Genomic DNA, 60,948 nt, shown 5'->3' with positions numbered 1-60,948 from the left:
TCCTACACCCCGCTACTACCCCTCTTCTACCTCTCTACCACTGTTCTATCCCACTACCCCTCTTCTACCTCTCTACCACTGTTCTATCACACTACCCCTCTTCTACCTCTCTACCACTGTTCTATCCTACTACCCCTCTTCTACCTCTCTACAACTGTTCTATCCCACTACCCCTCCTCTATCCCCCCTACACATCCTACACCCAGCTTCTACCTCTCTTCTACCTATACCACTGTTCTATCCCACTACCCCTCTTCTACCTCTCTACCACTGTTCTATCCCACTACCCCTCCTCTATCCCCTCTACACATCCTACACCCCGCTTCTACCTCTCTTCTACCTATACCACTGTTCTATCCCACTACCCCTCTTTTACCTCTCTACCACTGTTCTATCCCACTACCCCTCCTCTATCCCCTCTACACATCCTACACCCCGCTTCTACCCCTCTTCTATCTCTCTACCACTGTTCTATCCTACTACCCCTCTTCTACCTCTCTACCACTGTTCTATCCCACTACCCCTCTTCTACCTCTCTACCTCTGTTCTATCTCACTACCCCTCCGCTATCCCCTCTACACATCCTACACCCCGCTACTACCCCTCTTCTACCTCTCTACCACTGTTCTATCCTACTACCCCTCTTCTACCTCTCTACCACTGTTCTATCCCACTACCCCTCTTCTACCTCTCTACCTCTGTTCTATCCCACTACCCCTCCTCTATCCCCTCTACACATCCTACACCCCGCTACTACCCCGCTTCTACCCCTCTTCTACCTCTCTACACATCCTACTACCCCTCCTCTATCCCCTCTGCACATCCTACACCCCGCTTCTACCCCTCTTCTACCTCTCTACCACTGTTCTATCCTTCTACCCCTCTTCTACCTCTCTACCACTGTTCTATCTTACTACCCCTCCTCTATCACCTCTACACATCCTACACTCCGCCTCTACTCCTCTTCTACCTCTCTACCACTGTTCTATCCCACTACCCCTCCTCTACCTTCCTCTACACATCCTTCACCCCGCCTCTACTCTCTTCTACCTCTCTACCACTGTTCTATCCCACTACCCCTCCTCTATCCCCTCTACACATCCTACACCCCGCTACTACCCCTCTTCTACCTCTCTACCACTGTTCTATCCTACTGCCCCTCTTCTACCTCTCTACACACCCTTGACCCCGCTTCTACCCCTCTTCTACCTCTCTACATATCCTACTACCCCTCCTCTATCCCCTCTGCACTTCCTACACCCCGCTACTACCCCTCTTCTACCTCTCTACCACTGTTCTATTCCACTACCCCTCTTCTACCTCTCTACCTCTGTTCTATCCCACTACCCCTCTTCTACCTCTCTACCACTGTTCTATCCCACTGCCCCTCCTCTATCCCCTCTACACTTCCTACACCCCGCTACTACCCCTCTTCTACCTCTCTTCCACTGTTCTATCCCACTACCCCTCCTCTATCCCCTCTGCACATCCTACACTCCGCCTCTACTCCTCTTCTACCTCTCTACCACTGTTCTATCCCACTACCCCTCTTCTACCTCTCTACCACTGTTATATCCCACTACCCCTCCTCTACCTTCCTCTACACATCCTTCACCCCGCCTCTACTCTCTTCTACCTCTCTACCACTGTTCCATCCCACTACAAGTCCTCTATCCCCTCTACACATCCCACATTCCGCCTCTACTCTCTTCTACCTCTTTACCACTGATCTACACCCTCTTCCCGTCCTCTACCAGCCCTACCCTTTGTTTACGCATCCTCTACTGTCGTCTACCCGTCTACCCCTCCGCTTCCTCTTTAACCCTAATCTAGAACCTTTTCTACCCCTCTTCCCCTTCTCTACCCTAATCTACCCCTCCGCTACACCTTTAGCGCTCCTCTATCCTCCTCTACCCCTCCTCTATTCGTATTGCCCATTGTGTATTTAGTTTTATCTTACACAATTAAAAACCATCTTACTTCTGCCTGACTTTACATAGAAACCATACGTGTATTTCACACCGTCATGCCAAACAGGTAGTTTGTCAAATAGAATACATACAATTTCATTCATGGAAAAATAGATATTTAGGTGTATCTTAATGTGTGGGCTTTTTCAGAGAACACATCCTTATTATGAAGGACAAGATTATCACCTGTTTGCATTAACTGTGTGAATTTCATTGGAGATGAGGGCGGTCGGGTAGCATGGTGGTTGAAGCGTTCGCTCGTCACACCGAAGACCCGGGTTCGATTCCCGACATGGGCACAATGTGTGAAGCCCATTTCTGGTGTCCCCCGCCGTGATATTGCTGGAATATTGCTAAAAGCAGCGTACTCCCTAACTCACACATAAGAGATGGACATTCAGTGTAATATAGCGAGAGATACTTTCACATATAAACATAACATGATGTTCATCTTTTATACACGTACATTTTTATTACATTATGACGTATATAACTATATGTTCCAAACCCTATGTTTAAACGGAAATTATTACAGCTAAACTGAGATGTGTATATTTATGAAATATGGAATATCACTTAAATGATGATCTGTGTTCAACATACATTTGAGCTGATAATAGTAATTACATTTCAAAGACATTTCCATTACAAAATGCCAGTAGAGAGATTGTCTGATAGTCTTTGCTGAAATTTATTAGGGAATAATGTAATATCGACCATTGGTTGTTATATCCAGACCAGTCCATAACCTAAACTGAACAGACTGTTATTAATTGACGTAGTCCATATCACACTGTCTGCATCATAACGTGATTTTAACATCGCGAAGATTTGATGAGGTTATCTTAGAGAGTCAAGATGAAGAGGTCTGCACCCAAGGGCGGATCCAGCATTTCTAAAAGGGAGAGGTCTGGATCCCCTGGACACCCCTGCCCCGCCTATGGCACCAATATTTCCCGGGGGCACGGGTGGCCCAGTCGTCTAAGGCGTCGCGATTCGCTGTGCAGAGTTGCGTCTTTGGGCACACCAGAAACATATGCTTGTGGGTTCGATACCCGGCTCGCCCCGATTATGTTTCTAGGTTTGTCAGCACCATACCCATGCTCGTGGGTTTCACCGAAGTGGTAAACGTCTGAGACCTGCATCACTTCGGGCTTTCCTCCCACATTAAGCTGACACGCTATAACTGTAAACCTGTTGAAAGCGGCGTTAAACCCAACTAACTAACTCACTCACTCACTCACCAATATATGTCCTGAAGACGGACTACAGAGGGAGTCTCCCACACTCCCCAGGGACCATATCAGTAGGTGAGACGAAGATGCATAAGTTACAGAAGGCTATATGGACATGTGTTGTATTTTCAGCTTCGAGACCCAAGATCGGAACGACAGCACTGTTTAATATTTTAAAGCTGTCTTGGAAAGATAGGCATTCATTATTCTTTTTATAGTAGTTGATAAATCTGATTGATTTGTTTTCTTGAGATGTAAGACTACTGAATGTTTTACTGTTCGACAACATGGGGGTGAAAGCCGTTCCTAAATATTTATAAAAAAAAATATTTTTTTTAATAAATTCTCCCTTGAAATACCACTTTTCGTAGCCTTTCAATATTCCGCTTGTCGAAACAAAATAACTGTATTTACTACCATTCCAGTGGAGTCGGAGATATTTTCATTAACGTGTATTATATTTTGTAGCTGTGAAGCACTGTCTGCGTATGATAATAAAAATCGATGTGGTATCTAATAGGGCTGGGACGTGTAACTCGGGTACTCGGGTCGGGCGGGTCTTCAATATGATCTGGCTACCCACAGGACTACCAGGACCCGTGGTTAGTTAGGTGATATATTGTTTAATGGCAAAAATGATCTTGAACTCTATGGTTACACTACAAGTCACTAATGGTCGCATTTTTCTGACTATTAACACATTCCTTCTGATTTTCATATTTTTGAATAAAGATAAAGCTTCAGTCAACTTCTGCATGGCCAGATCGTTTTTATACGTCTACATCGTCTGAATACATTTTGCAAGGGCTACGATCAAACTATGCCTAAGCGGATATGTTGTACCCATCTCTTGAGACCTACAGCGGTACCGGTTAGGTGACGGGTGGCATACATCAGGACTCGTCCGAGGTGTGGTGAGGTGAAATGGGGTTTAACGTCGCGTCCAAGATTATTGCACTTATATAGCGACGTGCATGTACGTGTGTGTGTTTGGGTGGCTGCTTGTTCTAGTCCGGACTGATGCCGATTTATAGTGCTAGCTCACTGAGATACCATACCGCAGTTTAACATGAATACCCCACTCAGACACAGTATACTGACTCCGAGCCGACCAGTCCTTGTTTTAGCCCCTTAATGCCGAGCGCCAGACAGGGTAACAACAAGTACCATCTTTTAACGTCTTTTGGTATGACGCGGTCGGGGATCGAACCCCGGACCTTCCGCTCTCCGGGAGGACGCTCTACCACTGGACCACGGAGGCGGTCTCTGACTACTAATAAATATACGTGACCACCATTTCGTTCTAACATCACTGTGAGTTCATTTAATAATACGTTTGGTCTGAAAACACCTCCCTCACGTACACCGAAATTACAGTCGAAGTTACCAGAAAGACCATCCTTTTATTCAAACACATGACGATAAGATAAGAATGCATCGATGCAAGTGATCGGACAAAGTTGTTCCCGTTTATTTAACTCGATTTAAACATGTTATAACAACGTCGTTGTTTACGGAGTCGAAAGCGTAAACTTTTGAGCTAGACATTTGAAAAAGATTATTAAAATGGATATTTCTTTTAAATTACATTTGAAAATTGAAAACAATAAAGCAAAGAAAAAGATTAAGGCAAAGATAAAGGCTAAGAACTACGCAGGAACCGACTATGATACTTAATATTTAATTTTTTTTTTTTTATATTTCATTTTTTAAAAATAATAATGAGGGGTAGGAGGTTTCGTTAGTGACAGGATTTATATAATTTCTGTGAACGGTGAAGCCAAACATAATCTATTCAGGGACTTCCAGTTTGATTTGCAAATTAGTTTTGGGATAAAACCTGAGAATTTCCTTTTTCACAAAGCAATCCCAGGATCCGGTATATCCGGTTCCTAATCAATTTCGATTCACGTTAAACATAGTACACTTAAGTCACGTAGTACTTTCTATAAAAAAAACTTTATCGGGTAGGTCAGCGCTGACCACTGATAACTAAAACATATAAAAAGCGTCTTAATATTTTGCTTGGCCTCTCACATCTGATAGGAAACGGTAAGGTCGCTTGTTAACCTTAGCTGGACATTTGTCAGTCTCATGTAACTATCTACTTGATACTTTTTCTACGGTCTTTCATACTGGTCAGAAGTGGTTGTAGTTGTGTTTGCAGTGATATTTTATTTGCTGATGTTCCTATTACGATTGTAGTATTATTAGAAATGTTACACTGGAAGAAAGTATTACATATATTTACTTTCAAACGTTTGTACATAACTACCTTAAAACATGGTCAAGATGATGTTTGCTTTCAGTGTTAGCTTGTATAAATACGGCGTCATAATCATTATCAGTAGTAGTTGTAGTAGAAGTAGTAGTAGTAGTTGTAGTAGTAGTTGTAGAAGTAGTAGTTGTTGTAGTAGTTGTAGTTGCAGTAGTAGTAGTTGTTGTAGTAGTAGTAGTAGTAGTAAAAGTAGTAGTAGTTGTAGAAGTAGTAGTAGTAGTAGTTGTAGTAGTAGTAGTAGTAGAAGTAGTAGTAGTTGTAGAAGTAGTAGTTGTAGTAGTAGTAGTAGTTGTAGTAGTAGAAGTAGTAGTAGTTGTAGTAGTAGTAGTTGTAGTAGTAGTAGTAGTAGTTATACCTTCTGTAATTTGTACAATATCTACACATATTTTATGAAGTTGACACTTGACCTTCCAGACTTTTACAACCATGAAGTTCGCCATCATCATCCTTGTGCTTCTGCCCCTTGCATACTGCAACATCCTCAGCCGTAAGTGTCTTGTTGATTGGTCAATGAGCTAGTTCACCATTACGATCGATACAATCAGCAGCAAATATAAAAGCCACCATGCCTACCTCTGGGTCTAGTGGTAGAGCGTCCGCCCGGAGAGCGGAAGGTACGGGGTTCGATTCCTGGCAGCGTCATATCAAACGACGTGAGTGAGGTAGCATTGTTCTACGCCGTTTTTTAGCAATATTCCAGCAATATCACGGCGGGGGACACCAAAAATGGGCTTGACACAGTGTACCTAAAAATGCGTTAAAAGATGGTACTTTATGTTACAATGCCTGGCGTTCGGCATTAAGGGCCCAAAACAAGGACTGGTTGATTCGGAGTCAGAATACTGTGTCTGAGTGGGATATTCATGTTAAACTGCGGCATGGTATCTCAGTGGTCTAGCTCTTTATAATCGGCATTAGTCTCGACTAGTACAAGCAGCCACACACACACACGTGCATACACGTCGCTATATAAGTGAAATAATCTTGAACGCTACGTTTACCCCATACGTCGTTACAATACGTTACGTTACTCACTCACTCACTCACTCACTCACTCACTCACACACTCACTCACCCACCCACCCACCCACTCACTCACTCACTCACTCACCCACTGAAACACTCACTCACTGAAACACTCACTCACTCACTCACTCACTGAAACACTCACTCACTGAAACACTCACTGAAACACTCACTCACTCACTCACTCACTCACTCACTCACTCACTCACTATGTTTTCCCGTCCAGAGTTCTCCCACCTGTTTGATGGCGCTGAGCTGAAGTCGATTGTACAGAAGATCTTTGACACGGTTGGTTCCGACGCCACCGAGGCTGCCTGTGAATCAGAGTGCGTCGTCCTCGTCCACAATAACGTCCTCTTGTCCAGCGGTTGCGACCTCGTTTGCAGATCGTGAGTGAACGTCCATGTATTATACATGTAGCCTGGTCAACGTGGCTTGAAAATGTGAAAATGACCAAACTTTTCATACTCACAAGACATATCTGCAAACAGCAGAGTCGATTTACGATTCCGACGACCAGTATATCAAGATCATGTGTTTATGAATCACTATCAAATAGTGATGACACCAGGTGTTCTAATACTTACAGAATATGTGTTCTTACTTCCATAATGGACCGCCTCCGTGGTCTAGTGGTAGAGCGTCCGCCCGGAGAGCGGAAGGTCCGGGGTTCGATCCCCGGCCGCGTCATACCAAAAGACGTTCAAAGATGGTAATTGTTGTTACCCTGTCTGGCGCTCGGCATTAAGGACTGGTAGGCTTGGAGTCAGTATACTGAGTCTGAGTGGGGTATCATGTTAAACTGCGGCATGGTATCTCAGTGGGCTAGCACTATAAATCGGCATCAGTCCGGACTAGTACAAGCAGCCACACACACACACACACACACGTGCATGCACGTCGCTATAAAAGTGCAATAATCTTGGACGCGACGTTAAACCCAATTTCACCCAACCTCACCTCACTTACATAATGGCAACCGTCACCTTAACCATATCCTATCATCTCACTTTAAGCTGGCCTACTTCTTTTTAAACCAACATCCATCACTAAACGTGATTCACCGTAATCTATTTAAGGCCAATCAATGCATCTAAGATAGAATAGATATCCTCTGTAGACCTTCAAAAAATGTGTTCTTGCTTCCAGCTTCCAGTCCCTCGTCAGCCACTTCCACATCGCCTAGATCCGGGCACCGGTTCAAAAATTGTTACACTAATAAAACTGTAAAAAACTATGTTTGTCGTTGCGTTTTTAACGTTATTGTGAGTACGCATCAACAACATAAGCGTCATCAACAACATGGACATGGGGGCAACAACACTTCCGCGATCTTCTCCACTAAGGAGCCTACACATAGAGTGTTTTATTCCTACAGTACAGATGCAGTGATGGTTCATAGAGCCTACACATAGAGTGTTTTAGTCCTACAGTTAGATGCAGTGATGGTTCACAGAGCCTTCACATAGAGTGTTTTAGTCCTACAGTACAGATGCAGTGATGGTTCACAGAGCCTACACATAGAGTGTTTTAGTCCTACAGTACAGATGCAATGATGGTTCATAGAGCCTACACATAGTGTGTTTTAAGTCCTACAGTACAGATGCAGTGATCGTTCATAGAGCCTACACATAGAGTGTTTTAGTCCTTCAGTTCAGATGCAGTGATGGTTCATGGAGCCTACACATAGAGTGTTTTAGTCCTACAGTACAGATGCAGTGATGGTTCATGGAGCCTACACATAGAGTGTTTTAGTCCTACAGTACAGATGCAGTGATGGTTCATGGAGCCTACACATAGAGTGTTTTAGTCCTACAGTACAGATGCAGTGATGGTTCATAGAGCCTACACATAGAGTGTTTTAGTCCTACAGTACAGATGCAGTGATGGTTCATGGGGCCTACACATAGAGTGTTTTAGTCCTACAGTACAGATGCAGTGATGGTTCATGGGGCCTACACATAGAGTGTTTTAGTCCTACAGTACAGATGCAGTGATGGTTCATAGAGCCTACACATAGAGTGTTTTAGTCCTACAGTACAGATGCAGTGATGGTTCATAGAGCCTACACATAGAGTGTTTTAGTCCTACAGTTCAGATGCAGTGATGGTTCATAGAGCCTACACATAGAGTGTTTTAGTCCTACAGTACAGATGCAGTGATGGTTCATAGAGCCTACACATAGAGTGTTTTAGTCCTACAGTTCAGATGCGGTGATGGTTCATAGAGCCTACACATAGAGTGTTTTAGTTCTACAGTACAGATGCAGTGATGGTTCACAGAGCCTACACATAGAGTGTTTTAGTCCTACAGTACAGATGCAGTGATCGTTCATAGAGCCTACACATAGAGTGTTTTAGTCCTACAGTACAGATGCAATGATGATTCATAAAGCCTACACATAGAGTGTTTTAGTCCTACAGTACAGATGCAATGATGGTTCATAGAGCCTACACATAGTGTGTTTTAGTCCTACAGTACAGATGCAGTGATGGTTCATAGAGCCTACACATAGAGTGTTTTAGTCCTACAGTACAGATGCAGTGATCGTTCATAGAGCCTACACATAGAGTGTTAAAGTCCTACAGTAAAGATGCAGTGATGGTTCATAGAGCCTACGCATACAGTGTTCTAGTCCTACAGTACAGATGCAGTGATGGTTCATAGAGCCTACACATAGAGTGTTTTAGTCCTACAGTACAGATGCAGTGATGGTTCATAGAGCCTACACATAGAGTGTTTTAGTCCTACAGTACAGATGCAGTGATGGTTCATGGGGCCTACACATAGAGTGTTTTAGTCCTACAGTACAGATGCAGTGATGGTTCATGGGGCCTACACATAGAGTGTTTTAGTCCTACAGTACAGATGCAGTGATGGTTCATAGAGCCTACACATAGAGTGTTTTAGTCCTACAGTACAGATGCAGTGATGGTTCATAGAGCCTACACATAGAGTGTTTTAGTCCTACAGTTCAGATGCAGTGATGGTTCATAGAGCCTACACATAGAGTGTTTTAGTCCTACAGTACAGATGCAGTGATGGTTCATAGAGCCTACACATAGAGTGTTTTAGTCCTACAGTTCAGATGCGGTGATGGTTCATAGAGCCTACACATAGAGTGTTTTAGTTCTACAGTACAGATGCAGTGATGGTTCACAGAGCCTACACATAGTGTGTTTTAGTCCTACAGTACAGATGCAGTGATCGTTCATAGAGCCTACACATAGAGTGTTTTAGTCCTACAGTACAGATGCAATGATGATTCATAAAGCCTACACATAGAGTGTTTTAGTCCTACAGTACAGATGCAATGATGGTTCATAGAGCCTACACATAGTGTGTTTTAGTCCTACAGTACAGATGCAGTGATGGTTCATAGAGCCTACACATAGAGTGTTTTAGTCCTACAGTACAGATGCAGTGATGGTTCATAGAGCCTACACATAGAGTGTTTTAGTCCTACAGTACAGATGCAGTGATGGTTCATAGAGCCTACACATAGAGTGTTTTAGTCCTACAGTACAGATGCAGTGATGGTTCATAGAGCCTACACATAGAGTGTTTTAGTCCTACAGTACAGATGCAGTGATGGTTCATGGGGCCTACACATAGAGTGTTTTAGTCCTACAGTACAGATGCAGTGATGGTTCATGGGGCCTACACATAGAGTGTTTTAGTCCTACAGTACAGATGCAGTGATGGTTCATAGAGCCTACACATAGAGTGTTTTAGTCCTACAGTACAGATGCAGTGATGGTTCATAGAGCCTACACATAGAGTGTTTTAGTCCTACAGTTCAGATGCGGTGATGGTTCATAGAGCCTACACATAGAGTGTTTTAGTCCTACAGTACAGATGCAGTGATGGTTCATAGAGCCTACACATAGAGTGTTTTAGTCCTACAGTTCAGATGCGGTGATGGTTCATAGAGCCTACACATAGAGTGTTTTAGTTCTACAGTACAGATGCAGTGATGGTTCACAGAGCCTACACATAGTGTGTTTTAGTCCTACAGTACAGATGCAGTGATCGTTCATAGAGCCTACACATAGAGTGTTTTAGTCCTACAGTACAGATGCAATGATGATTCATAAAGCCTACACATAGAGTGTTTTAGTCCTACAGTACAGATGCAATGATGGTTCATAGAGCCTACACATAGTGTGTTTTAGTCCTACAGTACAGATGCAGTGATGGTTCATAGAGCCTACACATAGAGTGTTTTAGTCCTACAGTACAGATGCAGTGATCGTTCATAGAGCCTACACATAGAGTGTTAAAGTCCTACAGTAAAGATGCAGTGATGGTTCACAGAGCCTACACATAGAGTGTTTTAGTCCTACAGTACAGATGCAGTGATGGTTCATAGAGCCTACACATAGAGTGTTTTAGTCCTACAGTTCAGATGCAGTGATGGTTCATAGAGCCCAACACATAGAGTGTTTTAGTCCTACAGTACAGATGCAGTGATGGTTCATAGAGCCTACACATAGAGTGTTTTAGTCCTACAGTTCAGATGCGGTGATGGTTCATAGAGCCTACACATAGAGTGTTTTAGTTCTACAGTACAGATGCAGTGATGGTTCACAGAGCCTACACATAGAGTGTTTTAGTCCTACAGTACAGATGCAGTGATCGTTCATAGAGCCTACACATAGAGTGTTTTAGTCCTACAGTACAGATGCAATGATGATTCATAAAGCCTACACATAGAGTGTTTTAGTCCTACAGTACAGATGCAATGATGGTTCATAGAGCCTACACATAGTGTGTTTTAGTCCTACAGTACAGATGCAGTGATGGTTCATAGAGCCTACACATAGAGTGTTTTAGTCCTACAGTACAGATGCAGTGATGGTTCATAGAGCCTACACATAGAGTGTTTTAGTCCTACAGTACAGATGCAGTGATGGTTCATAGAGCCTACACATAGAGTGTTTTAGTCCTACAGTACAGATGCAGTGATGGTTCATAGAGCCTACACATAGAGTGTTTTAGTCCTACAGTACAGATGCAGTGATGGTTCCTAGAGCCTACACATAGAGTGTTTTAGTCCTACAGTTCAGAATAAGGGTGGTGCATGGAGCCTACACATAGAGTTTTTCGTCCTTCAGTTCAAATGCAGGGTGGTTCATGGTGTCCCAAGATACAAGGGTGAATCATGATTTCCCAAGATACAAGGGTGGATCATGATGTCCCAAGATACAAGGGTGGTTCATGGTGTGCCAAGATACAAGGGTGGATCATGATGTCCCAAGATACAAGGGTGGATCATGGTGTCCCAAGATACAAGGGTGGATCATGGTGTCCCAAGATACAAGGGTGGATCATGGGGTCCCAAAATACAATGGTGGTCCCTGAATTTCAGTGATCCATTCATATAACTGTAATCGCTATATATAGAATCTGTTTCGGAAGCTATGCGAGACAACACGTGTTGGGTCGATCTGCGGTTTTCAAATATACTAAGATTATACCATTTCTTTGTGAAAGCCCATGAAATAACAGTATATATTATGAAATGATGTATCCACCGAAACATACTTCATCGATTTCCCATTGTTGTAAAAGTACATGTTATTTCACTCTATCGGCCTCCATTACACTCTGGTTTTCAGACTACAATCACGACATTAATAAAATAGAAATTTAGCATTTTCTTGTCAAATTTCGTGTTTTACTCATCTCGTCACCTGATAAAGTTGACATTTTCACAAAATATCAACTTGGTCAGGTCACCCAATTTGACTTAGGACCAATAATCATTAATAAGGAAGGATGAGTCACTCCGTGCGAGAAACCCCTTATTTCGACAACTTTGCTAAATTGCATACAGGAACACTTCAATAACGACCATCTGAAGGATTAAATACCATTGATGTGCCAAATATTGGGGATTTACAACTGTTTGTGTATGACCATGTGTAACCGTCAAATAATACACACCTTCGAGGGTTCAACCCCAAACAAACTTTCTCGAACACCTGGTATCATCACTATTTGATAGTGATTCATAAACACATGTTCATGAGATAGTCGGAATCGTACAATCGACTTTGCTTTTCTATTGAATATGGAAAGGGTTTTGTCGCTTTTATCATAATTATGATTAACGTATGGAACACTGTAAGGGACATTGTAAAGTGATAAAATTGTTAATTGTGCGAATTCAAAAACGCTTTCGTTCAAAATGATCTCGAATCCTCGCGATTTCAAAACGTCTCCAGTTTATGTGAGACAGCGGAACAATGCCTGTTTCTTTAATCCATACTAACGTATATATCCTAAAGTTTACAAAGTTAGAAGTTATGATTAAAATAATGAAACCGTGAGCTTTTATTATCCAACACTGAGTCAATACAATCAGTAATTGTTCAGCCATGCGGTCTCAGAATACACGTGCCTCTACTTCCTCTACAGTAAATATAAAGGCCAGAGAATAACCAGTTCCCGACAAAACTGATTCTATTGGGCGTAGGGGCGGTCGGGTAGCCTGAAAGCGTTCGCTCGTCACGCCGAAGATCCGAGATTCCCGACATGAGTACATTGTGTGAAGCCCATTTCTGGTGTCCCCCGTCGTGATGATGCTGGAATATTGTTAAAAGCGACGTAAAACCATAATCACCTACTCACTCACTCCCCATTGGGCGTAAAAGTCAAAATAGTGCTGAAAATTATATAAATGGATATCTGAAAATCAGTGTTACACCAGGTGTTCGCGAAAAGGGTAAGCATGCCCTGCCCTACCGGTAGCCCCCGCCAAACATTCTATTTGCATAAAAAAAAGTATGTGTCTGTAGCCTGCTAGTCTGTCTCACAGATGTTTCTTAAAAAATTTATATATTTCCAGAGACCCGGCGTTGGTCTAGCTGTCTACCGCGCACCGCAATACTCCTGCCATGCTGCGGCGGCATGTAAGCAAACCAGACAAGCAAGTGATTGACCAGTCTAGTCACACGATATCGTACCCCCACATGTCTTCAGTGTACGATGTATGTGTTGTCAACGACGGGTTTACCTGTCCAAAATTTAACTATTAGAAGAAGTGATGTATTGCTGGATTAGTACGAAAGCCTAATGGTAGCGTATATATATATATATATATATATATATATATATATATATATATATATATATATATATATATATATATATATATATATATGTATGTATGTATGTATGTATATATATATATATATATATATATATTATTTGATCGACATTTTTCGTAATTTCAATTATTTGTTTATTTTCTCGAAAGTTTGAAAAATTTATCGTTACTTCGAGATTTTTCTCGTTACTTCGATTATGTTCTCGAAATTAGAGAAAATAATCGAAATAACGAGAAAATAATCGAAGCACCGAGAGAAAATTCCAAATTTCGAATTTTTGAGATAAACTAGAAATAACTAGAAATACGTTACGAGGAAAAAAATCATTGTTTCTAGAAAATAATTGAAATAAAGAGAAAATAATTGAAGTAACGAGAAAGAAATCGAAATTTCGATTAAAAATATATAATCAATGCAACCAAAGTGGCACCATTAGGCTTTCGTAGATGAGAGGTAGTTGCGGCGAACACTAGCTTTCACTTGGCCACTGTCAAACATCTAGGGGCAAATAGACCAAGCAGGCCGTACGTCTTTCTTGATTTCCAGTTCTATTTAACGAAATGTCTTTGACCAGTAAAAGTCAAGTAATTTATATTACAGGTAAGAAAAAATCAATTATGTCCCACGTGGGTTTCCCGTGCCCATGGACTTCAACAATGCTGTGTGTTGTCTAGGACATGTGTCGCTCTTGGTGACATAAGATACACATCATGTCTCCACTCAATAGGTTTGGATGAATAAGTGAGTGGGTTTTGTTTAACGCCGCTACGAACAGTTTTTTAGTTATATCATGGCGTGTCAGCTTGATGTGGGGGGAAAGCTCGGAGTGGTGCAGGTCTTGGAAGCGACGGAGGAGAGAGGGAGAGAGCGGTAGATTCGGAGAGAGAGAGGGAGAGAGATGTTTTGTTTGTTTGTTTGTTGTTTAACGCCACACTCAGCAATATTCCAGCTATATGACGGCGGTCTGTAAATAATCGAGTCTGGACCATACAATCCAGTGATTAATATCATGAGCATCGAACCACGCAATTGCGATCAATGACATGCATCAACCAAGTCAGCGACCCTGACCACCCGATCCCGTTAGTCGCCTCTTACGACAAGCATAGTCGCCTTTTACGGCAAGCATGGGTTGCTGAAGACCTATTCTATCCCGGAGCTTCACGGTCCCTTGAAAGGATGGTACACACTTGCTTCCTGACCACCGGTCAGAAATTGTGCGCAGAGACCTGCGCTAGGTAGGTATATTGTAAAAAATGGAAACGAAAGCATTTTTGCTGCTGCTGTCAACCCGACTATACCACGTATGTCGTCCCTACGTTCAGCACAATGCAAGTGTTGGTGTTGCTGTTTACAGAGTTAAGGGAGGTAACTTTGACTCTGGTCCAGTACGTAGTCATCTTCCCGAGGCAAGGGCAAGAGAGAGAGAGGGCGGGAGACGGGTTGAGAAGGGGGTAATAGGTGTAAGAGAGACATACAGAGACACAGAGAGACACAGAGAGACACAGAGAGTGAGAGAGAGAGAGAGAGAGAGAGAGAGAGAGAGAGAGAGACGCAAGTGCAATAATATTGGAAGCAACGCGTCGTTAAGCCCAGCCTCTCATGCCACAGTGTAAAATGTGCCTTTATATAACCAGTGTAACATTGCCGTGTCATCCACAACCTTAAGTTTAGGTTGCTATTTAAAACAAATATGCATAGATAACACTCCACAGTGTCGACATTTGTTAATTTTCACACAATATGTTAGAGCTAAATGATTCTTTACTTTCAGGATAGGTTACGCTATCTCAAAGGAGTAATGTATATATATAGCCACAAGTGTCGTAATCTGTCTCTTCTCTTCAATAGGTAAGTTTGTCTGGACAAATATTTATTTTGTTGCTGTTACCGAATCCTTTCATTCGTTCATAGTGCATAACATAGGTACAATGTGTGAAGCCCATATCTGGTGTCCCCCGCAGTGATTTTGCTGGAATATTGCTAAAAGCGGCGTAAAGCCAAACTCACTCACTCACTCATAGTACATATTACTCAATTGCATGATACATGTCTCTTCTGTGACTAGTGGATAAGCTTTTGTGATCCTTAGGGATCTACAGCGCATTACAAAAAAAATGTTAAGTGATAGAACTGGAATAGTGTTCATAGTGAGGAAAAACCCAACTCACTCAGTCCAATTGCATAATACTATATTTTATCGAAAGTTAACCTTGAATAAAGATTTCATATAGTAAATGCATAACGGCAACGTTTGTTTGTTTGTTGTTTAACGCCGCACTCAGCATTATTCATCCTACATTGTATATATGACGTCGGTCTGTAAATAATCGAGTCTGGACCAGACAATCCAGTGACTGACATCATTAGCATCGATCTACGCAATTTGGATACGGTGACATGCATCAACCAAGTCAGCGAGCCTGATCACCCGATCCCGTTAGTCGCCTCTTACGAGAAGCATAGTCAGTCGCCTTTTACGGCAAGCATGGGTTGCTGAAGACCTATTCAACCTCGGATCTTCATGGGTACAAAACGCCAACGGGTTCGTAGAGGCGACCGTCATTCTTACGTCTTCCGCCACAACGACCGGTCCTCATAACCTCAGTTCAATCAAGCAAGCAAGCAATACTTTATACAGTATGAAGGCCCAAGGCCCATATAAACAAATACCAATCTACAAGTGAGGTGAGGTGAGGTGAAATGGGGTTTAACGACGCGTCCAAGATTATTGCACTTATATAACGACGTGCATGTACGTGTGCGTGTTTGTGTGTGGCTGCTTGTACTAGTCCGGACTGATTTATAGTGCTAGCTCACTGAGATACCATGCGGCAGTTTAACATGAATACCCCACTCAGACACAGTATACTGACTCCGAGCCGACCAGTCCTTGTTTGAGCCCCTAAATGCCGAGCGCCAGACAGGGTAACAACAAGTACCATCTTTTAACGTCTTTTGGTATGACGCGGTCGGGGATCGAACCCCGGACCTTTCGGTCTCCTGGCGGACGCACTACCACTAGACCACGGATGCGGTCCAATCTACAAGTGTGGTAGTAACAAAATACATAATTTAAACATTGTTTAATTAAATTTATATAGACAAAAGTAGATATCCGATTTTGATTCTTCAACACACTAAGTCTTATGAAACATTTTGTGTCTCCAACCTTTTAAGACATACAAACAATACCCAAACTAAGAGAAAGTAGCAGGTATCTAATATTTGAAGCCCAATTTTTATACCCAATATCGTGCAAATAAAGTAACGAGTTGAGGGTGAGGGGTGAGCTGTTGCGGTATTCATGTATTGATACCATTTCACACGAGAACCCAACACTTTGTACATGTGCGTTGATATGTATTGGATATCGGCAACATTTAAAATGGCAGTGTTCGTCTGACAAGGTTCATTTGATAATTTTTGCACCATAATATTTATAACAGTGACTACGTACCATCTTCCCGAGGCAAGGGCGTTAAAGTCCAATTTTCGCCCTCGCCGAACTAGGCTGGAATTTCAAGGCTCGATCGTAGCGCCACCAATGGCTTTTACGAGTTATGCCCCTTCTATGTCCCTCTAACTGACCAATCACTTGTATTTGCTTCAAATAAAATGGTGGCGCCCTGTCAAGACCGTGGAAACGATTTAATCGTTATTAAAGGTCTATTTTGAAATAAAACGGGTCCTACCTTGCGAAGTGCATCAAATCACTTGAGCATACTTGATTAAAAACATGAAAAGATTTGCAACATATCTGTCGACGCCCAGTTGGCGGCCGTATACATGATTCGCAAATCCTACAGTCAACCGAAATCTGCTCGTTTAAATCAATATTGTTTGCGAACAAGTGTCAAGTTTCTCGATTTTAATTGCACTATGCATAGATTCGTTACTCCAGCCAAAAGGTTTACTCCGGAATTCCAGCCTAGTTCAGCAAGAGGGGAAAATGGACTCAGCTAACGCCCTTGCCTCGGGAAGATGACTACGTACTGGACCAGAGTCAAAGTTACCTCCCTTAACTCTGTAAACAGCAACACCAACACTTGCATTGTGCTGAACGTAGGGACGACATACGTGGTATAGTCGGGTTGACAGCAGCAGCAAAAATGCTTTCGTTTCCATTTTTTACAATATACCTACCTGGCGCAGGTCTCTGCGCACAATTTCTGACCGGTGGTCAGGAAGCAAGTGTGTACCATCCCTTTATGGGACCGTGAAGCTCCGGGATAGAATAGGTCTTCAGCAACCCATGCTTGCCGTAAAAGGCGACTATGCTTGTCGTAAGAGGCGACTAACGGGATCGGGTGGTCAGGGTCGCTGACTTGGTTGATGCATGTCATCGAATCCCAATTACGTAGATCGATTCTCACGGTATCAATCACTGGATTGTATGGTCCAGACTCGATTATTTAAAGACCGACGCCATATAGATGGAATAGTGCCGAGTAAGGAGTTAAACAACATTAACAAACAAACTTATGGGGGTAAAAATGCAAAACCTAAAAAATGAATCATAATTCTTTGAAAATGGGTACAAATGTTTAATTGTGGGCAGCTAAAGAAATAAAGCATGTCTCAGACATAGGTATTCTGGCCTAACCTAGGTTCTTTTGCACCGTGTTTGTGACTCAGCAAGAAATAATGCATTTTTACTGTTGTTGTTTTTCTTGATCCATGAAAGTGAAAATAAATGGAGTTCTATCCAATTTTGTTCATATTGAGTGACAGAGCAACTTCAACAGAACCACAGTTATCCAGAACCCCTGGCGTGATACCTTTGTATGAGACATAATGTGTTCGTTAACATATCCACAATTAAAATTTTATGAAGCTTTTTCATAAAATTGTATTTTTTCTTAATGTTTGCATTTTTAACCCCTGAAAAGCAACACACACACGTGCAACCTGACAACCGGTGCAGAGATCCCCTTCCTATCAGAAAAGGTTGTAGATACTAGGGGCGTTCAATAAGTTTTGTAACTTCAATATAAGACCAAGTCGCAGAATATCTTTTGCACTTGTATTTTTCAATATATTCTCCATTCACCTCAATACACTCATCCATTTGTCCTTCAAGCTTTTAATATCACTTTTATAGAAATCCGCAGATTGGCCCTCTAACCACGCCTCTGTGGCAGCCTTTATGTCCTCGTCATCCTGGAAGCGTCTTCCACGTAGGGCAGATTTCATATGCCGGAGTAGGAAATAGTCACTGGGGGCTAAGTCTGGGCTGTAGGGTGGGTGATTTAACTGTTCGAATCCACATTTACATATGGCGGCCACACGCGATCATGGATTTCTTTTGCTTTGCATCCCTCCTTGGTGAGGAACATTTATTACAGCGCGTTGTTCATGTTTGAGAGAATCCATGTTTGTGACCACCCTTAGGTGAATGAAGCCATCACATCTAACTTATTGTTGTGTCTGGTACTTGTTATGCCACGTGTCAACCTGATGTTATGACTAGTGTCACACCTGCCACAAGTTGACATTGTTTGTGTAAACACAAATGCAAAACTTACTGAACGCCCCTCGTATTAAGGAAGAGTAGGTACGAAAACCATGGATGTGCCCCTGTAGTCAGTTACCTTTTGCCACTTGCAGCGTGTTAGGCGGATAAAGCATTTCTGCAGGGTTTCGTGTATTTTGATTCAAAACGTGTGTGTGTGTGTGTGTGTGTGTGTGTGTGTGTGTGTGTGTGTGTGTGTGTGTGTGTGTGTGTGTGTGTGCGTGCGCGCGTTTGTATGTCTGTGCGTGTGTGTGCCTGTGCGTGTAAGTGCGTGTGTGTGCCCGTGTGTGCGTGTTTGTGCGTTTATGTGCCTGTGCGTGTGTGTGTCTGTGCGTGTGCCTGTGCGTGTGTGAATTTGTGCGTGCGTGTGTGTGTCTGTGCGTGTGTGTGTCTGTGCGTATGTGTGTCTGTGCGTGTGTGTGTCTGTGCATGTGTGTCTGTGCGTGTGTGTGCCTGTGTGTGTGTGCCTGTGCGTGTTTGTGCTTGTGTCTGTGCGTGTGTGTGTCTGTGCGTATGTGTGTGTGCATGTGTGTGCATGTGCGTGTGTGTGTCTGTGACTGTGCGTGTGTGTCTGTGTGTTTGTATGCGTGTGTGTGTCTGTGCTTGTGTATGTCTGTGCGTGTGTGTCTGTGCGTGTGTGTGCCTGTGTGTGTCTGTGCTCGTGTGTACCTGTGCGTGTGTGTGTGTGTGTCCGATTACATTACACAGTTGATCGTAATGTAGTAACCGATGGCATCCAAAGACGCCGCAAAATTGCCGTGCAGATTTCAGCCCCTTACGCGAATCGGGATCCGATGATTGAACGATTATGACGTTTCATTGGTCAACACCATTCCCGTGCAAACATCCCTAATCAGTCACTCACCCTTGATCTGACTCTATGAAATTTATTCCAGAAATCTGCAGTCATGAAGATCTTTGTCGTCGCCCTTGTCCTCCTACCCCTTGTGTACTGCAGCTTCATTGACCGTGAGTGTTTTAGTGACTGATGCATTTATCTACCGCCAATTTTGCTTCAGAGGAGGTGTCGGGAAATGGGGTCTAACTTGGCGTCCAAGATTATTTCACTTATACAGCGACGTGCATGCACGTGTGTGTGTGTGACTGCTTATACTAGTCCGGACTGATGCCGATTTTATAGTGTTTAGCCCACTGTGATACCATGCCGTAGTTTTAACATGAATACCCCACTCAGACACAGTATACTGACTCCGAGCTGACAAGTCCTTGCTTTAGCCCCTTAATGCCGAGCGCCAGACAGGGTAACAACAAGTACCATCTCTTACCGTCTCAATTTTGTTTCAATGAAGCCGAGATATTAAGAGTGTCGTCTTTATTTTCTCATACCTACCTGTGATGGCGTAGCCTAATGGGAAACGTGTTGACAAGTCACGCCGCCTAGGGTTCGACTCCAAATATGGATTAAACATGCCCATTTCTGTTGTCATGTTGTCATGCAGTGATGTTGCTGGAATATTACAGAACGGCTTAAAACCACACTCACTCACTCACTCTGATGTATACTTCCTGTGTGTATTTCAAAAGGTGTGTCCAGCAACAACTTGGATACCTATTTCTATTGACATGTGTGTACAAAAATGTAACTCGAACACAAACCTCAACCATTGACAAGAATCGAACTCATGGCAAAGGAAAGTCCTCCTCATGACACAAGCTAAACACATACTGGATATTATATAATTATTATACCCCAATGATTTATCGTATAGATTCGTCATGCATGATAACCTGTATTGAATTTCGTTTCTGTTATTTTCTCAAACCAGAGTTTGCACACATCTTCGATGTCAGTGAGCTGAAGGGTGTTGTCCAGAAGATCGCTGACACCATCGGATCTGACGCCACCGAGGCTGCTTGTGAGAGTGAGTGCGCCACCATCCTGCACAACAACGCTCTCCTATCCAGTGGTTGTGACCTCGTCTGCAGATCGTAAGGATGTTTTTAAAATTAAAAAATTAATAAAAAATATGCCGAATTTTTATTTTTTTTATTTTACACATACCAAAAAAGTGTCACTTGATATGCTCAGTGTCCGGAAAAAGACGTATTGTAAATAAGAAAAAGGTAGAAGAGATTTTTGTATGTTTTGAAGCCGACATTGTTTACACATTTTGTTTATTTTCGTTTCACCCCATAACGCTTTGACGCTTCACCTGTTCGTCAGTCTTTTGAATAATCTTGTCATATAATGAGTGAGTGAATGAGTCATGTAGCAGAAATTTGCACTATAATGACAAGCGTCTCCCACATCATTAACTGTATGCTATCCTTTCACTTTAAGCTGACCTGCTTCTATTTGAAAGACGTTAAACCAGCATCCATTACTAAAGATGATACACCGTAAGGCTAAGCAACGCATCTAAAATAGAATGAATATCATTTGTAGACCTGCAAAAAATGTGTTCTTGCTTCCAGCTTCCAGTCCCTCGTCAGCCACTTCCACATCGCCTAGACCTGGGCACCGGTTCCAACATTGTCACACTAATAAAACTGTAAAAAAACTATGTTTGCGTTTATGGTTTTTTTTGTTCTTAACAAAAAGATATATTGTCGTGAGTAGGTGTAAACGACATCCATGGTAATGCTCTTACTGCATAAGACCGCCTCCGTGGACTAGTGGTAGAGCGTCCGCCCGGAGAGCGGAAGGTCCGGAGTTCGATCCCCGGCCGCGTCATACCAAAAGACGTTAAAAGATGGTACTTGTTATTACCCTGTCTGACGCTCGGCATTAATGGGCTAAAACCAGGACTTGTCGGCTCGGAGTCAGTATACTGTGTCTGAGTGGGGTATTCATGTTAAACTGCGGCATGGTATCTCAGTGAGCTAGCACTATAAATCGGCATTAGTCCGGTCTAGTACAAGCAGCCACATACATACACGTGCATGCACGTCGCTATATAAGTGCAATAATCTTGGACGCGACGTTAAACCCCATTTCACCTCACCTCTTACTGCATAAGCATGGTTCGTAACACCCATTTCACAAATCTCTCCACCGATGTAGTTATTGTACCCAGTGGTGCCGTTCATAGAGCATGCACATGCGACAGGGTATTATAGCACTAAAGTACAGATGCAGTGGTTGGTTCAAGTTCATGGTGCCCCAGATAAAGTGGTAAGTAGTTAAGGGCCGTACCCTGATAACCAAGCAGGCAGGAGTTATCTCCCCTACCGGAAGTGCCGCCAACTGGGATTGGCAAAGAGGGGAATGCTTGGTGATGCGGGCGCATCCAAGATGGCGTCACGTCCGTTTCCGCCAGGGCGTGCGCATGCCTTCAAGATGGCGTCACAAACACCTCCACCACCACCTCCTCCACCACCACCTCCACCACCACTTTTTTTTTTAAAAATGAAAGTGGAGGATTTTACGTGCGCTTCTGTTCCTTTTTTCATTTTTCATTTTACGAGCTCTTCTTATGTCCACCTCCTCCCCGGAACCAGATTTGTCGCCCTCTTGGAGGCGCACGCCTCCCCGGAAACGGACGTGACGCCATCTTGAAGGCATGCGCACGCCCTCCCGGAAACGGACGTGACGCCATCTTGGATGCGCGCGCATCACCCAGCATGCAGATACAGTGTGGTTCATGGTGCCCCAGATACAGTGGTGATTCACAGTGACCCAGATACAGTGGTGGTTCGTAGGGACTCTGCTGATAGTTACCGAAAGACACTTGGTAATATCAGTTGTCCAGATCTATTGAAGATATTTGGTTGTATAATAACACCTATTCCATGTTATGGTTCTGAAATATCGGGCACCTCATATTGTCATACTATTGAATCTGTACATATAACAGTTAAAGTCATATAGCTGGAATATTGCTGAGTGCGGCGTTAAACAAACAAATAAACAAAAATATAACATTTTGTAAATCTCGGTTGGTAGATCAACTTGTCATGGTATGGTTCTGAGGGAATATGGAAGAGTGCCTTTCCAAATTGTATATGTGACAAAGACAATTAGGTATAGGTGCAGATCATTACATTTTGCAAACCATAAGTTACAAAAACAATGTTATGTTAAAATCTTTGGATGATGTTGGCCATAATACAGGGGCAACGTAAATAAAAACATTATATTATTCTGTTGCCTGGATTAGTCAGGAAAAAGCATCCTCACATGTAGATCAGAAGTGTTTTTACTATAATTCAGTTTAAATCCCTTCTAAAAATACTTTAAGGTAGTTGACCTTCCTCAACATTTGAGAACATCCTATTTTAGATTTAGATGTTGTCTGTCTGTCTGTCTGTCTGTCTGTCTGTCTGTCTGTCTGCGCTCCCCTTCTTGTGGATCTGTTTTTCTTTAGGCAAATAAATCAGAATTCTGCTCGGATTGGCATAGTCAAAACAAAGTAATCTGGCCAAGACATTTTTAAGCCCAAGTATATCGATTATTGTTATCATTCAATAACAATGAAATAGCCAATTCCCTTCCACTGATTTACCAACCTGAAATAGAAATAAAAGAGAACAGTGAGATCTATGCATAAAGATTCAGAGTGACAAACAACTCTCTACAAGACTATTTGACAAAGGGATGACTTCATCTTTCCAATAGTCAGCATTTATAAAACAGTTGTTAAGGAAAGCCATTAACATATTTTTTTTATATTCACAGTGGTACAATTCTGGTTCATGAAATGCAGACAACACAAGAATATTCTTTCAGATGAAAATGTGTTATGTTGATATGAATCAAAAGAAAATTATCATGACATTCAGGGATTATATGTGTTCCCTGATTCAGCATATTCCCTGTAAATAAAGGCGACAAAACCATTTCCATGATCACAAACAATCTATCAACTAAATCAGAATACATTGTACGATTCCGAATTTTTCATAAGTATGTGCTTATGAATCACTATCATATAGTTATTGTACAAGGTTTTCGGGAAAAGGTGAGAGTAGCCTGCACAACCGGTGGTGTACGCATGCAAGGGCATGTCCACTTTTTCACTGAAAAATAACAAGGGAACATATGTTCAAAATAATCCGTGTTGTGTAGAGGTAAACGTCAAAGTTATGCAGACATGTCAGTGTTATGTGGATGTAAACGTCAGTGTTATGTAGAGGTAAACGTCAGTGTTATGTAGAGGTAAACGTCAGTGTAATGTAGAGGTAAACGTCAGTGTTATGTAGAGGTAAACGTCAGTGTAATGTAGAGGTAAACGTCAGTGTTATGTAGAGGTAAAAGTCAGTGTTGTGTAGAGGTAAACGTCAGTGTTATGTAGAGGTAAACGTCAGTGTTATGTAGAGGTAAAAGTCAGTGTTGTGTAGAGGTAAACGTCAGTGTTATGTAGAGGTAAACGTCAGTGTTATGTAGAGGTAAAAGTCAGTGTTATGTAGAGGTAAACGTCAAAGTTATGCAGACATGTCAGTGTTATGTGGATGTAAACGTCAGTGTTATGTAGAGGTAAACGTCAGTGTTATGTAGAGGTAAACGTCAGTGTTATGTGGAGGTAAACGTCAAAGTTATGCAGACATGTCAGTGTTATGTGGATGTAAACGTCAGTGTTATGTGGAGGTAAACGTCAGTGTAATGTAGAGGTAAACGTCAGTGTTATGTAGAGGTAAACGTCAGTGTTATGTAGAGGTAAACGTCAGTGTTATGTGGAGGTAAACGTCAGTGTTATGTGGAGGTAAACATCAGTGTTATGTGGAGGTAAACACCAGTGTTATGTAGACAAGTCAGTGTTATGTTGAGGTAAACGCCAGTGTTATGTAGACAAGTCAGTGTTATGTAGAGGTAAACGTCAGTGTTATGTAGAGGTAAACGCCAGTGTTATGTAGAGGTAAACGTCAGTGTTATGTAGACAAGTCAGTGTTATGTTGAGGTAAACGCCAGTGTTATGTAGACAAGTCAGTGTTATGTAGAGGTAAACGTCAGTGTTATGTAGAGGTAAACGTCAGTGTTATGTAGAGGTAAACGTCAGTGTTATGTTGAGGTAAACGCCAGTGTTATGTAGACAAGTCAGTGTTATGCATGTTGAGGTAAACGCCAGTGTTATGAAGACAAGTCAGTGTTATGTAGAGGTAAACGTCAGTGTTATGTAGACAAGTCAGTGTTATGTTGAGGTAAACGCCAGTGTTATGTAGAGGTAAACCATCTTTTGACGTCTTTTTGTATGACGCGGCCGAGGATCGAACCCCGGACCTTCCGCTCTCCGGGCGGACGCTCTGCCACTGGACCACGGAGGCGGTCAGTGTTATGTGGAGGTAAGCGTTAGTGTTGTGTAGAGGTTGACGTCGCTGTTGTGTAGAGGTAGACGTTAGTGTTGTGTAGAGGTAGACGTTAGAGTTATGTTTATTTTCGTACTAAACATCAACCAAACATAAATTTTACATATTTTTTAGCCTTTAGTTTCAATTTTCCTTTAAAAACTGCTCCTCGGTATTGGATATGATCATCTTAACCCCGGACGCTTAATAAGAACAGACTTAAAGATTATGCACCTAAGCCTTCGTAGTATTAAAAGCAAACCAGGTATCCTTGAAACTGTACTTGGACATGGTGATATAATCTGCATATCTGAAACATGGCTACACACGTGTGTACTGGCAGCGAGATTAATATTCCTCGTTTCCAGGCTCCATTTAGAAAAGACAGGTCAACTCGTGGGATTGGCCACATACGTAAGAGATTAAATGTATGTCAAACATATGGATCAGCTTCTTATAGTTGGGCTAGAGGCGATATGGGTACATGTTTAGTGCAAAACTCGTGATTATTTAATCGTTACTGTTTAGCGTGCAGATAAGAGTGAAGCGCACTGGGAAATAATTGATCAATCAATAGAAAAGTAGTTGATATGAATATGTACACTGTAAATACAGGAGATTTTAACATAGATATATTTAATCGAGTAAATCAAACATTTAATATCTGAATACACCGACGAACTAACATCTCGATTTAAACATGCTCGTGTCAAACATATTGCGAATAATATTCTTCCATACGATCAAAGGATACACAGTGGATCGAGAATGAAATACGCTCCGCAATAAGAAAACAAATTCGCCAAAATAAGAAAGCTAAAGACGTAATGTTCCAACTGATTGGGGGGCACGGGTTGCCCAGTCGTCTAAGGCGCCGCGATTCGCTGTGCAGAGTTGCGTCCCTTGGACACGCCAGAAACCTATGATTGTGGGTTCGAATCCCGGTTCGCCCCGATTATGTTTCTAGGTTTGTCAGCACCATACCCGTGCTCGTGGGTTTCACCGAAGTGGTAAACGTCTGAGACCTGCATCACTTCGGGCTTTCCTCCCACATTAAGCTGACACGCATTAACTGAAATAATGTTAAAAGCGGCGTTAAACCCAACTCACTCACTCACTCTGAATCTTCATGCACGAACCAAGACCGAACAAAGGCTAGTCAAAATCTTCAAAACAGAGATAATTTGCGATAGCACCACATACATGAATGATCCGGGGGCCTGCGCTGTTTAAAGGTGTCAACACAATGGCTGTGAACTGTTTCTTCATAAATACCCTTTATTTATGTTACAGTTAGAATTTGTATAGAGAATTGCGTTCACTATGCACGCGACCCGTGAAAATTCGGGTTAGAATAGCTCTTCAGCAACACATGCTTGGCGTAACAGGCGACTATGCTTGTACTTACACAAACGTGATCGAGTGGTTAGGCTCTCTGACTTGGTTGATGGTTGTCATCGTATCCCAGTTGCGTAGATCGATGTTTATGAGGTCAATCACTAGATTGTCTGGTCCAGACTCGATTATTTACAGACCGACGTCATATAGCTGTAATATTGTTGAGTGCGGCGTTGAACAACAAACAAACACTATGCATGCAGCAGTATACACGAGACTCTGAGTGAGTGAGTGAGTGAGTTTTGTTTAACGCCGCTTTTAACAGTATTCCAGTTATATCGCGGCGTGTCAGCTTAATGTGGGAGGAAAGCCCGGAGTGATGCAGATCTCAGAAGTTTACCGATTCGGTGAAACCCACGAGCACGGGTATGGTGCTGACAAACCTAGAAACATAATCGGGGCGAACCGGGATTTGAACCCACAATCATAGGTTTCTGGCGTGGCCAAGGGACGCAACTCTGCACAGCGAATCGCGGCGCCTTAGACGACTGGGCCACCCGTGCCCCCCACGAGACTTTGAAGCTAACTATAGTCACTTACGTAATCCTATTGTTCAAGTCATTATCTCGGTGTGGAGATTTTTATGAGAACAATACCTGCCGGCAAAGTAAAAACTGATAAAATGGGTGAGTGAGTTGACATGATAATTATCAAACAAGTCACCAAGATTGACAATTCGATCCATTAAGTTGCTTACTCGCAGCATATGATACATCGAAGCCATTCTAACCTGGAATCCCAACAAGGCTCAATAATGCATTAGCTTTTGATGTCTAAGAAATAGTTAACCGTCTAAGAACATCCAAATCGGCGGCCATTGTAGACAGAAGCAGACAGATAAGATATGGGGTCTAGTCTATGACCTCAATGCCACTCCTGTGAGCAGGTTGTTATACAAGACACAAGTGTCATTTGATTACAAAGTTTTATGTACTTATCATGGGTCTATCAAGCCCGCACGTATCGCAATTCTGTGTGACGTCAATTCCGAAACATACCGTTTTCTTTTAATACATGACCGCCAAACCATGTGTTCGATTCTCAATGGAACCAGTCGTTCACGAGCACCAAGGTACACATCCACTGAACTGACCGAACAACATGATACAACCAAAAAGAATTGTGTTTGTTTGTTTGTTTGTTTGTTGTTTAACGCCGCACTCAGCATTATTACAGCTCTCTGACAGCGGTCTGTAAATAATCGAGTCTAGGCCAGACAATCCAGTGATTGAGATCATGAGCATCGATCCAAGCAATTGGGATACGATGACATGTATCAAACAAGTCAGCGTGCCTGACCACCCGATCTCGTTAGTCGCCTCTACCGACAAGTATAGTCACCATTTACGGCAAGCATGGGTTGCTGAAGACCTATTCTACCCCGGATCTTCATGGGTCACCAAGAAGAAAATGCCCTATCAGTTATAATCTCACTAGAATTGTATCACGTGGTGATTTCAAAGTTGAAACGCGAAGGTTAACACAGAAGTCGGTTCATACAAAAGTAAATTGTGAAATCAGTAAATAAGATTATCACAACAACACAAGATCACTGACTAATTGACATATTATATTGTAACAGGATTGAGGTAACAATCACAGGAGACAATACAATGTATAAAATATGTGGCAGCAACTACTATTGGTGAGTGATCTGGGTTTTAGCCGCTTTTTATAGTATTCCAGTTATATCGCGGCGTGTCAGCTTAATGTGGGAGGAAAGCCCGAAGTGATGCAGGTCTGAGACGTTTACCACTTCGGTGAAATCATGGAGCAAGAGTATGGTGCTGACAAACCTAGAAACATAATCGGGGCGAACCGGAATTCGAACTCACAATCATAGGTTTCTGGCGTTTCCAAGGGAAGCAAATCTTCACAGAGAATCGCGGCGCCTTAGACGACTGGAACACTCGTGCCCTCGCAACTATTATTAAGAGGCCTTATCATATATATCTGTGCACTCCCGAATTGTCGATTGTCTTGTCGATTGTCTTGTCGATTGGGTTGAGAGCAGCTCATGTTCCGTTCATGGATCCAGAAAACAGTGTTGGAAACAGGTAGAAAAGTCCCACAAAACCAAAACCAAAAAAAACATACGAACAAACATAAGACTTCATTGTACGATTCCAACTTTATCATGAGCCTGTGCTTACGGATAACTATAACAAACAAGAAAACATTGATGCAGAGCATCAAAGTTCCCCGCCATATGTGATGCCTCACAAACGCATAATTATGATGTAACTGAAAGGCGGAGCATAATTATATTAACCACAAATAACACAACGCTGTTGTGGAAACAAATATTATTTATTTTGAGTATTGGGCAATACAGTTGATACATTTGCATAGGGTAGGTCTATTTAAAAATAGTTTCTTGTTTAACGCCGCACTCAGCATTATTCCAGCCATATGACGGAGGTCTGTAAATAATCCAGTCTGGACCAGATCATCCAGTGATTGACACCAAGAGCATCGAACTACGCAATTGGAATATGATGTTATGCATCGACCAAATCGGCGAGCCTGACTACCCAATCCTGTTCGTCGCCTCTTACGGCAAGCATAGGTTGCTGAAGACCTATTCTTACCTGGGTCTTTATTTAAAAAGTAGATCGAAGGAAATGGAAGCAATTTCTGGCACAAATGTAAACATGTGGAAATAGTATCAAAACTGCCAACAACATTGGCAGATGCACATACTCAAAAAATAGATCACATTCTTTTTACACTTAGCATTTGGTTATAATAATGTAAATGAAAATACTAAGGGCTCCATATGGCAAAAAAAGTCATACTAGATAAGGTCTTTTTGTCACAACCACAGATGCACATACTCAAAATATTATCACGTAGTTGGAGAACATTTCAATACCGGGACTAATCAATAACGGAGATTCCTCGTCCCTTGTTTTACGTTTTTTGGTCAGTTTTTTTGTGTATTTCTTTCTTTCAAAGAATAGTAATTGTGATAATGATGAGTTGAGTTACTTGGTTTTTTTCTATATACTGTCTTTTATCCAGTGTCAGTAACTGTTGTGGAATGTGCTTAACTTGTAACAATGACTGGTTTGAGTTCATATGATGATGATTGATTGGTTTGTCGTTTGACGCCGCACTCAGCAATATCCCAGCTATATGACGGCGGTCTGTAAATAATCGAGTCTGGACCAGACAATCCAGTGCCTAATATCATGAGCATCGATCCATGCAATTGGGATCGACGCCTCTTACGACAAGCATAGTAGCCTGATATATATATACTGTTAAGATGTAACATGACAATTCATCCATACTACTAAACAGAAGTAAAACCGCTTGTCCATTCGGATCAATCTGACCAAGACCATTCCGCTGATGACAGTCAAATAATGCATACGAATCGAAATCCGTAAAAATTGCAATGGAGACATCATTAAAAGTTACCAAAAGTGACGGGGATATCAATATTGCTTTTTGAAATGATTCTATGAAATTTGTTTTCCCTGCTTCAATATTTGGAGCACCTGTGACGGAGCCATAAAACTGATCTGTTATGTAGACAATATCGCTTTAGGCAGTGGCTGCTGGGGACTGATAAAGACCTAAATACTCCTCATAGCCTTCGGTGTTAACTTTGTGGCTGCAGAGAGCTGTGCCTTCAACCAACAGATTATCGAGGTCAGTGGAACACGGTACAGACGCAAATAGATTTGAGCCATGGGACACAAAATATATGAATGACTAGAGCTACGGCTGTACATTGAATTCCATTAAACGGTTGAAAATTAAAATACTACAGCCTTGATGCATATTCGCTGACACACAACTCCGATTTTGCTTTGACTTTGCTACCAAACGTTTCACATGTGGTTATGTGCGGTGCACTGATTAAAAAACACACACGTGGGACTGGGCTAATTCAAAATACGGAATATAACTATTCCAAATATTTCCAGTGAACATGAGCATCCAAACAATCAAAAGTGTGGTATGTAGAATATGGAATTCAGCCATATTACATTTAAATTGAGATGTCGTCGTTGTTCATGAATAAGCATATTCAGAACATATTTTTTATTATGCTGTTATTTACGATCTCCGGAGCACAGTTCTTCTTTTGTATACACCGTGGAAATCAGAAAATTAGTCCTTGAGGAAAAAGGACATCGGATTACACATGAATGGTTTAATAATGTCAGCTAATGACCAGAAACGGTCAGATGCATCAATTAACTACTGTAACATAAAGACGATTTTGAAGTATCTCTTATTGCTGGAAAAGAATAGCATCAACATTCGACGCACATGATTTGTTTGTTTTGTTTCCGGAAATGCGTGGCTTGAAATTTCAAATAAACCAACATGTCGACATACATGCCACAAATTTAACGTTTCCCGTATACTTCCCCGCCTTAAGGGCGGGGAAGAATAATGATATCTGGTGTGTGTGAAAAGGTGAGTATATCCTGCCCCACCGGAGGCACTCGTCACAAACACACAAAAAAGTCATACAAAGGCAAGGCAATTGTTGAATTGAAACATATGGCTCCAGTCGAAATACGACATCATTTTTGTCATTTTTCAAAGCTTTACTGAAGCCTTCAATGTTGTAACACTGATCATAACATATTGAGTAAGAGGCGTATGACGCTCTGTGACATCTTCGCGGATAGAGCATGCTGGACTGTGCCTCAAAAGTTATGAAATGTAGACACGAAGGGCTGGAGCTGCTAGACATGTGCTCGACATAAAGGGGAAGTTGACTATTGGAAAGCTGAAGTCATATCTCTTGTCATACAGTCTTGTGGAGTGTTGTTTGTCACACAGCGTCCCTTCCCATAGTTCTAAATATGAAACAGATGAGTTGGTCCCACTGGTCTCCTTTACCTCTACTCCAGGGCCCACTTGCACAAAGCGATCTTAGCGCTAAGACTATTGTAAGCCTATGTTAAAGTATGGGAGTTACGATCATCTTAGCGCTAAGATCGCTTTGTGCAAGTGGGCCCTGGTGGGTAAAGCAGTAGCGAGGAATTGGCTATTTTATTATATTGGATTATCTCAAATCGTCGGAAATATCTATGTGAGGCTAAGATACAAGTATATGGATGAACCACTTCTTTATCACAATTAGGAGTGATGTTTCGGTGTAGGTTCTAACACCGTTATCAAACATGTGAAGTACAGAGTATGGACGAGAAGTATATATACAAGTATGAGGTAGATTTCATTAAGTTGAAAAGGTTTCCGGTTTACATTAGGCTTGAATTTATTGTAATTTGTCTGTACAAGTTCATAAAGGAAATGTTGTTGGCGATTAGTTTCTTCTTCCATGGTGAACTGCAAGCGCGGGGTTTGGGAGTGGAGGTGGTGTAGTATAGTTCTGGGGTCATTGTTAGGATGTAGTATGAGTGAGTGAGAAAGTTGGGTTTAACACCGCTTTTAACAGTATTACAGTCATATCACGGCGTGTCAGCTTAATGTGGGAGGAAAGCCCGAATTGATGCAGGTCTTAGACGTTTACCACTTCGGTGAAATCGACGAGCACAGGTATGGTGCTGACGAACCAGGAAACATAATCGGGGCGAGCCGGGATTCGAACCCACAATCATAGGTTTCTGGCGTGCCCAAGGGACGCTTCTCTGCACAGCGAATCGCGACGCCTTAGACGAATGGGCAACCCGTGCCCCTTGTAGTATGACAATAGTGTCATCTACTTTGCGGAACCAGCAGAGGGATGTTTCAAGGCTTCTCCTTCTTGGTGGGTCATGAAGGTCTTGGTAAATAATTGTAATAAAGAGGATGTTCATGTATATGTCTTATCCTCACTTCGCACTCTAACTTCCAAATGAAGTTATTCATCGTCTTCATGGAGACGCGGCAATCTCAAGCATCAACAGACTCGACAACCTTGAAAAGAGGTTTTTCATCCAAAACTGGCTCGTACAGGAGATATTGCTTGGGTGAGATCAAGCGATATCTACATTGTAGATATCGTTGCAATAAAATGGCATCACAATGCTTTGCTTACCACTGTGACGTCATTGTTACCATGACATCATAATCAAATGACATCACCAATAGCTCTGCTACTGAAGCTGTTAGCAGTATTTTTTACACTTAAGACACTGCTTATTTCTGGCTACAAACAGAAAAAGTTGGAAGAATGATGTTGGATGATAAATAAAATCTCAGCCTCGTGTCTTTTGATATCAAATACATCAACACTCGTTGATATTTGATATCAAAAGACACTCCGGTAAGATTCACTATATACCCACTTATCCAACCACCTTAGGTTCCTGGTGCGATGTAGAGACAACAAACTTATACCTGAAGGTCTACAACTAAGAGGCCCTGTCAACTCACCAGCAGCACGCATCATCTTACACAAAGTATCACTATAATACGTCAGAGAGCGAATGCGCCATCGCAAGACCAAGTCCTTCACCCTAGATGCCATGAGAAAACATCAGAACTACCTTCAATCGGTTCACACAGAAAACACCTTCTCCACCCTCAGAACATCCAGACCAACAGCAACTGCAACGTAGTATCTGCCCTCAAAAATACCCACACAGCCAAGTTCAACAACCTCAAGAACCAAACCCACCGCCATCAGCCATTTCATTATATAAGCAATTAAATTCGAAAACGAAAACATCTATCAGCTACCACAGTTTTATCAAAAACAATTATTTAAATCAAAGCAGACAAAAATTGCGAGGTTGATAAACATTCCATGCGTAGGGATACATTGTGGCGTGACATTGATCAGGTGTTTAATTTATGCATATGACATGACACGCCTACAAAGACAGTAGCCAATCAACGGAGGGTAGCGAAAACAAAGTTCATAGGACCTGTCAATCAAGTCAAGTGGCGAGAAGAGCTGGAACTGTCAGATTGCAACGAACCGGAACAATTATTTCAGGCAGAAGGTGGCTGTTTCAAATGACATGGCCAGTTACCGCCAGATTCAAACATAGGTTCCCTGAGAAAGGGGAGAAACAGTTGGAAAATGCAGGGGGAGAAATGAAACCCGAAGACATAAACTTTATGGACGCAGGCGAGCGAACCTGGACGTTTCGGCCTTGAAGGGTGGTCTGGACGATAAATATGCATGCGTGCATGTCAAAGTAGACACAACTTATGGATAACAACGTCTTTATTTACTGTAAAGGCGACGTTTCGGTATAGATCCTATTACCGTTGCAAAGATCTATACCGAGACGACCCGTGAAGATCCGGGGTGGAATAGGTCTTCAGCAACCCATGCTTGCCATAAAAGGCGACTATGCTTGTCGTAAGAGGCGACTAACGGGATCGGGTGGTCAGGCTTGCTGACTTAGTTGATGCATGTCATCGATCCCAATTGCTTGGATCGATGCTCATGATGTCAATCACTGGATCGTCTGGTCCAGACTCGATTATTTACAGACCGCCGTCATATAGCTGGAATATTGCTGACTGAGGCGTTAAACAACAAACCAACAAGAACCTTCCTTCAGTGAGAAATGAATGCATAAAACGTGACCAATTCTGTTTATCAGTTACTGAAGGAATTACAATGAACACAACGAAAATTTAAGTATATATTGTATCCTCTGTAAACTTCAGATGGCACTTACTTCCATATGTAACAAACAGTCCTGAACTTTTGAAGATAAAGATGCAACTAAAACTAAACTCTTCAAAATAAGTAGTGGATACTCGGAAATAAGTAATATTTTCCCAAATTGTAAGAGATATTAGTTTCTTGTAATAGTTGTATGTTAAATGTCATTGAGCCTGGTTTAAACCCTTCAAAAAAAGAAAGGCACAGGTAGTATGTAGTTCATTGAACCTAACTACACAAAAAATCCGGTATAAAAATTGGATATATGTTATTGGAAAAAGTTGGTGGACTGATATTCGACAAACGGTGCGTCAAAACGCACCCATTGCCCATTTGCAATGTCTTAAACGGCATTGTTTTCACACTTGTTCAAAACTGTCATGGAGGAAAACTGTAAAGAAAAATGCACGTGCAAGTTATGGCATTCGTAACTCGTGGTAGAGGCTATCAAAAGGCAAGCATAAGCCAATAATTTGTCATTCAATTGTGAACATTTTTCAAGTTCGAAAATGCCGAGACTCAGCGCTGCCGATCGGAACATCGCCTTAGGGCATATCCAAAGAGGGGAATCGCAGTCTTCTGTTGCACGCCACTTCAACGTCCACCACAGCACCATTTGCCGCCATTGTGACCGATACACACAATTCACTTCCACTGCAGACCGGCCGAGAACCGGCCGACCAAGAGTTACCACCCCTGCACAGGATCTCTACATTCGACTGTTCCACCTATAGTCTGGAAGTTAATTTAAGGTACCGACGTTTACTACAATATCTGAAAAACTATTGGACTTACTCCAGTCAAAGTTAGTATGAGATTATTAAACAGTCATACATAACTGTATATTACATTTAAAGACAATCGGTGCATGAATAAAAAATCTGTCTATTTAGCTGTCACTATATTTCATCAACAACCAGACCTGTTCGTCACGGGTTGAACGAGCATTCATTTAACAGCAATCTGCATAATGCTACCCATGCGTCAGAGGGGCCATATGACACAGTCGAACCAATCAACTCAACTGGAAAGGTTGCACGGGAATCACGCACGCACGAATACGGTGTTAGCGTTGGGCGTCTCAAGCAGTTATCTAATAATATTTATCCAATTATTTTTGCATTCTTTTTCAGGTCAGTGTTATTGACTTGAGCGTATCATTCCTTGCCACGTTATTGTATTTCATGCATCATGTTATTAGGTGTAATATATCATACGTAATTATTCATTTCGACAAATCATTGCTTTATGGTTTCGAAGAAAATATTTTAATATGTTCGTAGATGATTCGAGACTTTCGGGTCTGTTTCGGGTGAAAAAGAATCAAATTCTGAGCCAAGAATTGCACAAAGTGGACAAGATCCGATTACGACATGTACTTCAAAGCACGAACCTGAAATTCGTAGACGATTCCTACAAATTCTTTGATAAACAATCTTTTTCTCACGAATTCCACGAACTACAAGAATGTTTGGGAATCAAATAAGATATATTTAAGATTCTTAAGAAAAGATTACGAATATGTAAGAACTCATATCCGTGGTTATTAGGGCTATTACATGTCGTAGTGAAACAGGGGTATATGTATTGCACTATTCCTGGTCCCACGAAATGCCCTCGTCGTCAGATTCGGAGTCTGTGCTGTCACCTAAATGAACAACAACAGGCTGGACAGTATCTGGTCGGATACAGTCTTGTTTCCAATACTCTTCCTCAACTTTGATAACATGTTGTACACAGTTTGCCCAACGTACATCTGTAATTTCTCCCATCCCTTTCAAGACAATCTGCTTGACGTCGGCAAGCTTGAAGGTCTTACTTTGCCGTGCGACCATATTTTTCAAATCACCCCACATTAGTTCGATGGGGTTCAAGTCACAATGGTAAGGAGGAAGTCTAAGCACTTCGTTACTGTGTTCTCTCAACATGTTGTCAATCAAATAAGAGGGCGGGGGTTTGTTCTGAAGAACCAGTTGGTAGAAGTAAGTTTTTTTGGCTTTCGCGTGCCAACCACTGACATATCTCACCTTTGGTGGAATTTGAGGTTGGACAACGGTTAATAGGATCTCGGCAACTGTGATAGGGAGCATTGTCCATAACCACCAAGGATTTATCAGGCAGTGCTAAGAGGAGCTGCTCCTCAACATACGCAGTGAAAACCTGACTATTCATCTCGGTATGGTAGTCTCTGCCTTCTGTAGATCTGGATCTGAACACTAGATCACACCCAGGGAGGAAACCTCTGTGGGCGCCTGCATGAAGGACAATCACACATTGATAGTTTCGACCCTTTCGTCTTTTTGTACTGATATCCAAATTTGGAAAGGAGTTTACAAATGGTCCATGTCATGCTCTGTAAGGAGAATTTGTTTTAGTTTTCATGTTAAATAAATTCATTTTCTCGTGTTAACCGCCGAATCACGTCCCTAACAACTTTCTTATCAAAGGAATTCTAACTCTAATTTCCTATCTTGTTTTGAGATGCCCCCTAAGGGATGTGCAGGTGAGCATGTGTTTTTATGAGAGTTCAAAATCTTAACTACGGTTTGTTTGGGAAGCTGTAACGCATGAATTGTTGTTTTTATGTACTTTGAAATGTCAAAGAAGGGCGAACGTCTTTCACTTTCAGCCTTAAAGTATTCAAATATACTATTCAAACGAAACCTTTCTCATCAGCGAAAAGATGCTTGCGCTGAGACATCAAGAAATCTAATGCTAACACCGTATTCGTGCGTGCGTGATTCCCGTGCAACCTTTCGAGTTGAGTTGATTGGTTCAACTGTGTCATATGGCCCTTTGACGCAGGGGTAGCATTATGCAGATGGCTGTTACAATGAATGCTCGTTCAACCCGTGACGAACAGGTCTGGTTGTTGATGAAATATAGTGACAGCTAAATAGACAGATTTTTTATTCATGCACCGATTGTCTTTAAATGTAATATCCAGTTATGTATGTCTGTTTAATAATCTCATACCAACTTTGACTGGAGTAGGTCAAATAGTTTTTCAGATATTGTAGTAAACGTAGGTACCTTAAGTTAACTTCCAGACTATACGTCATCGAAATGCCACAGCTACGGAGACTGCAGGACGCATCCCTGGTTTGAGGAGGATATCGGACCAGACTTGTCAGGAACCATCTTCACGAGGCTGGAATCCGACCCAGAAGACAAGTTATCGTCTCTGTTTTGCAACAGATCCATCGACAGCGACGCTTGCGTTTCTGTCATACCTTACAGCCTTGGAATTTGAGAAACTTGAGACGAGTGTGGTTTTAGCGATGAATCACGATTTCTTCTTCACCTGCGAGATGGAAGACAACGTGTTCATCGTCGTCGAAATGAGCGTTTTGCCCCACATTGTGTACATGAATTTGCCAAATTCGGTGGCGGTAGTGTCATGGGGTGGAGGTCCACGAGATCTGACTTTGTTGTGGTTCAGGGAAATTTGACAGCAAATTGCTACATGAATCAAATTCTTCAACCTCACCTTCTTCCAATCATTGACCGCCAGAGGGAGCTGTTTCAACAGGACAACGCTGAACCGCACACAGCTCGTGTCACGGTAAACTTCCTTCATAATACCAACATCAACGTCTTGCCCTGGCCGTCCAGATGTCGAACACCTCTGGGATGAACTCAATCGACGTGTACGTCAACGTCAGAACACGCCGCTTCATCCTCACCCATGTAGCAACAATAATCCTCATAGTGATAGCGTTTCTGATTATACGTTTGTTTGGGATGTTCAGCACTGTGAAACTTTAAGAGAAAATTTACTCACATATGAGGTACAGACTGTGTTAAACATGTCACAGGAAGAAGTGTCCGTCAATTGAGTATCGATGGTATAGTTGAGGCAACCTCAAAAGTTGCCTGTGAAATGAAAAGAAAAGTTCAAAGTTCAAATTACTCGGAAAGGGTTAATAAGTTGTTTGATAGAGAATGTGAAGAATTGAAACGACAGAGGTGTAAGTACCTAAATAGGTTTAGACAACTTAAAGACAGGGATTCATTACAACTTTATGATGTAGCAAGAAATAAGTACAATGCCATTTGTAGACAAAAACGAAATAACTACCTCCAAAAACAAAGGATACTCTCAGCAAACAGTATAGATGACCCAACCCAGTTCTGGTCAATATTAAGAAAACTTTTTTTCCAAGGCAATGATATCAGAACAGGTGAATGGGTTTCTCACCTTAAAACTCTTTTCGAATCAAATAGTAATGATGTGGATATGGACCATGTACATACTACAGAGTGTGACCGAATTCGTGAAACCGATGATGTCGTAACTGACATTTTAGATTCTCCAATTTCTTCTCAGGAAATAATGAATAGCATAGATAATTTGAAAAAAAATAAATCGCAAGGAATTGACAAAATGCTACCGGAATTCTTCAAACACAGTGCAGATATCATAATACCATATTTATCACTAGTTTTTAATCATATTCTACAGAGCGGGAATTTCCCTGAATCATGGACGGTTGGCATAATTGTCCCAATCCATAAACATGGTGATATTAACAATACCAATAACTACCGAGGTATAACACTTTTAAGCGTCTTTAGTAAATTGTTCATATACATTGTAAATAAAAGATTACAGAATTGGGCAGATATAATGAGGTAAATTAGTGAAGCACAAGCTGGGTTTCGACAGGGATATTCTACCATCGATAATATTTTTACACTACAGAGTCTACTAGTGAAATGTCTTAGTAAAAGAGGTGGACAATTTTATGCACTTTTCGTTGATTTTTTCAAAGGCGTTTGACAGAGTAGAAAGAACAAAACTATGGACACTGATAGAATCGCACGGAATGAGCTTGAAAATGAGTAATCTTTTGAGAAGTATATACATCAATGTCAAAGCCTGCGTGGGAAATAATAACGAACTGTCAGAAAGTTTTACTATTGATTTAGGTGTAAGACAAGGCTGTATAATGAGTCCGTTTCTATTTTCCTTTTTCATTAATGAATTAGCTACTCAAATATAAGAAAATTGCTCCCATGGTACATCCAGATCTTACAGAATTATTTCTGTTGCTGTTCACAGATGATGTCACACCTTTCTCCACGACAGTGATTGGTTTGCAAAGGCAAATTAATGAACTTGAAACATTCTGTAAAGAATCAAACTTAGTTGTAGATAGAGAAAAAACAAAAGTTATAGTCTTTAAAAATGGGGGAAAACTAGCATCAACTGAAAAATGATTTCACAATGGAGAAATTTTGGAAACCATATCTTCCTATAAATATCTTGGTGTTTATTTCACAAATCAACTTTCATGGCATTTTCACGTCAGTCAAGCTGCTATACAAGCTAAAAAGGTTTGGACTGGTATTTTTGGACAGTCTCCATTTCTAAGAGACACCTCATTTAGATCATATTTTAAAATTTTTGATACAAAGATAATTCCAATACTACACTATGGTGCTGAAATCTGGGGTATAAAAATTCATGATCAAAGTGAAAAAGTACATTTGTTTGTTTGCAAGAAATATTTAGGCGTTAAAGATAGTACGTCCAGCATAATGGTATATTGAGAAACGGGACGATATCCGCTGTATATTCAATCCTACTTAAAAGTTATTAAATACTGGCTTCGCTTGATAATCATGACTAATGATAGAAACCCTAGGATGTGCTGTGATATGTTAAAACTCTACCACAGTCCTGGAAAACGAAATTGGGTAACAAACGTAAAAGAATTATTATTTATTACAGGTTTTAATTATGTGTGGTATAATCAGTGTGTAGAATCAGAACCACTCTTTTTAATGTCCTTCACCCAGAGACTAAAAGAATTTTTTTTGCAAAAATGGTTAGAATTAATGTCCAAATCAAATAAATGTTTATATTATAGAATCATGAAAAGTAACATTGAAATTGAGGCGTACCTCTGTAATTGCACTAGCACGATTTAGATCTCCCTCTCACAACCTGTATATGGTTACTGGTAGATATAATCACACTGATAGAAGAGACAGAATATGCACATTGTTTAACACAAATTCAATTAAAGATGAGTTTCACTTTCTCCTGGTATGTCAAGCTTAAAAACATTTACGTGATAAATATTTGCCATCTTTCTACTCTGTACACCCGAATGTCCATAGGTTTGTTGATCTTTTAACTTGATCATTTAACATCTAATGATACTATGTTATGTACCCTGTCAACATATGTTTATCACGCAATGTCACATAGAAACAGAATTGTTAGTTAACAACCACGTCACCTACATGTAAATAAGTATTGTACTATAGGCCTGTGGCCTTTTAAGTACTGAATAAAACTGATTGATATAGGTAAAAGCTGTTAAAAGATAGCTTTGGCCTCAGCAGTAAAGATAGAACTAGAATCTTGGATTCTTGAAGAGACAGTTCTGGATCCAATGACGGTGGCACTAGCACTTTGCCACCATCCTTGGACCCGTCAATAAAAATGGACCTGTGAGAATTATATTGAGTTCGCAACTGGTTTCACTCTTGTTGATAAACCAAAAGATTTGTTTCGGATTTTTTAAGTTTGGTTAGAGTGAGGTCTACCTCTGGCTTCACCATCTGTCAGGAAGAAGAAGACAGAAGACGGTAAGGTGATATTATATTTAGATCAATTTTAGCTCTGGTGATGTGTGGTTGAATTCTGTGTCCAAGTGGTGGAACCAGGTTTGATAGATTTTGGAACAGGTCTTCATACAGAGGGTGGAAAACACAATTGTATGCTGGATTTGATTTATTTGAGCGGAATTTAGTGATGAATTGCAGTGAAAGTTTGATGCGGCGCAGTTCGAGTGAAGGTTCATCAGCCTCTCCCTCTGTCAACGGGAGAGGTCCTAAAAGCTCCAAGACAGAGCCTTAGGCCCTGATGGTCTGGGGCGTATTAAAGATCTGTACAAGTGAGTGAAGATGGTATAATCCCCTACGAACTCGGAATTTGAAACGACTTTTAACAGGTTGAGAGCCTTCGGGCACTTTGCCTTGAGATTTTTTATGAGTGGTAAGAATGTGAGATGATGGTCAAATATGAGGCCCAGGAATTTGGCCTCCTCTACTACATTGTACCTTGATAGGAGTACCATCTACAAATAAATCTGGATCCTTGTGATATTTACAACAAAAGTGAGTACAGTTTGTATTTGATTCAGAAAATTTGAAGCAGTTTTCGTTCGCCCATTTTTGAACTTTGTTAAGACAGAGCTGTAACTGTCCTTCTATTGTATTCATATTCTAATCACGCCAAAAAAATGTTGAATTCGTCAACAAAAAGTGAACCATCAACGCTATTGTTTAATACTGTCGTGAGACTATTAATTTTAATGCTGAAAGTTGTTACTGATAGTATGCTGCCTAGATCGAAAGGGATTGATACTGTATGTTGTTTGTTGACAATGAATTATTTAATTACCGATTCTAAACGCACCAAATGGTCAATAGTACTTTTTTTTTCGGAAATCACACTGAATTTCACTCAGGAGGTTATTGGTCTCCAGGTACCAGACTAATCGATTGTTGACCATGCGCTCCATGGTTTTACAAACACAGCTAGTTAATGATATTGGACGATAATTGGATGGATCTGTATGATCCTGTCCAGGCTGGAATAGGAATAATAATAGCATTGTGCCACGAAGGAGGAAAATTTCCGGTTGTCCATATTTTATCAAATATATTCAGTAACGTTTCCAAACATGAATCGGGCAAGTGTTTCAGGATCTGATAGTGGATGTTGTCGACTCCTGCTGCAGTGTCATTAGTTTGCCCTAGGGCAGTATATAATTCATTGAGTGAAAATGTTTCGTTATAGTCCTCACCATTATCAGAGTTAAAATTGGCTTTTTTATTTTCCTGCTGTCTTTGAAACCTCTGAAATTGAGGATTATAGTTTGATGATGAGGAATGAATTGATTTTTGATACATAGTTCCTCCAGGATTGACGTTTGTTCTTTTTAAAGGTGCGTCTCGCTTTAGCTCCAGTGATTTTAATGTTATTCAAGTTGTGGACAGTTGGATGTCGGCGGAGATATTTCTTCCTATTTTTTTCTAGCTTGATTACAATCATTTTCGAACCGATACATAGTTCCTCCAGGATTGACGTTTGTTCTTTTTAAAGGTGCGTCTCGCTTTAGCTCCAGTGATTTTAATGTTATTCAAGTTGTGGACAGTTGGATGTCGGCGGAGATATTTCTTCCTATTTTTTTTCTAGCATGATTACAATCATTTTCGAACCATGGTTTACGTATATGAGGGTTTGCAGAGGACTTAGGAATGCTTTCGTCTCCAACAGCATTTTATATACCTGAAAAAAGTTGTATAGGATCAGGAACATTCCTGAAACTGTTGGCTGTTAGTTTTTCAGAACATAGTGATTGGAATAAAGACCAATTGGCCTTTGTAAAATTCCACCTTGTTGAAGGTGGTTCGTCAGACGGATTAATAGTTGTTGGAAAATGGTCACTTCTACAAAGGTCATCATGGACCGACCATTCGAATTCATTTAAAATATTTGAATCTGTCACTGAAACATCTATGCAGAGTATGTGCCAGAGGCAGGATGAAGATAGGTATTAGCACCATCATTGTAGATGCATAAATTATTATTCGAGATAAAACCTTCAAGGACTTTTCCCTTATTATTTGTATTAGTACTCCCCCATAGGGGATTATGACCGTTTACATCGTTTAAATGCTGATACAGGGCTTCGGGAGCTAATCGTACAAAGTCTGAACATCTCATTGACGGATAGTTGAGGAAGGTGGAAGATACATTGAACACAGTGTAAACACTATGTTCAAAGTAACACGGACAGTGGTTGAGTGGAACAGGGCTATGCATTATGCTCTGCTTCACCAGGATAGAAGAACCCCCTGTAGCTTTATCACCAGGAGGGGAAAACGTGTTGTAAGAACTGTACTGACGGATATCAAATAGGTCTGTCTGTTTTAGATATGTTTCTAAGTGGTAACAGGGGGACGAGAGACAGCAGCAGAGTAAGATAGAGTAGAAGTGGTTGTGGTAAGACCTACAACTCTCTTCTTAGCTTCGTGGTACGAGACATTTTGTTCTGTTTTGATTTTAATAATTTGGGACTCGCGTTTCCACACTGGACAGGATTTTGCAGAAGCCATATGGTTCCCACCACAGTTTGCACACTTCACATCCTTCCTGCAGTCAGTGGCCTCGTGCTTGTCTTCACAGCGGTAACAAACAGCAGAGGCATGGCAGGACTTGCATCCATGGCCAAACGCTGGCAGGTGTAGCAACGGAGTGGATTGGGGATACACACCCCCACTTCGATGTTACAATAACCAGCTTTTATCAATTGAGGGATAGACGCTCGGTTGAGAGTGAAGAGGTAGGTGTTGGTCGGTTGGGCCACACCATCCTTCGTTACAGTGAATCGCTTGACAGCTGTGACGGACTGTTGGTCTAGTTCCTTGGCAATGTCATCTTCAGTCATGCCGGACAGGCAGCGTGCTCTGTCACCGACGATGCCCTTACATGAGTTCAGTGTCTTGTTGATATTGACAAACTCGTTTAATTTGAGAAGATCGACAGATTGTTGTCTCCGTACACATTCTACAAGGAGAGAGCCAGAATGAAGCTTGGTAACATTTGTAACCTCTCCGCAGATACCAGTGATACCTTTGGAGATAACAAATGGGTTCAATTTTATTGGTTCTTTGTCTGAAGCTTCTATTACCAAGAAACGTGGCCAACAGTCGGATCGATTGGATGTGCCCTTGTAAAACGAGGTATTGTCAGTATCTATGTATCTTCTTTTTGAACCAGGGTGTTGTGATGCGTGGTTTTGGCAGATTTCTTCCTCAGTGATCATACTGGCCTTATGTGTGGCATTATTTGATATATCTTCCAAGTTCTTTGATCAAACAATTCTGTGGTGATGCTTTCATATAATGGTTACGTTATTTGAGGCCTTGGGAAAAACTACAAACTTTTCATGTAGGGCAGCCAGAATGGGTTAATTTTAATTCAGTTCTTCTTTTTCAGTTTGTGCATACTACCAATGACAGCCTCACGCTCTGAAAGGCATTCAACACTATCTCCTTTGGTGCAATTCTTATGGCATTTGCTTCGACAACATTTAATGATTTACATTTGCGAAAATACAAGCTATGTATTTTGATTTGTACCATATGTTCCGGTGTTGATTTTTTCAGGTGTCCATTTGACTTGCCTTTGCGTGTGTTTGTGACAGGTGCAACCAGTGGGGCAGAATACGCTCATCTATTCGCGAACATCTGATATCATCACTTTTTGATAATGATTCATAAACACACGTTCATGATATATCGGAGTCGTGTAAAAGACTCTGCTGTTAGCAGAGATTTCTTATGAATATGGAAAGGGTTTTCAATGAACTTCGGACTACTGAACAAAAATTAAAGATAATAAAGAAACACATGCTGGATATCACGACCGAATTCCTTCCCAACTGGCACACATCTTTAATTTTTTTAGGCAGCAAAGGATTGACTCTGTAACATACTTAGATAAAGAAACAATATAAAACTTAGGGTTCTCAGATCTCTTTCGACATTCTTCACTTCAAGGTAGGTATTGTATGGTTTACTGTACTGTATGATGATGGACATTAATATTTAATCATTTATAAATACATTCTGTATACACAAAAGGTAATTGAACATACTGTCATATACTACAGTATCATAGTGAGTTATCGCTTATATGTCCCTAGTGAAAATAAGTCTTGACAACAATGCAATTTTTATGGGTGATGTACAAATAGTGAGTGAGTGAATGTGGTTTTACGCTGCAGTCAGCAATATTTCTGCTATATGATGGCGATCTGTAAATAATCGACACTGGGACAGCCAAATCAACACTTTACAATAGGAAGAACGATTCTATGGTACATTGTTTTCGAAGTTTTAAATATTGTTTATCTCAAAAGACTATAGAGACCATGTACAAATCATTAATCTTATCAAAATGTTGATAATTGTAGTCATATATATGATAGATTAGAGTCAAATATTAGAAAGACTTCACTTGGATGATTTAAGAACATTTTGGGGGTTCCAATTGTTCCAATCCCTTGTCATATGAAATATGAGAAAACAAAGTATATTTTACAACTGATCACTAAACAGTTCATGTAGCTTATTCAAATCTCCATCATATCCACTGGTATTATGTACAAGTGGTCTATTTGTAATAGCTCTGTTAAGAGTCTGTGGGGACATTGGGTTTTATGGGTAATTGTATAAGAAATTCATGCATTTCTGATTTTGTCTACGATTGTCTGTGACAATTCTTCTTCTTTTTTGGTATATGTGTGTCACACATTATCATTATGTCAGTTGTTCAGTTTTATTTAAACAAAACCCTTAAATTCATAAAATGTGTAAGAAAATGTGTGACAAGAATTAAGGGGAGACTGAATAATCTACCACGCTCATTCCAACAGCGTTTATGGATTCAGTACGGGAGGTAACCGCACATGAGGCAAATCCAGAGCGAAACATATAAAAGTGGAACTAGAGAACGGATAATGAACGAATATTACTTTTTTCTGTGTTGATATAACATTCTGAAAAACGTTTTGTTTCTATTTGTAATAGTTTGTTTTAAACATCTTTGTGACTATGGGTAATTGAAATATAGCCTTATTGGTAATTGAACATAAAGTACAAGCTAACATGTCACAGTTCTTAAAATTCTCGATATTTTGTGTGTTGTTCAGGTTTAGTTTCATTTAAACCGTGACATGTGTCTAAAGTTTATCGCTATCGTGAGAGGGAGGCAGTGAAGCTGCCGACCCCCCTTTTGGTACGCGGAATTCGGGGGTATATTTAGAAGGTATTCGGTACGGGGGACGCAACATAAATCGCATTCAGTGCGCAGATTCTTTCTAAAAAATAATAGAGTGCGTAACAAATTCCATTAACATTTATTTTGTCATGGTTTTATTTCAGTAATATAACTTCGTATCGCACTGTTTATAACCTAGGAACATAGTCTGTAGGTTTTCGTCTGTTTTCGGCATACACCACGACATTCTTGACTTCTTCGTGACCACCTCGTGTCATTCCGGGACAAGACATGCCCCTCTCGGAGGTTTCCGTATTTGCATATGAACACGCGAAATACTTCAAACAAAAATCATAACTCTCATCCTACCCGCGTTTACAGTAAAGTGTAGGCGTCATAGCAGCGCTCGCTTATTCCTGTTGTCAAAGTATTGAACTTTTCTGATATTTATGTATTTTGTATCGTTTGGAAAAGAAATATTTGGCAAGCAATAATAATCATTCATTCGTTGCTGTCATTGCTAAATGATGGTTAATGCACTCAAAAAAAGACCTGAAGCTGAATACAAAATGTATGCTGGATATAAAATACAACAGCTTTGGTATAGCTGGTATTTAACTGAAGAAATTTTGTTGGAATATTATAGGGCAGCAGATATGCTTGTTTGTTTGCTTTTTGGTTGTTTTTTTACGCCACAATATTCCTGCTAAATGACGGCAATCTGTAAAAAATCAATCGAGTCTGGAACAGACAATCCAGTGATTGACATCATGCGCATCGATCTCCGCAATTGGGATACGATAACATGCATCAACCAAGTCAGCGAGCATGACCACCCGATCCCGTTGGTCGCCTCTAATGACTAGTATAGTCGCCTTTTACGGCAAGAAGGGTTGCTGAAGATTTATTCTCACCCGGATCTTCACGGGTGCAGAATATATGTACGTCACCCATTTAGGTTGTTTAAAACCCCTGATGTGTATATACATTACCTTAATTTTCAATAAAGTAACGAATGCTGATATCTATACGAGAGTGTCCTTGCAGTGTATTGTATGTTAGAGCGAGAGTTTTTCTTTTACAAATTTCAAAATAATTCGTTTGAATAACTTGATTAAATATATATTTTGGAGATATTATTTTGTATTTTAAATGTAACGCTATTCGTTTCAAGACTGCACCAAAATGAAGGCCGCTCTTCTCGTTCTCATCCTGATCCCACTGGCGTGTGGTAACCTCCTTGACAGTGAGTGGTTCTACGTCTTTCTACGTCTTCCCATTGTACAGGTTACTCTTGGGGCTTTTTATAACATATCCTGTCATTCTTCATTCACTTGTGTTGCTTGCTATAGCGTTGGTAAAAGCTTAATAAGTCACATCGATCAAGTAGCCAAAATATTATATGTTACACCCAATATGTGGAACTGATCATTACAAACCATTTTTGGGCAGAATAATTACCTGCCCATTGCTTGAAATGAGCAAGCTGCTTGCCCATATTGTGAAATATTTGGAGAATTAGTTTTCATTCACAACTTTTTCCCAATGCATATATAACAAGTGACTCACACTCGAAGATTGTGGCACTGAGGTGATACTTTGCATTTGGCACCTTGATATCTGCTAGTAAATAAGGACTACCACACCTGAGGGCAGCTATCGGGTGGGAAAGTCATTTGTGCATTATTTATGAATGTCGCTGAGACATTCTTTTCCCATGTTATAGCCCATTTCATACTCTTACTGTCACATTAAGCATCTTCACTACAGATTATAGGGAAAGCCTATAGCCATATGACTTAATGTTGAAGCTTATCATCATGGGTTGAGTGAGTTTGTTTGGCGCAAAGCGACAAAATATTTTCAATATTCACAAAAAAAGCCGCTTTGAACTTGATGTGGAAGGAAAACCGGAAGTAATGAATGTCTTTGAAACTGGCAAACCTTCATGGATGATGACCAATGCGGATTTAGTATTCGAAGCCAAAATCATAGGATTCTGGTATGCCTCAGGGACGCAACTGTAATGGCTAGAGGATACCACAAAGGGAGAGTGGTTTCGAGACGGGGTCGATGCAATACTCCACATGTAATAGGATGAAATAAAACCAAAGTTAACTCTATTGACTTTTCATTGATGTTCAGATATTTTTCAAAGAATTAGTACAGCATTCAATTGTTCCTGAATTGTTCCAGCGTTCAAGCACCTGTTCAATGCAAATGAGCTAAAGAGTGTTGTCACGAAGATTGTCCATGCCGTTGGAACTGACGCGACTGAGCATGCTTGTGAGGGCGCCTGTCACGTGGCACTTACTGGGCATATCATTTTAGTCCATTCGTGTCCACTCGTGTGCAAATCGTAAGTAACTCACTTATATATTCTGGTGGCATTCGCAATAGTCTATCAAGGAACATAGTAGCTTATACAATAGGTTTACTATGCTTAAATAAATGCTGACAGTTGCAGCAAGATGTAGGACATTGAAACTCCAAATTTGAAATTCAAATATCTGGAAAATGGATTAATGAAAAATAATTAACCCCACACGGTTTAATGTTAAAGACTAAAGATGAAATGCGAAATGAAATAATAGATTTGGGCTATTTGCTTTTTCATTATCTTACAAAATATCCAAGGAAAATAAGCATATTTGGAAAATATTATCCTAAGAAAACTGATGGATTGCAAGAATATGACACTTAAAGCATTTATTTTTCAGATTCCAAGAGCTCGTCCACATGTTCCATCTTCGTTAAAACTTGGAGAATGTTCAGTTGTCCCGTTTAACGGAATAAAGATGTGACAAGTTTTCATTTTGTCAGTTGTCAGATATCAGTTCTATTTGGAGAATAACATGTGAATGCATGATAACAGATGACCAGTTAAAATAATATCTCGTTGTCTCGAAAATGAAGGGGCGAGTTTGTTTGTTGTTTAACGCCGCACTCAGCAATATTCCAGCTATATGACGGTGGTCTGTAAATAATGGAGACTGGACCAGACAATCCACTGATTGACATCATGCGCATCGATCCACGCAATTGGGATACGATGATATGCATCAACCAAGTCAGCGAGCCTGACCACCCGATCCCGTTAGTCGCCTCTTATAATTCCGACAAGCATGGTTTGCTGAAGACCAGTTCTAACCTGGAATCTTCACGGACCGAAGAGGGGAGGCGTGGGTGGCCATTCGTCTAAGGTCCGGAATTCGTGTAGAGTTGCGTTCTTTGTGTGTGCCAGAAACCTATTATCGAGAAAATGAAAGCCAGATTTGTTTTGATTATCATCCTTGGTTTGACAGCGACATACTCATGATTGTGGACTAATAAGGAGAAAGATCAGAAAGTCTGAAATAGGTTTTCAATATAAATAAACGTGACAATTCCGTTTCCAAATTCATGAGACGATTGTCATCTCACACAAGAGGAATTTCTAGATACATTATTCTGATGACATGGAAACATTTCTGCTTATTTTCTGAAACTAAAAGGAAAAACACGCTGACAGTTTACTTATTACTGCAAAATAGATCAGCTTTGCATGTTCCACAGAAAAGCAGGTTGTCTTGAACTCTCACATTATGTGAGATTTATAGTGAAATCGTTCAATACACCAACTTTCCAGACTCACAAATCATATTTATGGAGTAATGTCACTTTGTATGCATGAAGGCATCCTCAACAGTAGTAAGTCGGAGGGTGGGGTTTCTGAATTAACTGGGTTTTACCCCAAAACCGGCTACGACAAATCAAACTGAAGGAAACAAATTGAGTCATGGTAGTTTCAAGATACATGGAATTCGAAGTAAAAGCGACAAAACCCTTTACATGTTCATAAGAGTGAGTGAGTGAGTGAGTGAGTTGGGTTTAACGCCGTTTTTAACATTATTCCTGTTATATCACATCGTGTCTGCTTAATGTGGAAAGAAGCCCGAAGTGATGCAGGTCTCAGACGTTTACCACTTCGGTGAAACCCACGAGCACGAGTATGGTGCTGACAAACCAAAAAATATAATCAGGGCGAGGCCATAGGGTTCTGGCGTGCCCGAGGGACGCAACTCTGCACAGCAAATCGCGGCGCCTTAGACGACTGGGCCACCTCTGGCAAAACAGAGTGGATTGTACGATTCTGTCTACATTTTGAGCACATGTTTATGAATCACTATTATATTGTGATGATAGCAGGTGATCGCAAAAAGGGCTTATCCTGCTTGAACGGTGGCATCCGTCACAAATACATGTAAAGGCAAGTCAATTGTTCGTATGAAAAAAACACACGGGAACACGGACATCATTTTTGTTTGTGATGCGTCAAATTTGGAAATGTCTCCACATGTCTACCAAAAACCTTTTGAAAGCTTTACCGAGGCCTTGGGTGTTATTACCCTGATCAAACAACTTAAAGCAAAAGTTGTATGACGCTATTTGAAATCTTGGTAGAAAGATCATGCTCGATTGTTGGGGCTGGGGGCTGCAGGAATATTGCTGGACATAAAGGGAAAGTTGACTATTGGAAAGTTGAAGTCATCCCACTTGCCATACATTCTTGTAGAGAGTGTTTTGTCACCCTGAATCTTAATGCAAAGATTTAAATTTGAAAAAAAAGGCGGTGTCACTGGTTTCCTTTATTTCTAGTTCAGGTGGATAAATCAGTGGAAGGGAATTGGTTATTTGATTGTTATTGAACCATATCAGATCATCCACTGCAAAATTCAACCTTAAATATGGAAATTACTTGATTCTTATTGGTCAATGAGAGGTTGTCAAATTGCTGCATATTCAGTTCTAAATTCAGTCTAGCTCGGTTAAATCTACAGGTAACCCAGCGCTACATTCAAAACACAGTATGTTTATCGCCTAAATGACTATATAAGTTACCTCACTAAAATGCTTACATCCAACAAATGACAAAATAATTATATCTTTGAAAGGATTGGATGATGAAGATAATTTTGAATTGTATTTAGATTTTATCTTCTGGTAAATACTTTCGAAAACACAAGTGTTTGCAATCAACTATGTTAGTTGAATATTTCCTTCTCAGGTGACATTCAGGAAAAGAAAATATATATACCCAATATTTTCTAGATGTGTCAAATAATATAATGATACTGAGAGATAATTTTCAAAAGATAAAGTTTCTTAGAATTGTTTGAAGTACAAAGCCTCTGAAGTTTGCATAGTAGAGCTGCGCCAGATTTGCAGATATGGATCTTTAAAGAATTCCTCTACCTTTGAAACCAGCCATTATGTAGAAAATATATACAGGCTAACAATTCAGTAAGTCCTAAGTGTTTTTTAACAATATAAATCCATGGGAGTTTATCAGCAATATATGGTTTTCATTAAGAAATATTAACTGGTATAAAAAGGGCCTTTTGAGAAAAAAGAAAAATACAAGTAGAAAACCGTAGAACAACGAGACCATGATAATTTTGGAAATATATTAAATCATGAAAAAGACGTTTGGATAACATACCAACTTGTGTTGACTTTATGACATATTTTAAAGATCTATATTAATCTCTCAACATTACTCTAGGTAACAACGTGGATGATGTGATAAACAACCATCTAGAGTCTTATATTGATATTATTTACCCTGAGCTTGAGGTGATATAACAGAACAAGAGGTGAAGGCTGCCATATTTCTGGTCCGAATATAACAAATCTTGTGGAGCTGACGGTGTTCTCCATGAATGTTTTAAAAGTGGCTGTGATTTACTTATGTCGAACATAACAATATTGTTAAATAAAATATTCACACCTAGTGTGTTTCCGAGAGCATGGACTGAAGGAAGTATTATTCCAATTCATTAGAAAGGGTGAGTGAGTTGGGTTTAACGCAGCTTTTAACAGTATTCAAGTTCTATTGTGTCGTGTCAGCTTAATGTTGGAGGAAAGACCGAAGTGATGCAGGTCTCAGACGTTTACCACTTCGGTGAAACTCACGAGTAGTGTATGCTGCTGACAAACCTAGCAATATAATCAGGGCGAACCGGGATTCGAACCCAGAATCATAGGTTTCTGGCGTGCCAAAGGGACGCTACTCTGTCCAGCGAATCGCGGCGGATCAGATGACTTAGCCACCCGTGCCCTCTCATAAGAAAGAAGATCTAAATGACCTTAATAATGAGAGAGGGATAACATTATTGAACAGTGGCTTTTCCAAGCTCTTTACATCTGTCCTCTCGTCACGATATGGTTGAAATACTGCTGATGTGAAGTTAAATATTAACTCACTCACTCACTCACTCACTCACTCACTCACATCTGTACTCACAAATAGGCTTTCTGAATGGGCCGAAGAGTACAATGTTATATCTGATGCCCAGTATGGTTCCAAACACGGTTATTCAACCATTGATGCAATATTTGGTTTTGTAATCTTTGGTGAACAAACATATATCATTCAAATAGACTATTATACATTTGTAGACCTCACCAAAGCTTTTGACAGTATTTAAAGAAACGGCATGTATGAAATGATTAGACAAGGTGTGCGTGGTAGAATGTGGAAGGTAATACAAAGTATGCATGAGGTTGAAAGATGGTGTCTAAAGTATAATGATTGTGCATCAGATTATTTTCTTATTAGAAAGGGCATCAAACAAGGTGAAATTATGTCACCGATATTTTTCTCATTATTTATTGAGGCTTTAGAAAAAGAGCTACCAGAAAATATTAAAAGTGGATTGTTTATAGATTATATTAAAATATGTTTGATATTATTTGCAGATGATATGATACAACTGTCAGATTCACCACAGAGGCCCCAATCATTATTTGATAGTTTATATGAGTATTGTCGTGATTGGGGGCTTCAAGTTTATGTCGCGAAAACTAAAACAGCGTTGTTTCGACAAGTGGGTAAAATAAGGCATGATGAATATTGGGTGTACATTGGTCAACGGTTGGAGACAACTGACACACTTCATTACCTTGGTTCAACAATTACTTGTTTTGGAAAAGGTGACACAAAAACATTTGCAAGAAGGGGATTGAAACTATGAACAACCTCTTACATTATATAAAGAAATGTGATTTTACACCTAGATTGTGGTGCCAATTATGTGATTCTCTTGTTACATCCACTATGAAGTATAGTTGTGAAATATGGGGCACTGTTAACCTGTTAGAAATTGAACGTGTACATTTAAAGTTTTGTAAATATGTCCTTAATGTTACAAAACGTCATGTACTGCTGCAGTTTATGGTGAACTTTTTCGATATCCGTTGTTCATTTCTTGATTACCCCGTAGGGACCCGGGGTAGAATGTGTCCCCAGCACCCCATTGCTAAAAAACGTTTATGTGGTACTTGTTGCAATACCGTGAATGGCGGTCGGCATTAAGGGGGTAAAACAAGGACTGGTCGGCTCGGAGTCCCCATACTGTGGCTGAGTGGGGCATTCATGGTATCTTAGTGGACTGGCACTATAAAATCGGTATTCGTCTGGACAGGTTCAAGCAAACACACACACGCACGCACACACACACACACACACACACACACACACACACACACACACACACACACACACACGTGCATGCACGTAACTATATAACACCATTAAACCCCATTTAACGCAACGTTAAACCCCATTCACCTCACCACCTCTTGTAAATCGGTTTAATAAACTCTTTAAGCCAACTATCTGCTTAAAACTAAATTAAAGAACACAGTTACAAGTGGAATCAAACATTGTTCAGCATTGATCAGATAATCGTTTTCAATAAAGTCTAATTCAGACGTGTTATTTCCTTTAAAGGGATTTCCACACTATCAATATCTTCAGTGCTATATACTCAATTTCCTTCCATATCATGTAAGCACCTTTCATGTGGAAGGTTTAATTCAACCAAAACACATTCAGGGTCAATGTCATTTTTAATATCTATCAAGTGCATATTGAGTTCATCAATAATATGTTTATCAATTGGTAGATGGTCATACATATTGTTAGTTCTGGCGTTAAAATCAACCTTGTTGTACAAGTTACCATACCTTTGGATGATAGTACAGATTCAGATACGACAACAGCTGAGTAGCTGTAGAGCAACAAATGTTGTACTTGATATAAAAAAACCTCCAAATACTCATCCCGCTTCATAGCTTTTAACTACTTCCTCTTATTTTCCAAGCAAATATTCTTACTTTCTACCCCTCGTCAACGCATATCTCAAAAAGTACAATAGCAGTAATATTTGAAGACCAACTAATGTGTGAAGTTATCACCTCAGGCTATAGGCCGTTTCATACCTGCATGCCAACACACGTCATCATGTTACTAATCACAGCGTCAATTAGGATAGAAAAGATTAGATAGATTGGCGTTATTTAGAGAAAGTGACGACCAAAAGAAACTTTACCATAGTTTTAAATCACTCTTTTTTAAAAACCACAAAAGATGGATGCACAAAGTAAAACGTATTGAAATAATCAAAATCTCAACGAATTCAACATGTAAAATGACAGCCCTACAATATCCGTTATTGGCATGACAGTTGCCCGATTTGAGATTGGGTAGCAAAAACAAGCTGTCATCGTCATGGACAAAGGGGCACACACATCTAAAATCGCTGAAGTTCAAGGACACGTCACAGGCTAACAAGACACGCACAAACTCTCCGGCGTACAGGAACAGTCAGTCGTCTGATAAATAGGGAAAAAGTCCTTCCTTGATTGTATTAAGGATTATGGTTAATCTCTGAGACAGGGATTTGGTGGGACATTTGCTGGACCAAGCACTATATCTCTCCTTGTGCATATTTTTTATGGAACTTGGAATCCAGTACAAAAGAGGAATGGACTTTTCTTCAGGTTTTAGAGTCTTCAAAAGATCATTGTGCTGATGCGTGGTTTTGGCAGATTTCTTCCTCAGTGATCATACTGGCCTTATGTGGAGTATTATTTGATGTGTCACATCTTCCAAGTTCTGTGATCAAACAATTACTGCAGTGATGCTTACATATCATGGTTAGGTTATTTGGGGCCTTAGGAACAACTACAAAGTTTTCATGTAGGGCAGCCAGAATGGGTTAATCTCAATTCTGTTCCTCTTTTTCAGTGTGTGCATACTACCAATGACATCCTCACGCTCTGACTTAACAAACTCTGAAAGAGATTTAAACACTATCATCTTCTCTTTTGGTCCAATTCTTTTGGCATATGCTTCGACAACATTTAATGATTTAAATTTGCGAAAATATAAACTTTGTATTTTGACTTGTACCATATGTTCCCGTGTTTTTTTAGGTAAACATTTGACATGCCTTTGTATGTGTTTGTGACAGATGCAATCGCTTGGGCAGAATACACTCATTTATGCGCGAACATCTGGTATCATCACGTTTAGGGATACATAAACACACGGTCAATGAACTTCGGACTTTTGAACGCAAATCAAAGTTTATATAACAAAAACACATGCTGTATATCACGGCCGATTTCCTGCCCATATGGCACACTCCTTTTTTTAGGAAGCAAAGGATTGTCAGTGTCACACACTTAGATAAAGAAACAATATAAAGCTTAGGGTTCTCAGATCCCTTTCGACATTCTTCACCTCAAGGTAGGTATTGTATGGTTTACTGTAATGCATGATGATTGACATTAATATTTAATGTTATCAAGATTTTGATAATTGTTGTCATATATGGGATAGATCAGAATCAAATATCAGAAAGCTTCACTTGGATGCTTTAAGAACAATTTGCGGCGTTCCAAGAGGCACTTGTCATGATGAAATATGAGAAAACAAAGTTTATTTTACAACTGATCACTCAACAGTTCGTGTAGCTTATTCCCGGCAACCGACAAATCTCCATCATATCCACTAGTATTATATACATGTGGTCTATTTTTAATAGCTCTGTTAAGAGTCTGTAGGGACAGTGGGGTTTAAGGGTAATTGTATAAGAAATTCATGCATTTCTGATTTTGTCTACTTTTTTTGGGTATATGTTTGTTAGTTTGTTGTTTAACGCCGCACTCAGCAATATTCCAGCTATATGACGGCGGTCTATAATCGAGTCTGGACCAGACAATCCAGTGATTGACATCATGAGCATCGATCTACGCAATTAGGATAAAATGACATGCATCAACCGAGTCAGCGAGCCTTTCCACCCGATCCCGTTAGTCGCCTCTTACGACAAGCATACTCGCCTGTTACGTCAAGCATGGTTTCCTGAAGACCTATTCTAACCCGGATCTTCACGGGTCTTTTGGCATATGTGTTTACCCCCGAGACCATAAAATAGATTATATGGTATCTGGTTTCACACATTCTCATTATGTTAGTTGTTCAGTTTTATTTTAAACAAAAACCTTAAATGTGTAATAAAATGTGTGACAAGAATTAAAGGGAGACCCTGAATAATCTACCATGCTTATTCCAAGGGGCTCTAACAGAGTTTATGAATTCCATACGGGAGGTAACCGCATATGAGGCAAAACCAGAGAGAAACATATAAAAGTGGAACTAGAGAACGAATAATGAACGAGTATAATTTTCCATTTAACATTTCTGAAAGCATCGAATGCTGATATTTATACGACAGTGTCCTTGCAGCGTGTTAAATGTTTGAGCGAGAGTTTTTCTTTTACAAATTTCGAAATAATTCGTTTGAATATCTTGTTTAAATATTTTGGAGAAATTATTTTGCATTTTAAATATAATTTGGCGAACAAAGAGTTTGCCACCGTGTTGATGCACTTGTCTTATTGCCACTGTTATTGTATGTATTACTGGAGTAGTATTTATATTAGTCGTACGGCTTGTTTTCGAATCCAATCCCATTCGTCATCACTCGCCCCTTTACGTAACGTAAACCGCTATTCGGCTTGTTCCGGAATAACACGAGTGAGTCACGAAAGATCCAATCCGTGGATAATTTATGGAAATTGAAGTACTGAACAATGATTCGAATACGAGACACACCATCAGCCAGGTGGCAGATTGTGATCACCTCATCTTCATGTTTCTGACGGGCTCTGACGACAATTATGAGCTTCTGGGGCCCAGTCTGATCCCGAGAACGTCGGTCTTTTTTACTTACCTAAAGCAGGAGCGCTGCTATTCGTTTCAGGACTGCACAAAAATGAAGGCCGCTCTTCTCGTTCTCATCCTCCTCCCACTGGCGTGTGGTAGCATCCTTGACAGTGAGTGGTTCTACGTCTTTGTCTGCCCATTGAACAGGTTACTCTTGGGGCTTTTTATAACATATCCTGTCATTCTTCATTCACTTGTGTTGCTTAGCTATAGTGTTGGTAAAAGATTAATAAGTCACATCGATCAAGTAGCCAAATTGTGTATGTGACACCCAATATATGCAACTGATCATTACAAAACATGTAAAACAATACCAATTTCAATGGCGTGCTTTGGGCAGAACAATTACCTGCCCATTGCGTGAAATGAGGAAGCTGCTTGCCCATATTGTGAAATATTTGGAGAATTAGTTTTCATTCACAACTTTTGCCCATTGCATGCAATTAGCAAATAATTGTTTGCACATTGTGTGCATTGGGCAAGCTGTATTGCCCAAAGCACGCAATTGGCAGTTGCACAGATTGGGTGTAACATATATAACAAGTGACTCACACTCGAAGATGGTGGCAGTAAGGTGATACTTTGCATTTGGCACCTTGATAGCATCTTCACTACAGATTATAGGGACCGCCTATTGCCATATGACTTAATGTTGAAGCTTATCATCATGGGTTGAGTGAGCCTGTTTGGCGCAAAGCAACAAAATCCTTTCCATATTAATAAAAACCCGCTTTGAACAGTATTTCAGTAAAGTCACAGCGTGTCAGCTTGATGTGGGAGGAAAACCGGAAGTAATGAATGTCTTTGAAACTGGCGAACCCTATTGGATGATGTCCAATGCGAATTTAGTATTCGAAGCCACAATCATAGGATTCTGGAATGCCTAAGGGACGCAACTGTATTGGCTAGAGGATACCACAAAGGGAGAGTGTTTTCGAGACCCAGTCGATGCAATACTCCACATGTTATAGGATGAAATAAAACCAAAGTCAACTCTATTAACTTTTCATTGATGTTCAGATATTTTTCAAAGAATTAGTACAGCATTCAATTGTTCCTGAATTGTTCCAGCGTTCAAGCACCTGTTCAATACAAATGAGCTGAAGAGTGTTGTCACGAAGATTGTCCATGCCGTGGGAACTGACGCCACTGAGCATGCGTGTGAGGGCGCCTGTCACACGGCACTTCGCGGGCATATCATTTTAGTCCATTCGTGTCCACTCGTGTGCAAATCGTAAGTAACTCACTTATATATTCTGGTAGCATTCGCAATAGTCTATCAAAGAACATAGTAACTTATACCGGAGGTTTACTATGCTTAAATAAATGCTGACAGTTGCAGCAAGATGTAGGATATTGAAACTCCAAATTTGAAATTCAAATATCTGGAAAATGGATTAATGAAAAATAATTAACCCCACACGGTTTAATGTTAAAGACTAAAGATGAAAAAAAGTCCTTTGGGAAATGAAGTAATAGATTTGGGCTATTTGCTTTTTCATTATCTTACAAAATATCCAAGGAAAATAAACATATTTGGACAATATTTTCCTAAGAAAACTGATGGATTGCAAGAAAATGACACTTAAAGCATTTATTTTTCAGATTCCAAGAGCTCGTCCACATGTTCCATCTTCGTTAAGACTTGGAGAATGTTCTTTTGTCCCGTTGAACGGAATAAAGATGTGACAAGTTTTCATTGTGTCAGTTTTCAGATATCAGTTCTATTTGGAGAATAACATGTGAATGCATGATAACAGATGACCAGTTAAAATAATATCTCGTTGTCTCTAAATCGAAGGGGCTAGTTTGTTTGTTTTTTAACGCCGCACTCAGCAATATTCCAGCTATTTGACGGTGGTCTGTAAATAATCTAGTCTGGACCAGACAATCCACTGATTGACATATGCATCATGCGTATCGATCCATGTAATTGGGATACGATGTTATGCATCAACCAAGTCAGCGAGCCTGACCACCCGATCCTGTTAGTCACCTCTTATAATTACGACAAGCATAATTTGCTGAAGACCAGTTCTAACCTGGAATCTTCACGGGACCAAAGGGGAGAGGCGTGGGTGGCCATTCGTCTAAGGTCCGGAATTCGCTGTGTAGAGTTGCGTTCTTTGTGTGTGCCAGAAACCTATAATCGAGAAAATGATTACCAGATTTGTTTTGATTATCATCCTTGGTTTGACAGCGACATACTCATGATTGAGGACTAATAAGGAGGAAGATCAGAAACTCTGAAATAGGTTTTCAATATCAATACACGCGACAATTCCTTTTCCAAATTCTTGAGGCGATTGTCATCTCACACAAGAGGTATTTTTAGATACATATTTTATTCTGATGACATGGAAACAGTTTCTGCTTATTTTCTGAAACTAAAAGGAAAAACACGCTGACAGTTTACTTATTACTTCAAAACAGATTAGCATGTTCGTGAGAAAAGCAGGTTGTCTTGAAGTCTCACATTTTGTGGGATTTATAGTGAAATCCCGAAGGTCCCATTTCCAGGGAAACCATTCAATAAACCAACTTTCCAGACTCACAAATAATATTTTTGGAGTAATGTCACTTTGTATGCATCAAGGCATCTTCAACAGTAATAAGCCGGAGGGTGGGTTTTCTGAATTAACTGGGTTTCACCCAAAAACCGCCTATGACAAATCAAACTGAAGGAAACAAATTGAGTCATGGTAGTTTCAAGATACATGGAATTCGAAATTAAAGCGACAAAACCCTTAACTTGTTCATAAGAGTGAATGAGTGAGTTGGGTTTAACGCCGCTTTTAACATTATTCCAGGTATATCACATCGTGTTAGCTTAATGTGGGAGGAAACCCAAAGTGAAGCAGGTCTCAGACGTTTACCACTTCGGTGAAACCCACGAGCACGGGTATGGTGCTGACAAACCAAGAAATATGATCGGGGCAAAACGGGATTCGAACCCACGACCATATGTTTCTGGCGTGCCCAAGAGACGCAACTCTGCAAAGCGTATCGCGACGCTTTAGACGACTGGGCCCCCATGGTCCCCCTATTCATAAGAAACATCTGGCAAAACAGAGTCGATTGTACGATTCCGTCTATATTATGAGCACGTGTTTAAGAATCACTATCAAATTGTGATGATAGCAGGTGATCGCTAAAAGGTGGGCTTATCCTGCTTTAACGGTGGCATCCGTCACTAACACATGTAAAGGCAAGTCAATTGTTCGCATGAAAAAAAAAACACGGGAACATATGTTACAAGTCAAAATAGGGAATTGCTCCGGACATCATTTTTGTCTGTGATGCGTCAAATTTGGAAATGTCTCCACATGTCTACCAAAAACATTTTGATAGCTTTACTGAGGCCTTGGGTGTTATTACCCTGATCAAACAACTTAGAAGCAAAAGGTGTATGACGCTATTTGAAATCTTGGTAGAAAGATCATGCTCGACTGTTCCTCAAAAGTAGTGAAATGTAGACATCAAGGGCTGGAGCAGCAGGAACATTCCAGGACATGAAGGGAAAGTTGAAGTCATCCCTCTTGTCATACAGTCTTGTTGAGAGTGTTTTGTCACTCTGAATCTTTATGCATAGATCTAAATATGAAACAGATGATGCGGTGTCACTGGTTTCCTATATTTCTAGTTCAGGTTGGTAAATCAGTGGAAGGGAATTGGTTATTTGATTGTTATTGAACCATATCTG

At 40.5% G+C, this 60,948-nt stretch overlaps 3 protein-coding genes across 6 annotated transcripts in view; all 3 read left to right on the top strand.

Annotated features, from left to right (window-relative positions):
• Nucleotides 1-5,191: 5,191 nt before the first annotated feature.
• On the top strand, nt 5,192-7,746 carry LOC124140454. The gene is made up of 4 exons (XM_046508012.1): nt 5,192-5,257; nt 5,898-5,970; nt 6,736-6,898; nt 7,659-7,746. The coding sequence occupies exons 2-4, from the start codon at nt 5,910-5,912 to the stop codon at nt 7,693-7,695; spliced, it is 261 nt and encodes an 86-aa protein (XP_046363968.1). The 5' UTR covers nt 5,192-5,257; nt 5,898-5,909; the 3' UTR covers nt 7,696-7,746.
• A 7,704-nt stretch (nt 7,747-15,450) lies between these two features.
• LOC124140421 lies at nt 15,451-21,664 on the top strand. Its single transcript, XM_046507967.2, has 4 exons — nt 15,451-15,475; nt 20,036-20,108; nt 20,927-21,089; nt 21,576-21,664. The coding sequence occupies exons 2-4, from the start codon at nt 20,048-20,050 to the stop codon at nt 21,610-21,612; spliced, it is 261 nt and encodes an 86-aa protein (XP_046363923.1). The 5' UTR covers nt 15,451-15,475; nt 20,036-20,047; the 3' UTR covers nt 21,613-21,664.
• A 25,612-nt stretch (nt 21,665-47,276) lies between these two features.
• Nucleotides 47,277-60,948, top strand: part of LOC124140469 — a 19,578-nt gene continuing 5,906 nt past the window's right edge. The window contains exons 1-3 of one of the 4 annotated variants that reach the window (XM_048381295.1): nt 47,277-47,432; nt 48,383-48,545; nt 48,907-48,996. In XM_048381295.1, coding sequence (XP_048237252.1) covers nt 47,372-47,432; nt 48,383-48,545; nt 48,907-48,943 — 261 coding nt within the window. In that variant the 5' untranslated portion in view covers nt 47,277-47,371 and the 3' untranslated portion in view covers nt 48,944-48,996. Of the gene's footprint in view, nt 47,433-48,382; nt 48,546-48,906; nt 48,997-57,196; nt 57,356-58,316; nt 58,480-58,850; nt 58,941-60,948 lie in introns of those variants that run through there. The other 3 variants (XM_048381297.1, XM_048381294.1, XM_048381293.1) reach the window with 3 other exon arrangements.

This window comes from Haliotis rufescens, unplaced genomic scaffold, assembly GCF_023055435.1.
Source record: "Haliotis rufescens isolate VD_foot unplaced genomic scaffold, xgHalRufe1.0.p SCAF_37, whole genome shotgun sequence".
NCBI lineage: Eukaryota > Metazoa > Mollusca > Gastropoda > Lepetellida > Haliotidae > Haliotis > Haliotis rufescens.
Note: the sequence above shows the minus strand (reverse complement) of the source record. Positions and strands in the feature narration are given on the sequence as shown.

Excerpts from the sequence above, each read along its gene's own strand:
- LOC124140454 (XM_046508012.1), top strand. The coding sequence starts at position 5,910 with ATGAAGTTCGCCATCATCATCCTTGTGCTTCTGCCCCTTGCATACTGC. Across the intron at positions 5,971-6,735 it reads ATACTGCAACATCCTCAGCC|AGTTCTCCCACCTGTTTGAT; the intron begins GTAAGTGTCTTG and ends TTTCCCGTCCAG. Across the intron at positions 6,899-7,658 it reads TGCGACCTCGTTTGCAGATC|CTTCCAGTCCCTCGTCAGCC; the intron begins GTGAGTGAACGT and ends TCTTGCTTCCAG.
- LOC124140421 (XM_046507967.2), top strand. The coding sequence starts at position 20,048 with ATGAAGATCTTTGTCGTCGCCCTTGTCCTCCTACCCCTTGTGTACTGC. Across the intron at positions 20,109-20,926 it reads GTACTGCAGCTTCATTGACC|AGTTTGCACACATCTTCGAT; the intron begins GTGAGTGTTTTA and ends TTCTCAAACCAG. Across the intron at positions 21,090-21,575 it reads TGTGACCTCGTCTGCAGATC|CTTCCAGTCCCTCGTCAGCC; the intron begins GTAAGGATGTTT and ends TCTTGCTTCCAG.